At 46.5% G+C, this 53708-nt stretch overlaps 1 protein-coding gene across 4 annotated transcripts; it reads right to left on the bottom strand.

The window, feature by feature from the left end:
* Positions 1 to 2902: 2902 nt before the first annotated feature.
* On the bottom strand, positions 2903 to 43496 carry ALOX5 (arachidonate 5-lipoxygenase; the record flags this gene model as incomplete). Of its 4 annotated transcripts, none has more annotated exons than XM_084245115.1 (14): positions 2903 to 3082; positions 3858 to 4028; positions 4336 to 4436; positions 4789 to 4910; positions 5202 to 5380; positions 6723 to 6809; positions 7534 to 7737; positions 12819 to 12965; positions 15449 to 15621; positions 17298 to 17404; positions 25099 to 25221; positions 35536 to 35617; positions 36494 to 36692; positions 43347 to 43496. In XM_084245115.1, 14 exons carry the CDS (start codon positions 43494 to 43496, stop codon positions 2903 to 2905), a joined length of 2025 nt encoding a protein of 674 aa, XP_084101241.1. The 4 variants fall into 4 exon arrangements, with proteins under 4 accessions (XP_084101241.1, XP_084101242.1, XP_084101243.1 ...); XM_084245116.1 differs by having other exon boundaries at positions 5202 to 5293; XM_084245117.1 differs by having other exon boundaries at positions 5202 to 5284.
* Positions 43497 to 53708: the final 10212 nt, after the last annotated feature.

The following is a 53708-nucleotide window of genomic DNA, read 5'->3' as shown; positions in this document are numbered from 1 at the left end:
TGCCTTCTCACTTCTTTTCTGAAGGCCTAGCACTATCTCACCACCTCTGGCCAAGCTCCTAAAGGCCCTTTGCCTGTGGACAGTTCATCCCTTGCCCATTCCTTTTGGAGTGGCACACAGCTTCCCCTTGTCTTTCTCTTGCAAACTCTAATTGAATACCTGTGATCCCATCTTAGTCCCAACTCTAACTCTACTCCCACTAACAGAAGCCCGAAGCTCTAGGAAGGTGCTGTGCTGCCATCTAGTGGGAGCATTGGACCTGCCACTTCTTGCCTTGCTTAGCTTGTGTCCCCTTATCTGCTAGGTTCTTTGGGGAGTTATTTATTCCCCAGTTTCCTCTCAATTTGTATCTGCTTTAGTGGGAGGATGGTACTTGTTTGAACCATATAGAAATGTGGGATCAACTTGCAGGTCTCAGGACTAGCAGGGTTGTTACTTGTGGGCCAGGCATTGGGGGGTGGGGGGAGGGAAGCATCCTCAGAGGTGCTTCCAGCCAGCACTCCTCCCCGCCCCCCAAAAAACAAAACAAAACAAAACAAAACAAAACAAAACAAAACAAAACAAAACTTACAGTACAATTCAAGGGCTTCTGACTTTGGCTGCCAGCAGTAATTTGGTTTTTGTACCCAAGTTTAAGAATTTTGTAGGAACTTTGTAAAGAGTCTCTTCCTATTTCAGGCCTGTAATGTTGCTTCCTTTTGTGCTTCAGTCCACTATTTTCAGTCTTACTGGCATAGTTTCCAAGTCTGCAATGCACCCAACCTGGTGACAGACCCCCCAGACCCCAGGCCATAGAAGTCAGTTCAAGAGCTTTGGGTAATGTCTGCACGGGTTGGAACTGCTTCTGCTCCTGGTGGTAGGCTGAATGCAGGACTGGAGGAGAACTGAGAACAGAGGGCAAAGCAAGCTCCACTGTGCTGTGGATTTGGCCTTTCGAAATACTTTCCTTCTGGATCTGATCTGCAACATGCAGCTTCCATCTCTAGCCCCCAAATGACCAAGACACAGGGAAATAAAAGGATTTGTCTTTGTTTTGGATATAATTAAGTTGTGCAGCTCATCATCTATTTAGATGCAATGTTTATAGAAAGTTGATTGTTAATAAAAAACCAAATTTACACTGGCATGTGTGGTGTAGTTTCTAAAAGGCACTTCACATTTGAAGTTTTTCTTAGAAAGTTTCTAGTTCTCTAAATGTCTAGTTTTATATCCTTTTGCGTATGTTCACTGTTTCTCAGTATTACCACCTGAATAATTCTCTGTACAGAGGGGTTGTTTGTGCTATTCATGGGGGTGTCTAATTGCAGCAATAAAGCGTTTCTTTAAAGGAGTTTTGCCACAAGAGTCTTTTCCTGCGTGGCTGGGAACATTGGCAGTCTCTCCAGGGAGCCTGATCCCCTTTCCAGGTTGCTTGAACCTGCACGTCCAGAAGAAAATCATGGAACCTCTGGAATTGTCTGTTTTCCTCAGTTTGTGCCTGCAAAGGAGGATGGCTCCCAAAACACTGGTGGTCAGTGGAGAGGGTGTGAGTCCTGGAGGGTGAAGATTGGTGTCTACACAGGTGTGCTTGCTTCAAGCATCCGGTTCTATGTGGACTCATGGCCCTGAGAGAAGCCAGGGAAGCTCCACGTGTGTGTGGCGATATGACCGTCAGAGCAGTCAGTGCTCATGTAGCCTTATTGTTGAGCTACTGACCCACAGCCCAGCTGAGAGAGCGAACCAGAGAGGAACAGCAAGAATGCATGTGACAGCGTTGCCTGGCTATGTCTCCTGGCTTCTGCCACGGATTCCCTGAGTAATGGCAGTGCTGTTAACCCTCCAGGCTGGAGACTACAAGCTGCAAACAGGGCTGTGGATGCTGAGGGCCCAGCTTCTCAGCCATCAGAGAGGCCTGCGTCTGCCCTACCTCTCCCAAGCTGCCTCTTGGAACTGAAACGAGAACAGATTCTAGACCCCACCTGTGTGACTTCAGTGTTCCCCACAACATGTGTGAAGTAGGGATCTGGGAACCCAGCAGTCTAGGGAGCCAAGCCTGGGTTCCTCTTGGGTGTTCACTAGAGGAAAATGGCCCTAATATAAAGGAGCAGAAGGCCTTATATAAGATGGGTTCCCTGTCTTCCAAGGGCTGCAGGTGCAAAGGAGAGATGAGGAGGGAGTACAATCCTGGGGAAGAAACCTTATCTGGGCAAAGATCCCTTCCCAGAGAGAGGACGTTTGGGACATGTTCTGAAACAGTGGAAGCTTTCTGGGTAAGAAGAGGGAAAAATGCCTATTCCACAAATGCGGGACTTCTGTCTAAATGGAATCAGCAATTACAGCTTTTGAGGAGGGAGGATGGCATATAAGCTACTTGAAGTGACTGGAATGTTGGAAGGTACAAACTGGAAGACCTATTTGAAATGAACTCCTTTATGACAACCAATTCTTGACTCATTCAACAAGGATTTATTTGGATACCTACTGTGTGCAAGAAAGGAGAAGCAGCACATGTAGAACAGAAAATTCCATGTCTTTTAACAACAAACATCTATGTGCTACCCGGATTTACTGTTGCTGCCTGGTGTGGAAGCGCTGAGCTGGGCACAGAACAGGAAGCCCTACGCCCCTCCAGTATTTATTTGCACACTTTGATCACAAAGTATGGGATTCACTGAAGATTTAGGAATAAGCAAAAAAAATGCACTGAAACAGCTATAACAGGGCCAGCCTGGGGCAGCCCTTGGTTTGAAGCCAATTAACTTGATGCCTGAGGGCAGAATTCCCAGGAATCCTGGTGGGTCGTGGAGGAGCGAGCTGCCAGGAGGCCTGTTCCACTGCTGACCATGAGCTTGCCCACCCAGGCAGGTGGGAGTGTGGGTCCGAGCCAGCCTTGGGCAGCTGGCCGTCCAGGAGTGAGACTGGCTCAGATGGCCACGCTGTTGGGAATCCGGTCTGGGGACAAGTAGTAATATGGCAGTTTCTTGTTCTTGTTGCGCTCAGCGATCACACTGACGATGGTGTCAAGGTTCTTGCGGAATCTGGCCATGGCTTCCTTTACTGGCTTCTCAATGAAATGCTCCTCCGGGTACATGCCCAGGAATAACTGAGGGCCCAGACATGAACAGACAGGTTAATCTGCAAAGAGGCTATGTAAATTGACAGGCTTTGTCGGATCTCCAGACTATCTTTGGAAGGTGATAAAAGGAAGATGTGCTCATCTTCCCATCTCCACCCTCTGTTGCCTGCTGAGTGCTCTGGGAATGCTCCTGGACTTACAGATAAATGGGAAAAATAACTTCCCTGCTGCACATTGGCTGTGAGGACCTGTAGTGATGCCGTGAATGTGGAGGCTATTGGTGGCCCTGGCTGTGGCGGGCACTCCTACCTTCCCATTTGGGCTGCAAGCAGCAGGGCACAGGGACCAGTGCTGGCCACCTCTCCAACCCAGGATGGCCACAGTGCTGGGGGGTGATGTGCTCATTTGCACACTCGCACATGGCTGCATATTAAAATTAGCCGTATCTTAACAACCATGTTGGACTTTTAAGATTGGAAAGTTTCACAACCAGGACTGGAAAGGTATGGGAGAAATATCATATGCTATGATAGGATCTTGAATTTAGTTGTGGAGAACCTCACCAGGTCCCCAAGGGAAACCTGCCTACCGGAATACCTCAGGGGGCATCTCAGGAGCTTTCACAGATGACTGCTGTGCACTCATGCCCCCACCAACCCTGTCCAGGCTCAGCCTGAGGCCCTCATGGGTGCTTCCAGCTTTGGAAGTCAGGATTCATAGCCTGCAGGTGTCCATCCTGAGCCCTGAATCACAAGCTGGGGTAACCTGTCAGCCAGAACAGGTGGGAAATCCTCCCCCTCACCTCATTGTCCTGGAACTGGCTCAGTGCCCACACTGCACCCAGATGCCAACAGGAGCGACCACGGTCTGGCAGTGTATCCACGATCTGTTCAATGGTGACCACACCTTTGGCTGTTGGTGGTGGGGCCCTCATGGTTGGGGGGGCGTTAGGAATCCAGGAGCACCAGTCATACTGCAGGGACATCCACCAACACAAGTGGGTGCCCCCACAACCAGCTGCAAGCCACTGTGACCCATACCCACACCTCCCAGACCAGACCAGTCTTCTTCCCGCGACTCCACTTCCCTCTTTTGCAGTAACCGGGAAGACCGGTCAGAATCACTCTGGCTGGGCTCTGATTGGCACCCTCTGCTTAGTGGGTAGAATCCATGCTGGGAATGCCCAGCCCAGAAGGAAAGATTAGGAAGAGGGATGGCCCTGGCCCATCAATTGGGGTCAAGGTGGCCCTTGATTTCCTGCTTGCCCTGCTCTTGCCCACCTGGCCGAAGTTCACTGCTGCATGCTGGGCTGAGGCAGTGAAGATGACCACAGTCAAGTACTCCGACAGCTTCTCTCTGGTCTTGACCGACTTCGGGAAACCTGAGGTGGATCCAAGGACTGGCTGAGGCCTGGCATCCATGGAGGGATACCAGGCACCCACCCCCATTCCCACCCCAGTCGCTGGGCTTCCCCAACAAGTGCTGAAGGGCCCATGCAATGACAAGACCCACAGAGGGGGCAGAAGCTTGGCCCAATGTTCCAGATGTGGGCTCTCAGGGGCTGCAGGTAGCCCCCAATCGTCTGCATGAGGTATCTTCATGGGCAGGGTTCCCTTGGGGACCCCAGCATCACATTCCGTGGTCGATGCCCAGGGACAGCGTGCCCAAGGAAAGCAGAGATGCAGGGAGGAGCAGAAGAGAGACCCAGGAGCAGGGCTGTGGGCTGTCCCTACCTGACGCCTTCTTGCCCCGCATGCCGTACACGTAAACGTCCTTCACGAAATCCTGCAGCTCCTGGTCCTCCTCCACCACCTGGTCATCCTCATAGTAAATGCCTATCACCTCGGTGGTGAACCTGGCTTAGGATGAGGGGTGGGGCTAGGAGTGGGTGACCCAGCCAGGAACTACAGAACTGCACCCCAGGGCAGGATCCCACCGGTGACCCCCAACCTATTAAAGTTCAGATTTAGGCCATCCCCATCCCCAACAACCTCCCGCCTTTCCTCCAGCAATGCCCTGAGAAGGCAGGAATCTGGGTCCTGGCCCACTGAGTCAGCTGTCCAGGCACCTGATCAATGTCCACAACCCCCTCCTCCAGACCACTGCTCCTGCTGACAGTGGTGCCCGCAGCCCCGCATGCACTCACGTCTTGATGGCCTCCCACACCAGGAGCCCATCGTCCCGGTAGAAGTAGTAGGGGATATCTTCCTTGCTGTCCATGCCCCGAGCCCTGATGGACTCGGGGAAGCACAGGGAGGTGTAGGTCAGATCCTGCATGGCCCGCTGCACCATCTGCACATGCCCACCGCCCCCTGTGGCGTTGGCCTTGAGCGGGAGGGGAGAGAGAGCTGTGAGCTGAAGTCGGTTCCTACTCCCCCGCCATCCAGCCCCAGAGCTCACCGTAACCGTAAAGAGACTGAAAGCGCAGTGGTGCTCCCTGGCACAGAGGGGGCAAGCCCATAGGAGGGGTTTCCACTCAGAATGAGGTTACAGGGAAGAGCCACGGTCTGAAGAAAGGCAGAGGCTGTGGGAGGGCGGGGCAAGCTTCCTTCCCAGGAGGACAGTGGGGGCCGCTGGCAGAACGTGGAGCCTGGGCTCACAGGTTGCCCGTGACCTGATCTTTGGGCTAAAAAAAGGGGCTGATACCAGCCTCCAGGACCCACACAACTCCAGCTCTGCAAGGGCCTGTTGTGTGCTTAAGTGAGGGCTGAAGAAACGTACAAGGAGGAGTCCTGATCCCCAGCCCTGCTGCTGAGAGGTAGGCACACCTGCCGTCAGGCGTGCTGAGCAGTCAGGCTCAGAACCTTCGGAGGATGACTTGGGCACTGGACACGGGTCCACGTGGTCATCTGACTCAAACAGTGCCACTGTTGTGCCCTGGGCCTTTCTACTTGGGTGGGAGGTGGTAGCCACTGCAGGGGAAAGAGTCTGCAGCTCGTGTGAGCCAGCGTGCCAGTGCCTGGGGGGCATCACGTGAGTCCCATTTTAGGCTGAGACTCCCTCCCCCTATGTCCAGATATGTGGGGTAATGCATTTCCTTGCCAGCTGCAGCTGACTTGAGTGGGTTCTGTCCTTTGCAACCCAGCGGTTGAGCCTTAGTGATCATCTAGTGGGCTCTCCGTTGGGAGGTGCTGTGAGGGTCCAGGTGTGGTAAAGTGAGCCACAACACTGCGAGGTGCTTCCTGAGAGAATGTGAGGGGTGGGTGGGGACCCTAGGCCCCACTGCGGGGAAGAGTGGATTGGGGCACGGAAGAAGGAAGGAAGCACAGAGATGGGAAGACGGAGTGTGGGAGGTTGTGCTCAGAGTGATGGTGGCAAAGTGTGAGGAAAGACACAGGTCCCTGCTGTGTTAGAGGTAGGAAGTAGGTGCCAGGAGGCAGGGTCTACGCCCAGATGCCAGAGGAGTGGAGAGTGGAGGGGTGGAGGGGTGGAGGGGGGTGACAGACAACATGGAGGACTGGTGAACAGCAGGCTGTGCTCAGAAGGGGTGGCGGTGCTGGATAATGGCAGGCCCCCAGCCTCCCACCCCCATGATGCTGAGGGTCCTGGCCTCCGGAAAGGAAATGTGAAAGTCAGGTGGGGGGTGGAGGCTGAGGTTCTGGGAAGTGGGTGCCCACTTGGCTGGGCTCACCCCCCACCCCTGCATAGAGGGCTGGGAGGCTCTCACCTTGTCAAAGAGGCCATACTCGCAGATGAGCTGCTCCCGCGCCTTGGTGTTGATGGCGATGGTGAACCGTACGTGTGCCACCAGGAGCTGCGGGGAGGAACAGGAAAGACCTCAGAGGAGGCCCAGACCAGGTCTGTGCCTCGTCAAGTGCCCCAGGGACCCTCAGCACCGCCTAGCTCCAGTCTGCTGCGGAGGGATGAGCCCAGAGCTTGGGAAGTGCAGGGTGGCATGCTGGCTGTGGCTGCTGAGTAGTGGCTGGAGGTCTGGGGGATGCAGCTTTGATGCTCAGCAACATTGCTGATGGGAAAATGACAGTAATCAGTGCTTGTATTGAGCTTAACAGTGTGCTAGGCGCTGCTTTAAGTTCACTGAATTTATTAACTGGTTTTAATCCTGACACTCTAGTCCTACCAGGCAAGTATACTATTTGATTTTCTGTTTTACAGATGAGGAAACTGGGGCATATTGAGGCATTTTTAGCCTGCGTAACTCCAGCAGTAGGTGCCCATAAAATTCAGGGAGAAAGAAGGTCAGTAGCAGGGAGCGCTGCTACCTGAGATCAGACAAGCACTGGCCTCTTCAAAATCTGTTCCCGGACCAGCCAGGGCCCATGTCTCTCAGGAGCCAGCAAGCTCAGGGCTGCTTTCTTTCTTGGGGGGAGTTATGGTTCCCCCTGAGTATCTCCTTAGGGGTTCCTCTCTGCTGGCTACTTCTAGCTACAGCCTTATGGGATTGTCAGTGCCCCTCTTTCTTCCCACTATCACCCCACATCTGGATGTCCCCCACCAGGTGAGACAGTAGCTTGCAATACCTTGAAAATGGGGTGCACAGCAGGTAACTGGCGGTACATGGCAATGCCAAAAACTTCAGACACCAAATGTGTGCGCAGAAGGTGGGTGATGGTCTGGTGGACATGGAAGTCACTGGAACGCACCCAGATTTTGGCCAGAAGCCAATCATATTTTGCATCCGATGGGAGAAAAATGGGATTCTCGTCTCCTGGGACTTGATTGAGCTGATACATTGGAGAAAGAAAAATATATTGCAATATTTCGCTCCAGACTATAGTGATAGAAAAGCCTGGCCTGGTAGGAAATTCTGGAAGTTTTCAAATTTCTTATACAGTGATTAAATCACAAGAGGATCATGGAGGAGGAGAGAGGCCCCTTACTAACTGTGGGACCAGGGGCAACTTGCTGATCCTTTCTGAGCTCCAGTTCCACTCTCTGAAAGGAAGGGCTATGTTTACTCACCACCAGAGAAGCCCGGAGGGCCTAAGATGGGGACAAAGCATCAGCAAAGAGTGAGCAGGTGAGGTGCTGAGAGCACGCTGCTGTGGTGTTCCACCTGCCCCCTTCTCTTGCCTTCCTCATGTGCTCCCTCTGGGGTGCTGCCTACTGCTCTGACAGGTGCCTTTTGGTCTCCCACATTTCCCCCTCCGCTGCTCTTTCTTTAAATGCTGCTGTTTCCCTGGCTCTGACTTGGTGTTCCCAGTTTCCCTTCTTGCCCTCAACCACTTCCTTCAGTTTCCAGGGCTCTGGGGCCCTTACAAAGCAGTGTCCCAGGTCATCGTTCCTTGAGCCCAGACCTGTGACCAGGTACCTCTTAGAGTAGAGACAAGTCTGTTTTCTCTCCAGTTTCAACTACACACTGGCACCAGGTCATTTTTTTTTATATGCAAATCATGCCCTGTCAATTTCCTCCTTAATAGCATGTCAGGAAATAAATTCCCCAAACAGGTGAGCTGACTACTGCTGCCGTGTCCCTGCTTTTGGACCTCCCTGCCCACCAAGCTGCTAGGCCCCAGGCTCTCTGCCCATGACAATGGCCTCTGACATCCACTGTGCCCCCAGGTGCGGACAAGCTGATGTCATGGAAGCCTGCAAGGTAGGTGCTGCCAGTACCCTGTCTGGGGCCTCAGAAGTGTGGGCATTTAGTATGCATTTAGAATGCATTATCCCGACCAGAGGAGGAAAGAAGAAGAGCAGCAGTCTGGCTGCAGGAGCTGAGTGCAAGGGCTGGGTTGAAGAGGGTCTGGGAAGGGGCTGTGTGGTGTGCAGGCTCTTGAGAAGCTGATGTGGCTAGGAGGGTTGCCAGTGGTGAGAGGGGAGTTGTGGGGTGGGGCCTGCCTGAGTGGGCTCCTCAAGGTCATGCTAAGCATTTTGGGAGGTAGTTTCACTGCTTGTCTCTTCATTGAAAACAACTGTTCAATAGAAATACAATGCAAGCCACAGATGGACTTCGGAATTTCTAGGTAGCCACAGTAATGAGAATAAGAAGAAACAGGTGACGTTTATGTTAATAATGTGATTTTATTTTACCCAGTATGTCCAAAATATTATTTCAATCTGAAAATAACATTGAACTATTCCTATTTTACCTTCTTTTTGTTTTCATTCTAAGTCTTCAAAATCACCTGCGTAGTTTGCAGGCCCAGGTACTGACTGTGGTGGAATATTACCTGGGGTGCAGCTCAAGGCCGGCACGTAGGGGCGCTGTTCTCACTAGCTGATGGGAGGGCCCGCCTTTGTTTTTGGTCCACCTCAAGGGTCAGAAGTGATACCTCATTGTAATTTTAATTTGCATTCCCTTAACTCCTGATGAGATGGAGAGACTGTTTCCGTATGCTGATGACACATTTACATTTCCTTTTCTACCAACTCCCTATTCATGTTCCTACCAAATTTTTTTAATCAGGATGTTTGATTTTATCAATTTGAAGGAACTATTTATTTGTGTGTTAAATATATTCGTCACTTACCAGTCACTGTAGCACTCATTTCCCACAGCTTGTCATAATTTTGTTTATGATTTGATTTTAAAACATGACATTATCAAATATGCTTATCTTTCCTTTTATAACTTTTAAAAAATGAAGTACCATTATTTCACAACCTTGCTAATGTTCTGACAGCTAATGTTCTGACAGCTTCTCCCTTGGGGTGGTCACGGCCTCGCTCCCACACCCAGCACCCAGTCCTCACCACAGCTTTCTGTTCTTACTTAAAAAACTCCCCAGCACCTGATGGAGGACAAGAATAGGATAAAAAGAAACAAAAAACTGAAAAGGAGGTGCATTACAAGACCAGAAACCTGGCTCACACAAGGAGGTGGGGGTAGAAGAGATTAACATAGCTGTTGACACAGCTATGGAAACCAAGATCCTTCACAGCTTCCGAAACTAAGATCCTTAGGCGCAGACGACACAGGCGGAAACTAGTATCCTTAGGCGCTGACTAGTATCCTTAGGCGTGGACACCTAGATTACAAAGCATAACGTCCAAGCAGGTATCAAACTGCTGTCTAGAGCACAGGCCCAAGAGTAAAGATATGGAGATTGAGCCCATGTGGAATCTCCCGTCCCTTTCAGATTCTGCATAGTTATTCAAAATTAGCAACCAATGACAGCTCACAAGGAGCGAGCCCCTCCCAAAGAGAAGAGGAATAATATATCAGTGCAGTCTCTGCACTGGCTTGGGCTAGCACTCCCACTGCCCACCTGTGACTATGCAGGTTCCTCTTTTCACCAACTCTCTCCCTCTGCAGGGCGGCAGCTTCCTGCCTGCCAGTGACCTGTCAAGGCCACCAGCCTGCAACCATGCAGGCCTCTCTTAGCTAACCTGTGCCTTCTGGGGCAGCTCTTCCTGCCCACTTATGTCTATGCAAGTGTCTTTTACTCTTTTATCCCTTTCCCTAATAAACCTGCCCTTTAAATATAACTAATGTCTCTGTCTCGTGGAGAAACTCGCCTGGGAACTCCCCGCGTGTCGCTGAAACAGGAGGTCTGGTGAAACTTTTCCCAGAGTGGACCCAAGGACCCTGCACTCCAAACCCACAGATTCCAAAAACCACAACAGCACCCACATTCTACATTGTTCTAAATTCCCTTTTCCTTTTTTTCCTGATACCTTATTCTTTATCTGAAGTTTTGTAAATGGCGTGACATAAGGGTCCAGGTTAATTTTTTCCCTTATTTAAATTTAGGCGGTTGTGATAGCACCAGTGACAGTCCACCCCTTTTCACTGAGTTGAAATACCACCGTTGCTAGAATTAAGTTCTTATGAATGGGGGTCTATTTCTGGACCCCTCCCATCTGTCTGTCCTGATGCAGTGTCTGCTTTGGACAGTGACCTCACTTGTGCTCTATTATATCAAGCAAGGAAAGTCCTCCCTGGTTGGTATTTTTTTTTAATTTTGATTTTCCTTGAACATTTCTTTTAATATATGAATCTTTGAATTCTTTAATTTGTTTTTTTCACCTTCCTATTTACCTGCTCCCCCCTTGGCAAACCCGATGAAAACCCGATGAAAATCTCAATTGGAAGTACACTAAGTTTGTGTGATAGAAATTGATTGAATTGATGTTTTATGGCATAAAGTTTTTTATTCAATATAAAGCATTTGTGAAGATTTTATCTTACAGCTTTTAAAATGATTTCATATTTAAAAGTGAACAGTGATGTAAAATACATATAAATAAAAAAATAAAAAAATATTTCATAGATTTTCTTTATATGGATATTATATTTTATGAAGAAAAGCTGTTGATATTTTTATGGAGTATATTTATCAATATCTCTCAAAGAACCAGATTTTGGATTTATGACCCTTTAGGTTTTCATTTATGTGGTTCTTTATAGTTAGCAAAGTTTCTATTGCAAGGAGGAAGACATTTAGGAACATTCTGTGACTTGCTGAAGGTTCCATGGCCTGCTAGCAAGTGGCAGAGCTGGGACATAACCCAGACTGGAATCCAGGACAGTGTAAGGAGGTCCTGCCAGTGGCAAATGTCCCTCCAGTGTCTTCTTGCTTCTTTCACATCCCTATCCCTTTACTTTTGCTTTAATTTCTTAAGGATATGGTGTCTCTCTGATAACAAGCTGAGAGTTTCTGTGGGGGGGAGACAAATTCCAGAGAATTGGGAGATGGGCTGGAGGTGGGGGGTTGCCCACAGACTCTGGAGTCAGATGGTGTGACCCAGTTCTGCTGACTAAGTGCACCTGTGTCTCAGTTTCCTTATCTGTGTAAATCGATGGATGGTTGTAGTGATGATTTTGTGAATAAAAGCAGGCCTGGTCTGAAGCCTTGAAGGCCCAAGATTTCAGAATTCAGAATTTTAATAATTTTAGCAGTGTGTATACTTCATTGTATGACACCTCTCTCCCTTGCCCTGAGCCTGAGATGACACAATATTTTATAATCCAATTTATTAGTATTTTTGCACTGATATATATGCATATCACATTGAATGGGACAAAATAGCTTCTCCTATTAGTTCAGAGTAAGTTTTGGTGCCAATGAATTTATTGCAAAGTTTTCAAAGACCTAGCAGTGTTAGAATTTTTGAGGTGTCAGAGTGAGGGTAAGGTATTGTGAATTATGCAGGTTAGCGCTTAGGATACTTTTGGTGACTGGTTAGGACCTGCAAAACCAGTTGCAGTTAGGCCCACAGCACCCAATGCCCAGTTCCTGACTGGTTCAAAGGAACATCAGCTGAATGCTCGCTCCTTGTCCCACACCTGTCCTGTCCTGGGTGTCTGGCTGTCTGCACACACGGCTCCCAGAGCCACAGTAGCCAGATGCTTTGAGGAAGCAGAGGGCAGCCAGAAATGGGAGAACTGAAACACAGCCCCCACCTTCCACTCCCCCAAGCCTCTTCCCTTTCTCCTCCTCCACCATCCTCAGTGGAAACAAGAACCCGTGGGCACTTGAAGGCAGCACAACATCCGGGCCTGATGTGGTTCCTAACCCCAGGCCCCACCTTGTCCCACAGTGGCCCCAGCCTTCAGCTCATTTCATAGCATCACCTGCCTAGTCTTATTTTGACTTGGGGCCCCTCATCAGGATATTGAGGTTGAGGGGCACAGTGTGTTATCCCAGGGAAGCTCCTCTTGTAGAGCCTGTCATCCTGCCTGCAATTTTTTAAGTGCGTCTTTGGGAGTGGAGCCCTTTCTGCCCCTGGTAGACATTCCTCTCCATGGCTGGCAGGAAGCCCTAAGTTCCTGTTTTTCCTGTCCAACTGGCAGCAGATGTGACCCTCCTTCAGAAGGTTTGGACAGAGCCACCCAGGAAAGAAGCCGGGCTAGGCAGCCTACCTGGATGGCAATGGGGACAATCTTGTTGGCCAGATTCTTGTACAGCAAGCAGATGGGGGCGGCCAGGAACTGCAGCGTGCAGGGGTCTGTTTTGTTGGCATCGATGCCGTCCAGCAGCTGAAAGTCCACGATGAAAATGTTCCCTTGCTGCCGGGAGTGGGGGGTGGGGAGGGGGTGAGAGGAAATATGTCCAAGTCAGTTTCAGCCAGAGATGACCCAAGTCGAAGTCCCAGAGGGAGGAACAGGCGGCTTTGGAGGCCCCATCACCTCAGTGGGGTACAGAGTTTATAGATCTTCTGTCCTCCGATTCAAGGACTTATTCACATTACATTTTCACAGGTTGCGGTGGTGTTTATGGTAAGGGGAAGGAATGGCACTGGCCAATACCTCATCAGTTATAGTGAAATCTGCTTGGCCCTTAGGAAAGATGTTGAAAGAGCACCCAGAGTGGCAGTTTCATACAAAGAAAGCAGATGGAGTTTAGATGAAATAGATGACAGAAGTCAGATGCCGAAGAGTGAGGCTACAGGCCTCATTTATTTAAGGTGCAAAAATGGGCAAACTCCTGTCAGAGTGAAGTTGAGGGTGACCCCTGGGGATTGAGATGGAAAGAGCAGGTCTTCAGGGGTGGGAGGGGCAAGGGTGTCTGTAGAGGTGAATTCTACAGAGGAAGAGTCTATAGCATCACTAGGGGTGTTTAGGGTGGAGAGGTGCTCTTCAGGCGCAGGGGGCGTCTGCTGGGGCTGGGAGGGGGAGAGAGTGGTGCGCTCTGTGTTCTGTCTGAGACCCTGGCATGGTGGAGTGACTCGGTGAAAACTCATGGACCTGACACTTCTTGCTCTTGCCCTTTTCATGTAGTTCTTATACTTCAGTACAAAACCAAAGGTGCCTGGGGATAGGGGAAGCTAGAAAGCTACACTTTGCAGATTAGCCTTGAGTCCTCCAGAAAGAGAACAATCTGAAAGCAGGGAGAGTTCCTTTAGCCAATTTGGGGCCTGCTAAAGCAAGAATTCTGGGTAGAGGGTAAGTGGTGCTTCTTCTGAAGTCTTTATTTTGAACAAAAATAATGGTTGTATTCCAGGTGGCGGAGAGCATTCTGGCTGCAATGTGGCAGTGGGCAGGTCAGTTATCCTCCAGTGAGAGGCATGTCCACAGCTCTGCCTGCAGGGGGCGCCCTGAGGCCACTGAGTACATGCTTCATGAGTCCAGCTCAGGGAGACCAAGGAAGAAGGATGAAGAGCTCAGAGCCTGGCCACCCCCACCTCCCTTCTCCTTTTCAGGTACAGAGGACCTAGGCATCTCCTGATGTCTGGGATGTGCCCTGAGCAGTTTGCCTGGGATACATGGGGGAGGGAAGGGGATCTGGCCCTCCAGGGTAGAGGATGAGTGGGGAGAGGCTGGTGCCAGGACAACACATGACATGGCCCCTTCAGACACCTTGTCAAGAAAGTGGGAACGCACGGGCTGGCCATTTATGGGGCGGGCTGGACTTCTGCCAGGGGCTGGACAATTGGGCTTTCAGAGCAGAAGTGATCAGCAGTGATTACTGAGCAGAAGGAATGGTCACGAGTCAATTCTTGGGAGCACCAGGTTAGTTAACATGGTGAAGGATTGGCTAGACGGAGGCCCTGGAGTCCAGGACTGGGACCCATAAGGCCTGGGATTTGGGCCTGTGTCTAGGGAATTTCCATTATTCTAAACTATCGCCTTTCTTTGGGTCTCAATTTCATTCTTCTAGAAAATAAGGGGGCCAACTCTAGCTCTCAGTTCTGACATCCTAGGGTTTTGCAGTGGACACTGGCACTCTTGTCTGGTGTCCCTGTTCTCTCCTTTTAGCCGGCAGATTCCATTCTCCTGGCAATAGCGATTGATCCATGGGATTATCGCACCACTCAAAGTGGGCCCATGAATCTTGCTGTAGGTGAAATAGGGACAATCTGGGAGTGGGCAGGTATTCACTCAACTGGTGGAAGGTAAGTCTGAAGCCGTTGCTGATCATCTTTATCCCTATTTAAGGAGATCCTCCTAAGAAAAAATTCAATAGAGGGAGAAAATTAAATATGGATATGTGATGTCAGTGAATCATCTGAGTCTGGACCCACCTACGTCTAAGTTAGTTAGCTCTGCTTCATCGTGTTGCCTGAGCCAATGAATTTCTTAGATTAAGTCAGCATTAGTTTTTGTGACTTGAAACCAAAAATAATCCCATTACACAGTCTAAGAAAAAAACAGTGTTGAAGAGTTGTAACAATGAATCAGGGATAGGATCTCACTAGTCATGTTCCCCCCCCCCCCGCCAATAATCACACAAGTAAAGATTAAAGGTGAAAGTCAGAGGGAGCTCTTTAAATTATTGATATTAATACTGAAAATATTGATATTATGTTCCTAAATGTCACCCTCAACTCCTTCTTTGTTGGACAAGATGGTTTTCATAAGGACACAGAAAAGGGAAGAGGTCACTTTACCAAGGGTAGCTGATTTTGCCATCAGTCAGACAGACAAGTCTGGAGATAGCAGCCTGGGGACAATCTGGGAGTGGGCCAGCAGGAAGTGGTTTCGGCTGCACAGAGCGTGACCCAGCCATTGGAGCTAGGCCTTGGCTGCTACCCCAACCAACCAGGTCCTACCTCGACCTCTTGCTCCAATGTGAGCTGCCGCTCTAGGCTGCACTCCACCATCTCTGTGGTCACCGGGAGCTTCGCTGGCAGTTTTGTGCAGCGCTGGATCAACACGGGATTGCAGCCGTTCAGGAACTGGTAGCCGAACATGAGGTCTTCCTGCCAGTGTTTCATGACCCTGTCTACAGGGAGAGGATCACAGCTTCGTCTGAGCTCTGTGTGGGGGCGGCCCAGGCCATGGAACCCCTGACTCTGGCCAACCCCCATAGTCTCTGCTGTTCCCTTCTTCCAGGCACTCTCAGGGCAGCTGGCTGACCACAGACTCCACCTGTCATGCCCACTGCTTGTCCCTGCCCATCACTGGGTCAGGCCATGGCCATACCCCTTCCTTTCTGAGTTCAGCACTTCTAGGGGCACCCCTTTTTCAAGGACAAAACCAAAAATGGGATTGTTGCATCAAACCAAAACTCTTCTGCACAGCAAAGGACACTCAAGGCTATCTGCAAGAATCTGCAAGAAGCAGAGTGAAAAGTTAACCTATGGAATGGGAGAAAATATTTGCAAACCATATAGTGATATTTGTGAAGAGATAAAATTCCAAAACATATCAGGAACTCCTTCAACTCAATAGCAAAAAGCTCCCTAATAATCCAATAAAATGGGCAAAGAATAAATATTTGTCCAAAGAAAACATCCAAATGGCCAGGAATTGTATGAAAAAATGTTCAAAGTCATTAATCATCAGGGAGATGCAAATCAAAAACCACCCTGAGATATCATCTCATACCTGTCAGGATGGCTGTTATTAAAAAAACAAAACGAAACTAAAGACAGTGTTAGTGAGGATGTGGAGAACTTGGAACCCTGCACACTACTGGTGTGCATTTCTCCTGTTCATTTCAACACAAGTCATAAGAACCAAGATGTAGAAACAACCGAAATATCCATTTACAAAAGAACAGACAAAGAAAATGTGTTGTGTCCATGCAGTGGGAAACTATTTAGCCTGTAAAAGGAAAATTCACATTATGTGACATGAATGAACCTGGAGGCCATTATGCAAAGTAGTAAGTTCTGCAAGGTTTTTAAAGTGGTCAGGGTAAAATGGTGGTTGCTAGGGGCGGCGAGGGACGTAAATGGGAAGTTTCTGATCAATGACCATAATGTTTCAGTTAAACAAGTTGAGTAAAGGCTGAGGTCTGCACTACAACATTGTACTTGCAGGGAAAAAAGGTAACTCAGGTCCTTTGCCCAGGATATCCTGAGGGGAGTGAGGGGGTGGGGTGTGGGGGTCTGAGTGGGGGTATATGGGGAAGGAGTCCGAGGATAGGAGAGAAGGGGAGCAGTGGAGGGAGAGGGATTTGCTGACAAAGGCAGTTTTCCCTCATGTGCTTATTTCATTCCTGTGTCCTTATCTTTCTGTTGCTGTGCCGTCCTTCCTGTGCCGCTGGATGCTGTTGCTTTACCAAACACAGGCTTGTCCCAAGGGTCCTGATATTGCTTTTAGGTTCATGCTTAAAAAGCGAGTTCAATTCTGCCTTATTCTGCTTGGAAACATCATGATCAACTGAGGTGGACAAAACATTCTCAAATTTTGGAGACTGTTGGTATGAAATGAGGGTGATGGTTCTCAACCTTGAATGTCGAGGAGGAGAAGCCCTGGGGTGATGTGGTCACCAGTGAAGCAAACTGCATGGGGCAGGGGTGCCCACTGGGTGCTGGGAGATCTGGATACTCAGCCTGGACCTTCCTGGTGCTGGAGCCGAGCGGGCAGCCCTTTCCAATTCCCCAGGCAGGTCTGACAGGAAAATGATCTCCCCCCGGCTATGCCCACAAGAGCCCCCAAGGCCACACTCACCAGAAATAGTGTTGCTGATCTTGACGAAGATTTTCTCAAAGTCAGGGAAGTCATTCCAGGAAGACTGGAACATGTGCATGAAGCGGTTGATGAACAGGTTCTCCATCCTGCAGACCAGGGCCTGTGTTACTCCCAGGATGTGCTCTGGCCTTGCCTCCCTCTTCTTAGCCCCTTCTTCCTGCGGTCTCCTTGCAAATCTACCCAGCCCAGGGCAGCTCCAACGGGGCAGCTAATTGGCCTGGTAGAACTAGGATGGAAACTGGCACCCACTGCGTCTCTCCTGTGATAGTGGCTGCTCTGCTAGAGTTCCAGAACAGCCTAGCATGCCTCTAATCCCACTCTTGTGTGCTTTGTCCAGGTACTCATTCATTCATTCATTCATTCATTCATTTGTTCATCAAGCTTTTGCTGCCCCTGTGCCGTGCAAGCTTCCAGGGGCAGGGAGCCACATCTCCCCTGCAGCGGCTCTGTCTGGCCCCTGGATTTTGGGGGCAATGAGCAGTACAATAGAGGTTAACACTCAGCTACTTTCTGCCTAACCCCGGCTAGCAGCCCAGTGCTGAGAAGGACCGTTTTCAAATGTTCATCCCACAGGATAGCAGAATAACCCAGGGCAGGAGCTTGATAAATTCAAAATGCAGGCTGTAGACAATAAGGAGTGAGAGCTGAGTGGCCTGGGCAATCCAGAAGCTGCTTGGAGAAGGCGAAGAAGAGGGGAGAGGCTTCCCAGGCTTCCCCTAAGCATCGCATAGGACAGAAGGTTACAGAATTCTGGCCTGGACTCCTACAGCATGGTATACCAGCCCTCAGATTCTCTGGCACACTCGCATCTGAAATAACAGTTATCCCACCTCCTCCCTGAGCCAGTGCACACGCGCCCACTCCTCCCGCAGGCCTGCGGCCTGCTCTGCCCTGTGCACCTCCTGACTTGGAGCTTATGTTGTGTGGTTCCCTCGGCCTGGAATGCCCTGCACTGCGCTTGTGGGATAAGTGTATCTGGAGGGCTCTCCTGGTGTACTCCAGCCCTCCTGCGATTTCAGATCCCACTGCCTCTTCCCCTGACCTGTGCATTTATGTGGCTGCCCTCTACCTGGACTGCCAGGAGGGCAACAGGGGTGGGGGTGGGGTTCTGCATTGCTGAGTGCTGAGGCTGAGCCTCAGGGCTAGAAGGCACAGGCATGGGTTTTGCCCAAGAGGCATAGGGGACATTGTTCATGGTGTTCCTCAAGCGGGCTGTCCTTCCTGCCCACCCACCCCCAAAAGGTGAAGGGCAGAGCTGGCCCCTTCCACAGGAGGTGGTTTTAATGCACTAGTCCAGCACCTGGCCCTCACCCCTGGGCGGCAGGCTGGCTAGGGGCTGAGTGTTGGCATGGGAAGGTTTGGGAGTCACAAAGCCTCCTCCTGCCCTCCCTGACCCAGCAGAGTCAGAGGATTGAAGTTTGGGTGTTTTGTTCAGAGAGAACCTGGCTGATGGGGACAAAGGCTCTGGAGGGGTCACCTGTGAACAGGATGAGGGCAACAGTCCACGGGACCAAGGGCGGGACTCCACAGACAAGCAGGTGGGGGTCCCCTTGGCCCTGACAGGCTCAGGAAAGGCACCGGGACAGAACAGCCCTCCCATGCCACCTGCTTAAAGACTCCTTGCAGTCCTTTCTCACTCAGCAAGTGGGTCTCTCCTTTGTTCTCTCTGCCCTGGGACTGCTAGAGACCCATGGGCTTGGCGGAGGTGGCTGGGGCCATGAAGCCTGTGATCTCTGTGAATTGGGAGAATTAGCTGCTTGCAGGTTACTGAGAGGCTGACACCTGAAGGTTCTGGAGCATAGCCTGGGTAGTGGTGACTGAATACAGCAGGCTCTTAGCACCTCGAAGCTGGAGAATAATGCTGCATCAGCTTCCAATTGTGGCTGGCATCTTCTCTTTTCCTCCAGCCCCTGAAGGGGAAGGAAAAGTGCCTTGTGTGCTGACCAGGGAGGGTGCCGCAGCCTTCCCGCTGCCAGGCAGGCCCTGGGCCAGGAATTCTCAGCCAGAGCTGCTTTCAGTCTTATTTCCTCTTTCCTCACTCACGGTCCACAGCCCTCTTCCTCTGCCTCCCTTGTCAGCTGAGTATCTCGGGACAGAAACTCTTGTTAAAATAGAGAGGTAAACCTCATCGAGACTGTGTCAGTCTGTGTGGAAAAGGACTTAATTCTGGGGGAAGACAGGCCTTCCTGGGCCTCTCCAGTCCCCACAGACCTGAGCAAGGCTGAGCATTAGAAGGTACCCAGGAAAGAGGTCCTGGGTCCAGGATGCCCCGAGGTCCAGGCTGGCCTCCCTTATCGAGGGATCTCGTGGGGTTGAGGAGTGAGTCACCGGCCCTCACATGGGCCACAGTATTCCTAGCTGGGTCCCTTTGACCTTCAACCCTAAGGCTGGCATGGAAAACAGCAGAAGCCACAGGTCCAGGAAGAAGTGAGTTAGGAGGAAAACATTTGCATGTCATCTACAGGCAAAATATTTCCAGATATTTATAGATAACCAAGCATAATAGGGTCTTTAAGATCTGTTACTGCATGAGGAGGAATCTGTTCATGGTGACATAGCCAGGTAATGGCACAGCCAGGCAGAAGCTGGTGCTAAAGTGCCGGCACAAGCTCATTTCCTTTGTTTCTCTGGCTCCTTTCCCTCTAACATCGTCTCCATTTTCCATGGCACAGTCTTGCTGTTTGATATGGGGGCAAGGCTTACTGAAGAGGATGAGGATGGGCCAAGTTCCAGACATGACTTGGAGGAAACATGTCATCAGTTACCCAGAAGTGGCTTGGAAACAGAGCTGCCCACAACTGGGAGGTTCGTCAAGGCCACCTTGACGACCCAACAAGTTTCAGTTTCCCATGGGCAAGCCCATGTTTATCTGCAGGCAGGGTGGCCTGGCTATGGCTTTAGCCACTGGGACACAGGCCAGGTCCTGGCTCTGCCTCTGCGGGCTTATGTCTGTCTGTCAGGAATTGTTGACCCAGAGGAGACAGTCAGGCCCAGCTGGGTATGGTTTCCCCATCAGAACCCTAGGAGGTTGGACCTTTGAGACTTAGCGCCTCCATGCTGGGGTCTGGACACAAGAATCCCGGATGGGGCTGGGAGCTCTTGCGCAAGCCCAGGCCACGGTGAGAGAGAGCAGCTGAGATGGGAGCTTTTAGGGTCTGGCCTAAAGTCCCGGGCCTCTCACATCCTAGCCATGTGGTCTTGGGCATCTCTAACTTCTCTCTGACTCCGTCATCATGAGCAATAGGCATTGCCCCTGACTCCGAGGACTGGCATGAAATGTGGGAAGCATTGACACATAAACAGAGTTCAATAAATATTAGCAACTAGTAGCTTGACAATCACTTATTACTAATATTAAAGCCACGGTGCTCTGGGAGGCCAGTGGGAGAGTTCATAACCCGGCCCGCCGTGCTTCTACCCGCTCCTTTCCCTTGGAGGCTTCTGACAATTCATTCCCTTTCTTCACACCCAATTCACAGAAGAGTCTTCAACCATGACTCCTCTTTGCCTCGTCTCCTCTCTGCCCCCACAGTGCTCTCACCCAGGGCACTGATGACTTCCAAGTGACTCCACCCAAAGGATCTTTCTGATCAGCCCCAAACTTCCTGATCTCTCTGAAGCATCTGAAAGCCAACCCCTCTCTTCTTGACACTAAAATGCTGAGCCTCCTGGACTTGTCTTGCTTCAAACCCCTGTTTGCCACCAACTTCCTTCAAGGTGCAGCCATATATGTAGTTTTGTCCAACCTCCAAAATGCAGCAGGCAGTCTGTTTGGAGCTGTCAGACATCACCACCCCCGTTCTGGTCCTCTGCCCCTTGCCTTTCTCTCGCCTGTCTCTGGAAGGGTTTGCCTCAGTGCTCACTGAGGCTCTGTGCTTCGCCTCAAGCTGCATGTCCCACTGTCCCCAGACCCTTGCCATCACAGGCAGTTTGGGGCACTCACCCTCAGCATGCCAACAAACTGAACTCACCTTGCCCTCCACACCTCTTCTTCCCCAGCATCCCCTTTTGATGACCACCCCATCTCCCCTACAAGCCAGAGGCGTAATGGCAAGGATTTCCCTGGGTTCTCTCAGCCTTTCTGCACAGTGACCTGAATTCCAACTGAATATCCCACATCACATCCTGCCCTCTTCCCTGTCTTCATTCAGCCTCTTCCCCACCTCCGAGCTCTCACATCTAACCCTCAGAAGCTGCCAGAGGCGCCTGTGGTCTTACATTGCCAACTCTTACTGAATGTTGAAATCCAGGCCGGCAGAGGTGAACGCAGGTCACAGCAGCATTGCTGATGCTGCTTTCCCAGGACCACCCCTGTGGGGTGCCCCTGTGGCCCCAGGGAGAAGGATTCTCCTTTAAGGAGCTGCCTTCCCTCCATCTCATCCAAGGAAATGTGCAGTGGTCAGGGTCCAAGTACCCTGGTTCTTGTGTGAGGCTGGTCACCTCTCCCAGAACTCAGTCACTTTTCTGCAATTACTAACCACTGGGAAGGAAGCGCTTTTTCTCAATTTCCTTTGAAGAGGACATTCCTTTATTAGCCCTGCTAACGTGCAGTGCAATCAAATTCCAGGCTGCAGTGAGTGGTGAGTAAACACATAAGCTGCTCTTCCTTTGATGTCATTAGGAAATTTCACAACTCTTCGTCCTGCAAGTAGACCCAGCCAAGGGATCTTTGCATGTGGTAGTCTCTCTGTTTCTTAAAAACACTGTATTGTGTTTTATGTTGACTATTTTAGACATCCACCTCTTCCTTCAGGGCAGAAATGTATATATACATATAATACATATATTACATATATATTTGAATATTAATATATATTTTAGCAATGATATTTTATTTATAAATATTTTCCTTTTCTCTTTTTTATTGAGGCAACATTGGTTTATAAAATTGCAAATGAGTTAGAAGCATAGGAGCACACCCTTCAAATGTTGCCATATATGCCCACCACAAAGTCATCCATAGTTCACCATAGTCCACAGTAGCCCCCTCCTTACTCTGATTTCCCCCTTCAAACTCCCCTTCTAGTAGCCTCAATTCTACAGTACCACATTGTTTTGATTATTATAGCTTGTAGCATAGTTTGAAATCTGGCCGTGTGATACCATCACTGTTTCTCTTTGTTGGTCGGGATTGCTTTAGCTATTTGGAGTCTTTTGTGGTTTGATATGAATTTAAGTCATGCTTGTTCTATTTCTTTGAAAAGTGCCATTGAAATTTTAATAGGATTGTATATTGTTTTGGGTAAAATGATGTTAATAATTTTAATAATGTTAATTTTGCCAATCTGTGAGAAGGTACTATATTTCCATTTTTAAAAAGATTTTATTTATTTTTGTACATCCCAATAGAAGAACTGGGGTGCAGGCCAGAGCTATAAGTAATGAGGGGATTCACTAAAGACAGAATGAGGAGCAGAGCAGGCAGATTTTACTGAAATACTCTGCTAAGGGGAGCAGTGGGAAAAACGGGTCTGCTGCGCTATATATGGGTAAGTTCCCTGGCCAAGGATCAAACTCAGGCAGTCAGGGTGACAGCACTGAGCCAACCCCTAGGCCACAAGGGAGGTCCATTTTTTGTGTCTTCTTCTTGTTTGGCTATAGGAACACAACTGCTTTTTGGAAACTGGTTTGTAACCTGCCACCTCTGCTGTACTGATATATTGTTTCAATTGTTTTTTTTAAGTGTCTAGGATTTTCTATATATATTATCAAGTCAGTTGCAAATAATGATAGATTTACTTCTTTGTTCCCAGTTTGGATTAATTTTATCTCTTTCTCTTGCCTAATTGCTCTAGCTAGGACTTCCAAGTCTATGTTGAATAGTAGTGGTGAAAGTTGACATCCTTATACCAGATCTTATATGAAAAGCTTTCAATATTTTACAGTTGAATATGATCTTGGCTGTGGGTTTGTCATGTACAGTCTGGGTAGGGTGGGGCTTGGTGGCATGGAATATGTAAATGCATTGTTAGGAGTGAGAACCACTGATCTAGGGTGTCATGATGGGGATACATGAGCAATAGAAGGTAATTGTGTGTGTGTGTGTGTGTGAGAGAGAGAGAGAGGAGAGACAGAGACAGAGACAGAGAGATTGTGAGGTCCATCTGGGTTATACTCAATTCATTTCTACAGAGTTTACTGGGCACCTATTCTTTGATAGCTGCTGATTAGGCTCCTGAGATACAAAGATTTGCAATGCTCTTCAGGAACATTTAAGAAAGCATACCTGTAAAGCTGAAGCCTGGTTTTCACTCCATGATCCATCTACTTCCCATCTATCATTTCTCTCTCCCTCCCTCCCTCCATCCTTCCTTCTTTCCATCAACCATCCATTCATCCATATGCTCGCCAACCTACCATCTATCCATCTATCTGCTCTTCTATCCCTCCACTATCCATCCACCCACCCACCCACCCACCCACCCATGCATCCATTTACCACCCACCGCTCATTCAGTCCACCACTATCCATCTCTCTACCATCCACCATTACTAAATGGAGATGGCACTACTCCCCAAAGCAGCATCATCTCCTCTGACCTCAGTGCCTCACTATCCCCATTTCTCCCTAAACTGTTCCTTTCTCAAGAGCCTTCTGTCCTGCCTGTCCCATTTGGTCTGGACTCTGCTCTACAGAAGGTTTTGACTCAGCAGTGTCAAGCCCTGGGTGGAAATTGAGGCATTTAATCACCTTGAAGCTTCCAGAGAGCCACATGTTGGGTATTGTATTTTTGGTTTAAAATTTCCTTTGCAGTTGATCCCAATTTTAGCAGTGGAAAATAAATCCTCAACTTTGGACCCAGATAGACCTGGGATTCAAATGCTGGATTCTCCATTTGCCTGTATGTCCTAAGGCAAATTCCTTGACTTAGGCCTAGTGGAGCTTCAGTTTATTTACCTGGAAGTGATTAAGAGCAGTACCTATGTCCCAGGGTTGCTGTGAAAGGTTAAAATAGCTGATTCTATGTGGAAAGCACTCACACCAGTGAGCTTGAGACTTGACAAGTGTCAGGCCCTTTCTGTCTCCCCCCCAACTTAGAGGCCTCTGGGAGACAAATGCATGAGGTCTTTCTGATGTGAGGGGCTTCCCTGCAGATGCTGATTGTGAAGCTGTGTGTGTGGATGTACAAGTGTGTATAGAGTTCTTCCAAAATGTTCAAAGGAAGAAGGCCTTGGCTCAAGCCTTGGTGGATTTCCTGGAAAAAATCTGGCCAAAAGAGATGCCCTTCAGAAGGGGGAGCAGCTATACAAGTAGGCAAATGTTGCCACAGAAACTGACTGGGTTAGTGGTTCTCTACCCCTTGTGTCTCCCTCCTGGATTTGTTTACCAGGGACCAGTGTCCTGTGGGAGATGCTCCTCCTTTGGGTCACCCTGACACTGGGAGCCACTGAAACTCTTCAGGATGGTCTGAGGCTCATTCAGTTTGCAGAGCCATGGAATTAAGATTTTCCAGATTTGTGTGATAGTGAGAATTCCCAAAAGTATCAGGGAAGAGATTCAAAGGTCCTTCCTGTAGCCCTGGGATGGGGCTGGGAATGTGTATCTTTAGAAGCATGCAGGAAGGCGCAGGTCTTAGAGACTGAAAACCCTGCAGTATTTCAGCTGTGAAGAAGCACTGAGAACCCACTCTATGGCCAGATATAATCAAACGCATTTGGGAAGAGTGGCTCAGTCAAGCTACTCCCCCAGGCAGGTCCCCACAAGGAAAGGAGTGAGGTCCTTCTCCAGCCCCGAGCATTGGAGGGGCTGCCCAGCATCCTTGAGTTCTCATAAACTTACGCTTTGGAGTAGTTCAGAACAAAGTCCACTCCTTTCTCACTATCAAATTGGATGTCGCGGGGTAAATCCTTGTGGCATTTGGCATCAATACTCAAGGGGAAGCCGGGGTTCCACTCCATCCACCTGAGCATGAAGAAGAAGAAATTGTGTTAAATACCTGGCATCTGGGTCAGCTGCTTCAGGGAAAGGCTGTGTGGCCTGAGGTCGTGCTGCCATCTCAGACACACTAGCTGGCACGTGTCCTGTGAGGTTCTGGCCCCATGGTAGCCAGCTTTGCTGTGTCTTGAGCAACCAGAGTGGGAGGTTTGAGGAGGCCTCTACACCTGAGACTGGGTCATCCCAGAGGGGTAGAGAGTGGTAGGTGTGCACCAGTGCACAAAAAGGAATTGGAAAATGAGACCTTAGAAGACCTTATTTATTTGAGATGACACTCAATGGCAGTGTCTCCTCAGCATAGGTCTTCTGTTCTTCATGGAAGGTAGCAGTGATTTAGGTTGTTATGCCAGACCTACACATCCAAAGTCCACCACCTTGGTCAGAGTCCCCCAGAAATCATGAGGTGATCAGGGTTGGGGAATGGCAGCCTTCCCAGCAGTGTGCACAGGTCTGTCAATAGCAGGTTCAGAGTTTGCGGTGATCAAAATATATTCCCCCATATTGAATGGATGTTTCTCACAATATTAAAATAGATGATCTCTGATTAATCCCCGATTAATTTCCTTGCTATGTATCCAAAGAATACAAAACCACTGATTGAAGAGAGATACTTTTATGATTATTGCAGCACTATTCACAATAAACAAGATATAGAAACAACCTAAGTGCCCAGTGACAGGATAAAGAGGAGGAGGTATATATACACAATGGGATACTACTCAGCTATAAAAAAACAGAAATATTGCCATTGCCATTTGCAACAACATGGATGGAACTGGAGAGAATTATGCCAAGCAAAGTAGGTCAGAGGAGAAAGACAAATATTGATGGTTTCACTCAGGTGTGGAATATAGAGAAACAAAATAAATGAACCAACAAACAAACAAAAAATACTGGAAATCTGACTGCAGAACCAAGACTACAAGAAGGGGAAGGAAAAGGGTGGGAAGTAAAGGGAGGAAGGGTGCCTACTGGATTATGGTGGGTAGCAGTCTGGGCACAAATGCCCCATATTGTGCAGCTGGGATGCAAAGGAGAGAGCTGCTCCCTGCAGCTTCTGGGAAAAGAGAAATATCAAGCTATCTCTAGATGTCTCATTTGCTATACTGAAAATGCAGCGAGAATATAAAGTATTAACAGACTCCCCCACCCCCTTCTCAAACAGCATCTAAGCCTTTAATAGCAAATCCAGTAATTGGTGAGTGAAGGAGGATTTTGGGAAGAGTGTTCATTAGAAAATAACAAGAAATCTAATTTTAACAAACGAAAATATCCAAAGTATTTCCTGAAAAATCAAGACCTAGTGAGGATACTCATCTTTGCTATTAATTGTTTCAGAAATTCTAGTCATGCAATTAAAAAAAAAAACACTTGTCAGTGATATAAACGGTGGAAAATAAGACACAAAATCATCATCATTTAGAAAATATGATTGAATAGCCAGGTAACTATAAAATTACTATTAAAATTGTTAGTCAGTAAACATGTTTAGTAAGGTGTGGGTGAGGGTATCTATTAAAAACCAAGTAATTATCTTTATCCCAGCAATATTTATTTACAAAGAGAAAAGTATCCCACTCCAGTGGGTAAACACCCTAATTTCCTTAGGTGTACATTGGCAAGAACTGTATGGAGAAAACTAGAAATTGGATTGAAGGGCATTCTACTAGAGGAAGGGCATAGGACAAAGTGACAGGGACCATGGAGTAGTTTTAAAATGCTGGTACAAAGCGCTTACGCGGGTCATTCAAAGCAGTGGTCGTCATGAGATTGAAAAAGAATAGCGAGATAACAAGACAATGATTAACATTTATTAGAACATTATGATAGTGAAAAAATAGTTGTGGGAAAGAAAAGCAGACAAAATCTACAAACAGACCCAAGAAGATACATGAATATCAGGTGAAACTGGCTTATGCTTGTTTTTGTTCGTTGTTATTCCCTGGCTTACCTTTTGTGTTTCTTCTGAAAACTTTTTTTTTTTTTAAATTGAGGTAACGTTGTCTTACACGACTGTATATATATTTTAGAAGTACAGCCTACTGTCCCCCCCTCCCCTGCCCTCCCAACGCCCCCTCTTGTAACCTCATTACTACAGTCAGTAGTAATGCTTTTTATGTGACCAGCAGGATTCTGTGTTTCATAGTTTAACCTATTTAATTCTTTCAACGCCCCTATAAGATAGTACTAGTAGTCACCTCCATCCCGCAGATGGGAAACTTGAGGCACAGAGAGATTAAGCAGCTTTCACAGAGCACCTGCCAGCTTTGCATGTTGAAGGTGTCATCCCAAGGCAATTGGAAGGAATGTACTATGAAGAGATGACACTGGTGACATTTGAGCCCATTTTTCATCAAGTAAAAATTATATGCAGATAAATTAAAGGCTTCTATTGAAAAACAAAGTTATAAACATAACAGACTACAAGTATTTATGTACCATTGAGGTAGACAGGATCTTCTAAGCAAAGCAGGAAACCCAGTTATAAAGAAAAACATATATCACTAAGAACATAAAAGACTAAATCTTCTGCAACAAAAACAACAGAAGACTGTTGCGCTGTACATGTAATATATTACTTGAATATATAAAAAGGTCCTTAAGATTAATAATTAACAAAAAATAAAAAGAAAGCACATAAATAGGCAATTCAAAGATGCTTATTAATTCACCTGTTATTAATTAAAGATGCTTATTAATGCAGATTTAAACAAGAATGGGGGTCTTACTTGGGGATTTTTACATGCTTAAAAAATTGAAAACATCAATGTCATCAGGTATTGGCAAAGGTTTGGGTAAAGTATATATTCATTCACAATTGTTGGGACTGAAAATTGCTGTAAAATTATGGGTAAGAATTTTTGTCAGTATTTCTTACAAGGAAAGAAAGGGTGATTTGACCCAGTCATGTGAGTTCTGGAAATTAATCTGAGTGGAATAAAATTATCAAAGTATTTGTACCAGGTTGCTTTTGCAGCACTGACTATACTGCCCAAATGACCAAACAAATATACTATGGGACTCAAGCTGAATATCCATCTGTAGGGTTGGTAAATTATGGTACAGTCACATTAAGCAAGAAATCTGTGCTAATTTAAGGATGAGGAAAACAATAAGATACTATTTCACACACATCAGATTGACAAAGATGAAAGTGTCTCAAGGTGAATCAATCCCTCAGAAACAGCAGCTAGGAATGAAAATTGGCAGAAGCCCATTGGAAAAAAAAAAAGATCCTATCTAGAAAACATGATTTGTGATCTGCAAGATTGCAAGTCTACTTTCAGGAGTATTTCCTAGTGCGAGCTGAGATAGGGAGATGCATGAGGAAGTTCATGGTGGATGACTTGTCATAGCTAGAAATGAAATACCACTCATATGTTCATCACCAGGAGTGGGTGAGTAAGGGGGGGCTATTCATATAATGGTGAGCTCTATGGAAACTGAAGTTATGGATGGAGTCTGTGATAACTGGTTGCTCTTCAAAAGAGCATGCAAAGTGACAAAAAATCAAGGAAGTCACAGAAGGATTCAATTAAAAAATGTAGATTAAGAACTACACAGGTATATGCAGTCACAGTGAGCGCCCACGGGCGCTGAGTTAGGATTTGTGTTTCCATCGTCCTGTCTGGCTGATTGAGTGATAAGGACCCACTGGCTTTGATGGTTTCCTGACTTCCTAACTGCAGACTATAAGTTGTTGCTTTAATTCTTAACTCTGATCTGGAAGCCTGAGGGTTCATGTGAAAAAGGAACTCCAAGATTATGCAGATGGTGCAAAGCTTACTGTTTCCTGACCGGAAGCACAGGAGGGGTGTGCAAAGGACAGATAAGTGAAATGCGAAAGAAAACATGGTGATTAAATCTAAGGAAGCGGTAAACTATCTCACCCGAAAACTCCTCTGCCCCTCTCCCTAGAGCCTGCCACAAACCCCATCCTTGTGACACAAACACATCATGAATCTACTTCTCCCTGGTAAAGGGGTATTTCCTAAAGGGTGCTCCAGAGAGCACTCATTTAGCAGGACATTGAGAATCATATATTACATTCTCTTGGAAAACACTGGGTTAAAAATTAACTGTTGTCCATGACCATGGAATTTCTCAGAATTCTCAGTGTTTTTCTGCATTGTGAAACTCCAGGAGGGGGAGATGACATGAAATTTCTTAAATTTGTTTTTACCATGGGGTCCTTTTCTGGGGAGAAAGTTTTAGGACCAATGCTCCAGGGAACACTTTGGAAAATAAGTATATACAAAAATTAATAATAGATTAACAAAATACCTGTAAGATAACTTATCAGCCATTAACATCTTAGTCTGAATTAGTGTGGCATTGCTAACACTTGTCCACTCATCGAACAGGACACAAAAACTGCCTGCTTCTCTGGCAACTACTTAACATCACACAAACTGGGACTGCTTCCTTTTACAGACCAGGAACACCTGGAGTGGTCACTGAGGAATATTACCACAGTGCTGAAATGCAGAGGAAAGCCAAGGAAGGAGCATAGAAATAATGGCAGCTCTTTGTGATGGGGATGGGTGGTGCAGAGCTCTTGGGCAATGCTTTGTGCAGGGTAGTGAGTACAAGAGTCTCAAAACTCACCCTCAGGTATCTGAGTTGAGGGGCTTGCACACAAATAATCTAAAACAAAATTCAAATTCATAGCTCCTTAACATTACTCACATTATGATCAGATTACTCTCCCACACTTGATAGTAAAGACAGAAGTTTTATTTAAAATTTTATTATGAAATCTATAATACACAGATATATGTATATATAGAAATGCACACATTCACACATGCAAAAATGCACAAAGCGACTATAAAACCAATATGCAGATTAAAGAACATTGTCAGTACCTTCAAACTATGTAGTTTCATTCACCCCAGCAATCACCATTTTTGCTTTTATAAGTTTCCTTGCTATTTATTGTTCCAGGCTAAATAAATTTCCTTCAGCTTTATGAACTGGCCAGACTGTCTGGCTTCTATTCTTTGACACCATATTGATGAGGTTCCTCCACATTGCTCTGGGGAATAGTGGTTTGTTGATTTTCTTTGCAGGGTAGAATTTTCACTATCTGTTCTACTGTTGATGTATATTGAGAGGTTTCCATTTTTTGGATCTCGTAATGGATGTTACTGTGAACATATGTGTACATGTATCCAGTTTCATATGAACAGGGATTTGGATCCAAGAATAGAATGTTTGGGGTGTAGATTATATTGTAGCTTCTATTTTTACTAGATATTGCAAAATTGTTTCTCCAGAGGGTGTGTCAATTTACTCCTTCCAGCAGTGCCTTCCCATAGGTCTCTAACACTTGGGCATCTCAAACTGTTACAGTTTGGTGCAATGGTGTGTGTGTGTGTGTGTGTGTGTGTGTGTATTAGTGGTAGTTTGTTGTGATCTTTTGATTTCTCTGCTTATGAATGAAGCTGATCACTTTTTTTTTTACAGTCAGTCCTTGTATTGCTCATATACTTGTTGCTCAGTGACTGCTCATTTTTTTGGGTTCTTGGTATATTAAGGATAATATTTGCTAATCACTCTGTGTTTTGTCGTCTTACTTTCTTTGTGGTATTTGTTAGTGAGCAGAAATTCCTAGTTTCAATATAGGTGAAAACTTTTTCCTTATAGTTAGTGTTTTTTGAGTCTTGTTTGAAAAATCTTTTCCCCACCTTGAAGCCATAAATAATCTATTTTCTAAAACCTCTATAGTTTTGTCTTTAACATTTAAATCTAGTCAATCTAAAAATGAGTTTTCTGAATGACATGAAGTAAAGTCTAATTTCTTCTCTCTTTGTTTTTTTTTAAATTTTTTCTCTTTCTCCTCATCTCCCGTCTGGATGGATGCCCAACAGCCCTGGCATTGCTTATTGTCAGTGCCCTCTGTAACATACTGAATATCTAAATGTGTGAAGTTCTATTTCTTGCTTTTTCGTTGTTTCATGGAAATGTAAGTTTTTGATGGAAAGAGGAAAGAGCAAAAGACAGTTTTGAGGCTGGGACCACTTAGTGGTCTTGTGGGAATTTCTGAAACTATACTTGAGAGCAATGGGTTCCTGAGACTGGAGAGAAGGATAAGGTGTTAAGAGATGATCGACCCCTGGGCCTCCCCGGTGGCACAGCAGGTTGAGTGCAGCTCTGTGAAGCTGTCCACAGCCTCTGCAGCGTGGGTTTGATTTCCAGCCAGCCAGGGAGATTCCCACATGGCGCGGCAGACCTCTCCTGTCTGGCCTGCTGCTCCCCTCAGCAGTGTATTTCGTCAGTCTGCCTGTTTTGTTCCCTGCTCTGTCTCTGGTGAATCCTCTCACCCTCCCATGCATCTAGCCTGTACCCCAGTTCTTGTATAAATAAATAAATCTTAAAAAAAAAGAGATGACTGACCCCTATATAAATGAGAAATACAAAAAAACAGATTCTACCCAGCTGGGACCAATATTGATGAAATGCATACCCTTACACTGCTTGTGAAAACTGGCTAGAGTATTGAAGATAAAATTGTCAATATATGCCAATAACTGTACTATTTGATTCTGCAATTTCCTTTTGACATTTGACTTCTAACATGTAGAAAAGCATTGAATTTTGTGTATAGATCTTGTATCCTGCAACTTTGCAGGATACACACACACACACACATACACACACACTAGGGAATTCACATGCAGTTCCATTATTTGTGTATGTGTGTGAATTCCCTAGGATTTTCTGTATACAAGATTATGTCATCGCAAATGGCAATGGTTTCACTTTCTGTCTTCCAGTGTGGGCACCTTTCTTGCCCTCGTCTAATTTGCCTAGCTAGAACTTTCGGTACAATTATGAATAGAAATGGCAAAAGCTGAGGTCCTTGTTCTGAATCTTAAGAGAAAAACATGCAGCTTTTCCCTATTAAGCATGCTATTGACTCTGAGGTGTGAGGTCCTTTTCTTTGCACATGAGACTATTTCACAGAACTCATGATAGCTCATTTTTTTCGGGAAGCAGTAGGCAAGAAAAATTGCCCCCTTATGCAGGTATGTACTTTATATGGATAATTGAGCCAGTTCCTGGGAGCCTTTTTAGTATTTTCTAGCCAGCCGTGTGGGTCTCCTCTGACGGTGCGAGATCAAAAGATGCTCTGGCTCTCATAGTCTGGCAGCTGGTCTCCTTGCTCTGCCAGCCCAGCCTCCACGGTCCTCACGTTTAAGGATGTTGTTCTCTTTGCTTCAGCCTTCAGCTGGGCAGCCATTTCATCAGCCTCCAATCTGGCCTTCTACACTTGCGTCTCATTGCTGCTAATCACCCCCACGAATTGGTCCTTCACCGAGACCTTTAAGAGCTGGAACCTGTGTGCGCCTCACTGTGTTCTCTTGCTCCCAAGCTTGACGGCGAATGCTCGGCAATGTGTTGGTATGGTGGCTCACCAGGCTGTCTCAGACATCCACATCTCCTCAAAGACTTGTGGTTTATGGGGTCTGTCGCCTGGTCAGGACAATGATTTCCAGCTCCATTCCTCCCTGGTCTTTGACAGACTGGCTGGAGTGGCTCCTCCATGATTCCAGTGTGGATAAAGCTTCAGCCTCCTGTGTATTCTTGCAGCAAGTTGCACACCCATCGGCTCAGTGTATGCCTCGCTCTTCTCAGCCCCTTCTTTCCGGGCTCAGACAGGCTTCTTGGAGGTTTCTGTCTCTGCCGCCCTTTTGCTTCAGTTCCTTCAGCTGCTCCATGACAGCCTCTGCCTCCATCTTGTGCTGGTTCCCACTGAACTCCAGGTAACTGGCTTTTTGTTTTTGCCTCTTAGCACCTAAGCTGTGAACAAAAATGTCCATGCACGGACTCCAGGACTTAGAAGGCTCAGAGGCTGCCTCCCTTGAATATACTCACATTGTATTTCCTAGGAGTGTTCTTCCACCTCATCCTTGCCTTGCAGCAGCAACCACAAGTGCACTTTCTCAAAGTCTGCCTCCACTGGCCATTTTAATGGCTCTCCTTGTTGCTTGCTGAGTGAACCTCCTTGCAGCGCTGTCCCATCAGCAAGCCTCAGAGGGTGTACCTGGTCTCAGATGTGCTCAGTTTCTGCAGATGTTCCTGCTGCTCCTCAGGATGTTGCTGTCATTTGTTTCTCTGCCTTCAGCTCTCCAGTGGTTCCCTCCATGGCTGACTGGCTTGGTGGCGGCAGCCCCATCCATCTCCGCCTCCGCCAGCATGGACGTGGGGCACTCCTGCTGCTGCTGGCTGAGTTTCTTCCAAAGCTTCAGCCCTCCTTGAAGCACTGACGTGCCACGACATGTGTTCTGCTGGGTCTCAGCCAGCTGGCAGGTTCCTCTCTCCAGATCCTTTGTCTACTCCAGGAGTCTTTTGGTCATCTGGGCATCTTGGCCTCAGACTTGAGACAGCCAACCATGTTTGGTTGTTATGGTTTGTTGTCACAACCATTCATTTTGCAGTGACCTCAGTCACTGTCTTCTGTAGAGAGGTCATTTAACTGCATCATTGAGACCAATTTTTCTGAAGGTGGTAGGGTGATCTCCAGGCAATGAGGTGGATTCCCCCATTTGCATCCCACATGCCAGGTGGGTGATTTTCTAGGAGGCATCCAAGGTACCTTATTTTTCCCAGACACTCCACTGCATGTTCATGGAGTCCTCTTTCGTTCCAGCACGTGCTGCCAGGTGTCCTCAAGAGCTTTTTTTGCATGAAACTCATTACTTCAGTTATTCTCATAAAATGGAAACCAGGAGCGACATGTCTGCACCTAGAAATGCCTTCTTATGGAGTTGCTGAAGTTGGAGTTCAGAGTCCTGCCTTGGAGATGCCGTGGAGGATGTGGTCCAGCCCTGGCCTTGACGCCGCCCTGCTCAACTGTGAGTTTTTTTTTTAATGAGTTCGTTTCAATTCCTATTTTTTGAGTATTCTTTTAAATTATGAAAGGATGTTGGATTTTTGTCAAATGCTTTTTTATGCAAGCACATCAGCCTTTCGAGATGCTCAAAATCTATTAAGATGATCTTGTGGGTTTTTTTTTTGTTCTTTATTGATAGGGTGTATTACATTTATTGATTTTTAAAAAAGATTTATTTATTTATGCATACAAGAGCTGGGGTACAGGCTAGAGATGCGGGGGTGGGGGTGAGAGGATTCACCAGAGAGAGAGTGGGGAACAGAACAGGCAGATTGACTGAAGTACACTGCTGAGGGGAGCAGCGGGTGAGACAGGAGAGGTCTGCTGCGCCATGTGGGTTGCTCCCTGGCCAGCCAGGGATTGAACTCGTGCTGCAGAGGCTGCAGATTGCTTCATAGTGTGGTGCTTAACCCCTTGCACCACCAGGGAGGCCTTCATTCTTTTTTTTATATCAAACTAATCTTCCAAATTTGGGATAAATCCCACCTGCTCATATTGTATAATACCTTCAATGTGCTGCTGAATTTGGTTTTTAAGTGTTTTGTTGAAAATGTTTGTATCTATATGATAAGAAATATTGGTGTATAGTTTTCTTTGGTTTTGCTCTGATGCTGGTCTCACACAAAGAGTTGAGATGTATTTTTTGTTGCTTCTATTATTCTATTATTGCTCCTATTCTATTGGAAGAACTTATGCAGGATTGGTATTAATTCTTCAACCATTTGGTTGACTTCACCAGCCAAGTCATCTGGGACAGACCTTTTCTTTATGAGAAGTTTAAAAAATTACTAATTTAATTGATTTTCTTGTGATTGATCTAGTCAGATAATTTCTTCTTGAGACTTGACAGTTTTTGTTCTACTAGAAATTTGCATGTGGTCTAAGTTTTCTAATTTGTTGGCACAGCGTTGCTCATAGCATTCCCTTTTTAAATTTTAATTCCTATGAGGTTGGTTTTGATGGTCCCTCTTATTTCTAATTTAATAATTTCAGCCCTCTATTTTTCTTGGTCTGTTACCTAAGGATCTGTCAATTTTGCTGTAGATCATGTACCATTTTTATAATCGAGCTATTATTATAAGAAGACATAAAAAAAAGCGAGGGACTCTCCCTACAAAGGAGTTGGGGGAATATTAAGGCGAATTCAAGCTTTTGCCATCCCACTGCTCCTAAATGCCATTATGGTTGGTCCCAAGCATTCTTCCTGATCTCTTCACTGTGTTTCCCTGGAGTGTGTTAGGTAGAGCTCGGGGATTGAGGAGCAGCACAGGCAGCCCCTGCAGTGATTGTCCTTAAGCTGTGGGCAGGGTTTATGTGCTACCATCCTCCCAAGACAGAACAACCATGGCCTCCTGACCAATTGACCTGATGTCATAACTCACCGATACTGTTTCTGCCGAGTTTCCAGTTCTTTACGTCTGTGCTGCTTCAGAATGTGAATCTGGTCATCATGGGCCAACTTTGCTGGGGTGGGGGGAAGGACAAGTATGAGAATAGCCGAAGGAAGAAGGATAGCAATGTCCAAATTCAGGTTTCCCTTAGATACGCTGCCCGTGCCGAGGGCTCTACACCCATCATCTCATTTAAGCCTGAGAACACGTCTCCATTTTACATGGAGGAAATGGAGGTTGAATGGCTTTGCTCTCGAATTTGCCCAACGTCACACAGCTGATTTGTGGATTTTCAATACAAGCGCCAGATTCCATGCTTTCAGTCATTCCCTTTATAAAAGACAATTCCTGTTCAGCAAAAAGTGGCGCTTCACTGGGGAGTGCTCCTGGTCAACCCTGCCTTTTCCAGGTCTGCAGGGGGTGCCCTGGAGCCCCAGCCTTTCTGTGTCCTCACTGAGGGCAGTCTCACCTAAGTCTGAATCTGGAGAGTGATGTTATCTTGAGCCCTGGAGAACTGGCTGACTGGGGATATGGCCTAGAGGTATTTGCTACCAGGGTCTCTATTACCTGCTGATGGGGGGGGGGTTCATAACCTCCTCTCTGAAGGACTGTAGCACAGAGGGGAGACTCTCCAGATTCACAGACTTAGGTGAAACTGCCCTCAGTGAGGACACAGAAAGGCTGGGGCTCCAGGGCACCCCCTGCAGACCTGGAAAAGGCAGGGTTGACCAGGAGCACCCCCCCAATCACCTGTTAAACCTGAAGACAGGGCGTGTTGTGTGGACTACCTCTCCACCCTCCATACCTGGGGCTTATTTGTACCCCAGGAAGGTCATCCGCCTGACAGCAGAGCTATTCCCATGAGGGCAGTTCTTGGGGGAGGAAGGGCCTGCAGGCCTTCTTGGTTCCTGGGAAGCCCAGAAAGCATAAAGGGGTCTGAGCCACTGACCTCGTCCATCTCTCAGGACAATCTCGCCCTCGCCTGTGATCCAGCGGTAGCAGGGGAACTCGATGTAGTCCCCAAAGGGTGTCTTCAGGGTGATGTACTTCAGGTACCAGTCGTCATGGAGCCAGTACTTGCGCTTCTCGATTTTCACCAGCTGGATTTCACCCAACTCTTCATCCACTGTCACATCATAAGAATCAACCTAGAAGGAAAAAGCAAATCAGACCTCCTGGGTCTCCCGAGCCTTCGTATATTCACTTCATTCATTTAACCGAGATCTCTGCCAAATGCCTGCCCTTGCCAGGCTCTGCGCTGTGCTCTGGGGACAGGGACAGGTCCTGATGGAGACAGAAACCTGGCGATGAGGGACCGTGCAGCCCAGGGAGGGACTCTGCTGTCTGCACGCGGTCTAGCTGGAGTAGGTGAGACTGCAGGCGAAGCCCCCGCGGGGCTGTGCTCTGGGAGGGCCCTCTTCAGCCGGCCCCGCTGCAGCAAGGCAGTGACCCGCGTGTCCTGCTGGCTGGGGGTGGGGGGCGCAAATGGGCGCTCACGTGCAGGGGCAAAGGGCTGGCTGATTAGGGTTAAAGGTGCCCGCGACAGCGCTGGGAGGAGGGAGGCTGAGCTGTGTCACAGAGCACAGAGGGACACATGAAGTTCAGCAAGTTCCATGTCAGCTGCTCCTTGGCGGGACTGGGCTGTAGTCCAGGTCTTCCCAGCAGAGCCCAGGGTCTCTCCCTTGTTCTTGAAGGGGCAGAGACCTGAGAGAAGATGGGGAGGCTCAGATACAAGTGGAGTAGCACAGGTTCCAGGCGAGCTGGGGCACCTGCAGCGCCCTGAGCCACAGTGGTGCTGAGAAAACCAGACTAGCGGTTTCCACTATGTGTCACAGCGATGGGTTGGGCTGGTCTGGCTGCTGCAAGGTACCACCTCTCAGCACGGCCCCTGGGCCCTGGGATAGAGCATCCCATGCTGCCCCCTTCTCCTTGCAGGAGATGGAGGCCACTGTGGTGTGCTGGGCAAACCCTCTGTGAGCTCTGGTTCATCTGTGTCTGCAGCCTTCCACAGGATGGAGTGGGCACTGCTCTGGGCATCCTGAATGCTGGCAGGTTTGGGAAGCTGTGGACTCGATGACCATCCAGGGTACGTGCTAAGCCAGATTTTGCTAATGCTTGAACTTTTTTTGTGGCATCAAAAACCTAAGTTTTCAGTGTGACAGGGGGTACGTGGTGAGGAGGGGTCTTCATCCCATGTGTCCCTTGTTCTATCCTTGTCTCTCAAAGCTTCCAGAAGAACACCTGGGGGGACTCTATAGAGGAATGGAAAGCTGGGTGTTTCAGAGAATCTCTTGGCTCTGAGCAGTTTGCACGTTGCACACCCCAATGGGCAGCACGCATAAGCCTCTTTCCTGCGCCTGCGGTGTGTGCTGTCCATTAGAAACAGTTCGAGGACTGGGATGACACTTCCTGGTCTCTCACAAGTGTGAAAGCACATCTGTGCTCCACACTCCGCTGCCAGAGAGTGGGGACACCGTGAGTTCACACAGCACATCCACCTGCTGCTGTCATCTGTGCCACCTGCTCTTCCTCTTGGTATCCTGGGGGCAGTTCCCAGGGCAGCAGGCCCCACACTTCCCGTGAGCAGTTGAGCCAGCCAGGGCCTGCCCTGCAATCCCTCCCTGACCGTGCATGCCAAAGTGAGTAGCTAGAAGTGGATATAGGAGGAAGAAATGGAGCCCATGAGCTCAAACCTCTTGGCATAAAACCTGAAGGGCATTCTGGTGAGGGCGGAGAAGGGACTGGGAGCCAGAGGGACACTGGGAGGCATATTTGGTGCTGACAATGGGGACCAAGCACAGGGAAGTCAGCATGTGGTGAGGTTGGGGCTGGGACTACAGCGGTGGCTCCAGGGGAAGTGGCTTTGCTGTGGCTCTGAGGGGAACGGAGTGTGTGTGTGTGCATGTATGTGTGTGTGTGTACGTGTAGAGGGGCTGTTTGTGACAAGAAGCTGTGGCCAGGGGGAGGAGGATGGCCATTCTAAAGTAACAGGTGCCATGAACATCCAAGGGGGACACGCTCATGGAGGGAGGAGCCCAGGATCTTGGCTACAGAGGAAAGGGTGTGGGCCTTTGGGAACCTCTCCAGGACTGGGTGATTTTTAAAGGGAGGGGCAGATGTTGAGCCGGGGGTGTGGCCAGGGAGGAAGAGATGGAGCAGCTTCTGTCAAGGAGAGGGGGCAGCAGGGTCACCCTTCAGCACGCCTGTGGTACAGTCACAGGAGAATCGGATCCTCCAGGTCCCCTGTGCCCCACTCATCCCTGCAGGTGCTTCATGGAGGGCCCTGGGGTTTCACCCAGGATGAATTACAGGGACTCAGTAGGCCATGTACTGGGGTCTTTGGCAGGGGGAGCAGGACAGGACTGCCAGTCTGGCTTGTCTCTGGCAGGCCCTGGCTTCATGGCGACTTAGGTCCAAGGAGTTTAGTCCCACCCAACGTGGGGGTCCCACCCAACTGTCATAGGGACAAAGTCTGGTGACTGTGGCTCTAGTATCCAAGGGGACAACTGTGGGAAAATCAGAGGATAAAAGTTCCCAGGTATCAAATAGCAACGTCAGGTCTTAGGAAGGCACCAGGAGCTGGTGTGATGTTCTCTGGGCATGTGCTGGGTGGATGCTATCTTTGTTCACTTTCTTCCCTGTTCGACCCACATGGCCATCCTGCCCGGTGGACACTAGCCAGGGATGGCCCATAACACCATACCGGACCTTCAAAACAACAGTATTTGTACATGGCTGAGTGGACGATTATCCCAGTTTACAAATGGAAACTGAGGCTTAGAGAGGCCAGGCACCCTCTGTGCTACTGAATAGTGGGTGGTCCATGATCAGAGTCCGCACGTGTGTGATGGCCCAGCCTGGCTTCTTCCCACGTGCCCCTGCCCATATAGTAGGAAAAGCCCTGTGCTGGGAGCCAGATGGCCTGGTTTTGAGCCCCGGTTCAACCTGACTGGAGAATGAAGGCGCGGCGTGAGGTAGAGTGGAAGAACACGGAAAAGCTTCCAAGAGATGGCACTGGAGGCAGCAATTAGGAGTTGGTTAGATTGCAAATGAGGCGAGAGGGATAGACAGGGCATCTGGATGCAGGACGCTGAGAGCGCATGGCCCTGAGGTGTGGAGCCTGCACGTCAGAGGAAGAGGCCGGAGCACGGAGGCCCTGGAGACATGGAGCCAGGCAAACATGGCCGGCACCAGCCTCCTTTCACAGAGGTCTCATTTCAGGGAAGATTTCACCTCTTGCTCTCAAGTTGCTCTCAGATATCCTTATTGGCTATTTGGTTTTAAGGTTTTATATGAATATTTCTGCAAAGTGTTTGTTGGCCAGTTTTAATTTGACCTTTAAATCATTTTTTTATAAAGACTTATTTATTGATACAAGAACTGGGGCACAGGCCAGATGTGCAGGAGGGTGAAAGGATTCACCAGAGACAGAGCGGGGAACAGAATACACTGACGAAACACACTGCTGAGGGGAGCAGCGGGCGAGACAGGAGAGTCTGCCCCACCATGTGGATTCTTGCTGGCCAGCTGGGATTGAACCCGCGCAGCAGTGGACAGCTTCGCAGTGCAGCACTCAACTGCCTGCGCCACCAGGGAGGCCTAGCTATCATTTTTAAAGAAGGGTTTCCTTCTTCTCTGCCCCAGAGCCTTGCTATTGCTGGACAGGGGGAGGGATGTCTCTACTGGAGCAAGGACAGGCAAGCTGAGGTGCTGAGGCCCAGCCTGGGCTGCTGTCTTGGAGGGGGCTAGTGAGGGACTGGTGGGGAGAGAGGAGAGGAGGTGGCTGTGGGGCAGAGGGAGCGGGTGGGTGAGGGAGAGACTCTGGCAGAGATTGGGAGAAGGAGGCATTGGTTGGGCAGGTGGAGGGAGCAGAGAACAGGGGAAGTGGGAAACTGGGAGACAGAGCAGAAGGGAGAAATTGTAGGAGAAAAGCAGAGAGTAAGGAGGGGGAGCCATTGGGGTGGGGGTTATGTGGAGTGGGAAGTAGAGGAGGGAAGAGGAGAAAGAGGTGGAAGGTAGGGAAAAGCTAGAACAGTGAAGGAAGATTTCAGGGTGGAAATTGAGGGTCTAAAGAAGGAAATCCTCATTAATCTTATTTTTAAGAAAGGTATTCTAGAATGTATTCTTTGTGAATGTCTTATAAATACACTGAAAATGTTTTAGAAGATTTGTTGACACTTACTGAATATGTTCAACCACCATGCATTGTGGTTGCCCTTAGCTTTTGCCCTTAGCTTTTCTAAAAGTTCCTGGGAATGGAATGGGTCATAGAAGATTTCCCAGGAACCTTCAGATCTATTAGTCATTCCATCTGATTTGAATTCATTTAAATTGAGAGAGTTAAAGAAACAAATCAATTGTTAAAATTTGCTGAGACTTGTGTTAGTCTTGGGCCATTTGGTTCCCCAGCAGGGGCTTTCCCCCGGCAGAGAGCAGGGAGCCCACCAAGGTGTGACTGTTTACAGGAAAATCTCACCTGCGAAGGGCTCTCTCAGGCCTGTCCTGAATCACTATGCAGATCTCTGACGAGAACCAAGGATTTGTAACTCAATTTATTGAGAAAAAAAGTTAGTCCTGACCATTATCTGACTGAATTGTGCGCGGAGGTGTGGGGAGGTGTTGGTCACAATAACCTGGGCATGGCCATGTTAGAAATAGTCTGTTTAGAAATAGTCTGGTTGCATAGACTTAGTCTTTGTAGTTGTTCACCATCATTATTATAACAATTTTCTGAACAAGCATTTCCTCTAAGGTTTTTTCCGCCTTTACCTTAAAGAGATATTGACTAGAGAATGAGGAAGTACCTCTGGGTCTGTGCAAGATAAAGTATGGAGTAACTTTGCATCAACAGGAACTTTCCCAAAAGCTGACTTTTTCAAAGAGCCTCTCAGAGCTGATTCCCCTTCAGTGAACCCCTCCTGCCAGCTTTCTCACCCCAGTGTAAACATGACATGCAAATCTCTCCTGAAATTTGACTCTAGCACTCTGACTGAGGCATTTGATCATACTGTTATTTGAATGAATTCTCAGGGCAGAGAAGACAGAACAGAGGGAGGGAAATATTGGACAGTGCTTTCACTCTCTTCCAGTGCCCACTGTGGCCACACACTGTGTCTTCAGCTGGGAGCTATCATACCTGGGGTGCCCTGTGCCTGGGACATGGATGAGTGTGTGGAAAAGTGGGGGACACAGTGACCTACTTATACAGCAGATAGTCTGAACACTGGCCTCCTCCCCAAGATGTTGGGGTGGGAGTCCAAGAAATAATGGAAATAAATGAAGTTGCTTCAGGAGTGGCAAAGTGTGTCACCGTCCTAAATGGATGACTTAATAGCCCTGCAGCTTCAGCGCCAGGTTCCTGATTGGAGGAACCAGACAAGTGAAGGTTCTTATACTCAACACCTAACTCTTCTTAGAGGGAAGTCAAGTCAGGTTATTGTGAGAGTCTGAGGCTCCTGGGTAGGAACCGAGTTTGAAATCTGGAATGGAGTTGACTAATATTTCCTTATTTTAGGTTCTGCAGTCCTGAAACACGCTGCTTAAATTTTATCCAAGAGGTATTTGGTTGAACCATATGAACTTACCAGTTTGTCAAATGTAGTCAACATGAGCAATTGCATATGGTCTGACCTAGCAATCCATGAAGAAGAATGAGAGGACAACTAAGTCTAAGTCTTTTTTGGGTCCAGTTCAGGAGCTGGGAACAGATACTCCCTGGGCACCTGCAGGGGTTTGGGCATCACAATAGTCAGTTACTGAGCATTCCTACATGCTTGCCACTGGGCTGGGCCTGGCACTGAACTTGTGTGAGGATCGTGCCCCGCCATGCTCATGGACAAAGCCTGGGGCTGGGACTCCTGCCCAGGTCAGCATCAGGAGCTGCTTCTACGCGGGGCCACCTGTGTGTACTCATGCGACACCTGGCACCAGGCTAGAGGCCCAATAAACATCGGCCCCCTTTGTCCCTGAACTCCCACAGCTCTTGGGTCTCTAGTGAGGAGGGGAGGAGAGAGCCAGTCACTCTTCTTCCTCCGCTGAGCCCTCACACCTTGGGTGGAACTCTTCCCTGGTATATACTCTGGGGAACCAGATGGCCTCCAGGCTTGCAAAAGGCTTCTCTCTGCTTGGGTTCTCTTGCGCTTGCCCTCTAGTTCCTCCAGTGACCTGTCCTGAGTAGTGAGCTGCCCAGTGAGGAGATATCTGCTGGTGCCACTCTAGCTATGATCAGTCTTGGGCTCACCCAAGACTCTTTGACTAACCTGAAGCCAAAACCCTCTCCATTTTATATTTGGGGAAACTGAGGCCCAGAGAAAGGGCAGAATCAGATTGTGATCAGGCTCAGCTGAAAATCACTTCTCTGGAACCCCAGACCTGCACTTTCTCTTCACAGCTTGTGGTTGCCTGAGGTACCATTTGGCTTCACAGCCTGGCAAGGACTGTCTGGGTCCAGTACCACCCTCAACCCCAAGATCCTGTAAAAGGAGCCCTAGAAAGTGGGACACAAGTAATTCTGCCCACAGTCTTTGTCTAGTTCAGGGCCTCTTAGAGCCTCAGGGTCCCCATCTGTGAAATGGAGCATAAACTTTACACCTTCTAGTTTCCAGGGGAAATGAGTGGTACCATGCAGACCTCATCACAGAAGCCCCCCTCCAGACCTTGGGTCCCAGCCTCCCCCACAAACTTCTAGACATGCCCCCACCCAGTTCCAACCCAGAAGGGGGGGTACTTGGTGCTCCCCCAGCCGGTCCCTGCTGCCCCCATGGGTCTCTGTGCCCCCAGTCTGGTCCGCCGCACGCCCTCACCGCACCACGCTCGAAGTCATTGTAGAAGGGCTTGTCCAGCAGGTGCTTCTCACTGCAGCCAGCAGAGCCCACGAGGCTAAGGTAGATGTAGTCGTCGGTGCCAGCAAACCACTGACTGCCGGTGGCCACTGTGACGGTGTAGGAGGGCATGGTGGTTCAAGAGAGTGCCGCTGGCACTGAGAACCCCAGCAAGCTGGTTCAGCAAGGGCAGGGCTCACACTTGGCAGCCACCAATGCAGCTGCTTCCTCCCACAGCTGTGACCCTGCAGGTTGTGTTCTAGGCCCCGCCTCTGTGCCTTCCTGCCCCCGCCCTCCTGTCCCCGCCCTCCTGCAGGTTCCACAGTGCAGACTGCTGCTGAAGCCCTGGTCACCTGTTCCTGCGTCTCACCTCCTCAGCTTGGGGTCTGTTTTAGCAATTAGGGTGTGAGGCAATCTCAGCAGCTCTCCATCCATCCTTCCTCCCACTCACCCACCCATTCAGTACTTGGTTTATTGTTAACACTCTTCATCCTTCTTTCTTGCCTCAGCTTCCCTCAAAGATAGGCTCCTGTAAGTCACTGGGCTTGGATCTTGGAAACCCCTAGAAGATGAGACATAGTGTCTGTTCTCATCAAGTTCCCAGAGTGAGTGGAGACCACAGGAAAGGGACAATTACCCCGCTGTTGTTGCTTATAGCAGGGATACTCTGGAGTCTCCCGTGGAAAGACAAACCCATGTTTTCTGGATGAGGCCAAGCCTGAGCTAATACTGAGGGCAGAATCTGGAATATAGAGACTTAGGTCAGAACTGGCTTCTTCCACAGACTTGGCGAACGTCACTCTGGGTGGGATGTAGTTGGGTACCCTGGTGAGTCAGATGTCAGCCATGCTCTGATCCATGGGAGTGGGGTCCAGGACAGCCAGAAAGAGGGAAGCCAGGAGAAGAAAACCCAAATCTGGACACTTAGGGGACAGGAGTTTTGCTTCGTGGGGGTGGTGAGGGGATGGATAAACTCAGATTGAGAAATTGGGCATATGCTGGTAAGGGAGTGAGCCTTATTGGAGGTGGCTCATGGGAATGGATCAATGGTGGGAAGTCCTAGGGAAGAAGACACAGAATCCACAGCAGGAATATTCCAGGAGTTAGAGCTAGTAGCTGGGAACAGGCCGCCTGTGGAATAACTGGTGGTGTGCTTGGAAGGGAGGTCAGTGGAAGGCCTGGCTCATTCAAGGGGAAGCTTCACAGCTGCTGTGATCTGATCTCAGACATCTCTGTTCACCTGACCTTCTCCACATCTCATTTCTGCCTTCTTTCTCCCCTCCAGCTTCAGAACTGTGTCTGACTAGGGCACACACTCAGCAATGAGCTGAACTCAATTTTAAAATGAGCTTTTTCCATGTCAAGTCATTGGATATGTCAAGTCACTTGCTCTATAAACTCACTTTTGGGAACACGGGCAAAAGGCAGGCTCTACACTTCTAGGAGCCTGGTCTCGATCTGGAAGCAAATTCTGTGTCCCCCCCCCCCCCCGCCTGACAGGACAAACACTGTGCAGAGAGGCAGTAAATAAAAGCTCATTATATTAGATATTTTTACAGCTTGAACACATTGAATGTGCAGTTTCCTGTTTTTTTTTTTCCAATTTCCTTAATGCATATCTTATGTAATTTTATCAATATTTTAACAACTGGGCCTCCCCTGGTGGCGCAGCGGTTGAGCGCTGGGCTGCGAAACTGCCCGCAGCCTCTGCAGTGCTGGTTCGATCCCCGGCCACCGGCGAGGGTCCCACATGGCACGACAGACCTCTCCTGCTGCGCTCGCTGCTCCCCTCAGCAGTATACTTTGTCAGTCTGCCTGTTCTGTTCCCCCCTCTGGTGAATTCTCTCACCCTCCTGCGTTTTTGACTGTACCCAGTGCTTGTACAAATAAATAAATCAATCTTTTAAAAAAATAAAGAAATATTTCAACAACTGAATAATATGCAATTATATGGTTATACCACCATTTCCTTAATTGGTTCACTATTAGACATTTAGGTTGCTTTCAATCATAAATCAGGCTATAGTACATCATTTGTACTTAAAACATTTAAAAAGTTTTTTTTTTTTTATCGTTGAGGTAACATTGGTTTATAGCACAGTTTTTGATTCAGGGGATAGATTCACACTGCAGACCTGTATCACTGTGCTCCACCCACCATCAGAGCATGCACATCCCTTTGCCACTGTGGCCCCACCCTATCTCCCCCCTCTATTAGCCTCTGTTCTGCAGTCACAGTTACAGCCTTTGTTAACAAGTTTTTCTTAAGATAGGGACTTAGAAATGGGCCAAATTATATGAACATTTTGATTTGTTACATGTTGAGCTACTTTCTCAGGACTGTAGTTATTTATACTCATGCCATTTACTCTTAAGTAGAACATGGGATTCTTGTTTCATAAAACTGTCATCATGCAGTAGTTTCTAGAATATCCCTACATCTTGTGTTTACTCTCTCTGTCCTGCTTTTGGCTTTCAGCATCTCCTGTATGGATCGTAACAACAGGTTCCTACCTGATACCTCCACTTTTAGTCTAACTGCCCCTCCAACCCCAGATCTCTAGCCAGTTACTGCCCTGCAACATAGATGGGATTATCTCACTGACTTGAAGTTCATCATCACTTGCTGTCCTTTCCTTTCAAAAAATGTTTCATTGTGTTTTTCTTTACCCATTCATTTGTCCTTCTCCCTCCTTCTTCCCTTCCTTTTAAACAACTTTATTGTGGTACAATTTAGTATACCATACACTTCACTCGTTTAAAGTGTATAATTCATACCCAAATGACACAGGAACATTAATTCCAAAGGGCACCTGCATCCCTATGTTTATAGCAGCACTATTTACAATAGCAAAGCTATGGAAACAACCCAAATGCCCAAAAATAGATGACTGGATCAAGAAGATGTGGTACATATACACCATGGAATATTACTCAGCATTCAAAAAAGATAAAGTCATGCAGTTTGCAGCAACATGGGTGGAGCTAGAAGGGATCATGCTCAGCGAAATAAGTCAGAAAGAAAAAGAAAAATACTGGACGGTCTCACTCATAGCAGGAATTTAGAAAACCTGAATGAGGGACCAGGAAAAAGACTAATTAATACAAAGTAAAAATCAAAATCAACAAACAACTATAAACAAGAGACACACTGGGGGCAGGGGAGGGAGGGGCAGCGAGAGGAAGACCTAGAGTCAAAATAAGGGGGGGGGTGCAATTGTATGGGGAACATAACCAAAATGAATATGCATACATTGTGCAAAAATGAACAATGATGTAAGAATTATATAAAATAAAATGTTAATTAAAAAATAAAGTGTATAATTCAGTGGTATTTAGTAATATTCAGAGTTGTGAAAACATTTCTACAGTCATTTTAGGACATTCTCCTATCCCATTAGCAGGCCTTCCCATTTCCACCTTATTTTTCCATTCATAGGGTAACACTGATCTACTTTCTGTTTTTATAGATTTGTTTATTCTGGATATTTCATACAAATGGAATAATATCTATGTGACTTTGTATTATAGTCTTTCATTTGGCATAGTTTTTTTCAAGGTTTATCCACATTGCAGCATGTATCTGTACTTTATTCGTTTCTATTGCTGAGTAATATTCCATTTCTGTGGCTATACCACAATGTGTTTATCTTTTTGTCAGATGACCTAAATCTGAGTTGTTTTCATTTTTGGACTGTTATGAAAATTATGATATAAGCATTCATGTGTAAATTTTTGTTCATGTATAAATTTAAAGTTCTTTGGGTGAGATAACTAGGAGTGGAATTGCTGGATCAATGGGTAACTCTATGCTTAGCCTGTTGAAGAAATGCCAGATTGTTTTCCAAAGTGGTTGCACCATTTTAAATTTTCATCAGTGATCTATGAGATACCATGTTTTTCACATCTTTGCAAAAACATTATACTCTCTGTGAAGTGGTACCTCATTGTGGATTTGGTTTGCATGGGTTGCTTCACACTTCCCTAATGGCTCAAGATGATGTGCATCTTTTCACACGCCATTAGTTGTTGTATATCTTCTTAGGAGAAATGTATATTCAGGTCTCTTAGCTATTAAAAAATTAGCTAGTTTACTGTATTATTGAATTGTAGGTGTTCATACATCTTGCTTAGAAGTCCTTTAACCATAGTATGTACAAATGTTTTGTCACTTATGGATGCTATCTTTTCACTTTTATGATGTTTGAAGCACAATAGCTTTAGTTTAAAATAAGCCCAGTTTAGATTGTTTTTGCCTTTGTGGGTTGCTGATTTTAGTACCAAATCTAAAAGACAGTTGCCTATGCTAAGATCACAAAAAATTTACTCCCATGTTTTCTTCTAGGAATTTTATAGTTTTACCTCCTTGTTTAGGTCTATGATCCATTTTGTGAAGTTTTATGTATGGTGTGATATGCGCATCAAATTCATTCTTTTGTATGTGAATATTCAACTCCCCTTGTTCCATGTTGAAAAAACTTTGTTCCCCATTGAATTGTTTTGGCACCTTAGTGAAAAATTAGTTCACCATAAATGTAAGGGTTTATTTCTGGACATTCAATTTTAGTCCATTTTGAAATTGGGAAGTGTGAATCTTCCCTTATGTTTTATTTTTTCAATGATGTTTTGACTATTTTATGTCCTTTGCAATTTCATAGAAATTATAAGATCAACCTGTCCATTTCTGAAAAATCAAACAGGATTTTGAGAAGGATCATGTTGAAGTGGTTAATTTGGGGCGTATTGGTCTTAAAAATATTAAGTCTTCTGAACCAGGAACATGACAAGATTTAATTTATTTAAATGTTCTCTAATTTATTATTTTCCAGTGCAGCATTTTTTGTTAAATTTATTCCTGAATACTTCATGCTTTTAAAGAAGAAATGCGGTTTCCTCCCAGCATTGAAAATCTTTTGATTTCCCCATTTTTCAACCCCTGGTAACCATGGCTTTATTCTCGGATCTGAGTTAGACTTTTTCAGATTCTACAGATATGCGAGATCATGTAGTATTTATGAGATGATACAGTACTTTCTTTGACTTATTTCACTTAACAATTCCACTTAGCATAATGTCTTTCAGCTTCATGAGTGCTTGCACAAATTGTAGGATTTCTTCTTAAAAAATTGCCACAAAGAAAATATGATTTTACATATAGATGTATGTATATATACACACACATATATAATACCACATTTCCTTTTTTCATTCATCTGTTGACACTTAAGTTGGTTCCATATCTTGACTACTGTGGAAAATACTGCAATGATCAAGGGTGTGTCGATAACTCTTCAGGATCCGGATTTCATTTCCTTTTTGATATAAAACCAGAAGAAGAATTTTTGGATCATAAAAATTCCATTTTAATTTTTTGAGAACCCTTATACCATATCCCATAGTAACTGTACCAATTTGCATTCCATCCAACATTATATAAGTGAAGTCAATTTTTCCTGCAGTGTGGGGATTTTCTGATGTTATTCCTCAGACAGCCTTGGGCCTGTGCACTCTCAAGCCGGGATGGCAGCTCTCCACGTCTTTCTTTGATCTGTAAAGTTTTCCTTGGCATTACACTAATTAATTATTAGGTGAGTGCCCTGTTTTTGACAGCTCCCCGGGGCATAAATTACTCAACAGTCTGATCCAACTGTATTTTGACTCTTTATAGGAATAATCTTTGAGACCTGTTCTGTAGTTTGTTTTAACAGACGAAATCTCTTCCTAACTGCTGTCTACGAGGGGAAATAATTCTTTAAAAACAAACCTGAGTTTTCCAAATGATTGGATCAGGACACCCAGGTAATGGTCAATATTTTCTGTTACATAAAGTAAACAGATTGAGGATATTAATTAAATCCACAAAGTAGCTTTACCACACCTAGATAGGTGTTTGCTTGAACAACTGGGTATGGCAGCTGAGCCTCATCGATGCAGAAGACGGACCATCACATCATGCTTCAACTACTGTGCTCTTATCTGAATAGTCTCTATCTACTTATCCCCATGAAATCTTGGCGGATTTTCTTCTCTTGGTCTGGAGTATTCCTATCTTCCTTCTCTACCTCCTGATCTCCTACATGACTGTTGCTGCTTCCATGGAACCCTACTCGAAGCCCTCAGGCAGAGTTAGTTATACCTCTTCTGAACTCTGTAACTTTTGCTTATGTCCTTATTTTAGCAGATTTCCACTTTTCCCCATCAGTATTTGCTTCAATTTTCATCTCTCCTTTATATTCTGAAATACCTGAGAGTAGGGGCTGTATTTTATTCGTCTTTATTGTGATGTCAGGTTCAGAGAAGCTGGTTGGTTAAGTTACCGCTGGAGTGTCTGCTACTTGCTAGGAACATATGGTTTTAGTGGTTGGCAAGCAGATAGGCAACGTGTGTGTGAGCTCGAGCACTTAGAACTTCCTTTCTAGCTGGTCTCATGATTCCCTGACTCATGGAGTGGAACTTGTGGCATGTCAGCAGGAAGCCACTGCACTGCGGGACAAGTATTCTCTCCATCAGGGCGACACAGCCTTGGTGCCATGACTGACCAGGAGATGTGCGAGAATGAGTCTGTCCGAGTAGTCATTTTCCTCAGGAGGGTGTTTTATAGGACCACGCCTTCTTTTGTCTTACGCCAATCATTTACACCCCTTTTTAGTTTCTCCTTGTCTATTTGCGGAGCAAAACAGAATTAAACACCATTTTTTCTAGAGCACTAAAAACAAACATTTATTGCAGATTTAGAGAAATAAAGAAAAAGAAATCATGTCTAGAATGTTCTCTCTGCCCCTTTCCGAGGATGGAAGACCTCATAGTTCTGACCAACTTCCCCTCAGGGTCGATGTTACCACCTTCTTCCAGCCCTGTTGCTTGTTTGGTTGCTACTTGTCTGAATACAGGAAGAATAATAAGAGAAAGAATAAGTCTTTTTTTTTAAAATTTATTTTTGTGTAGAAGAACTGGGGTGTAGGCCAGCGGTGTGGCGATTCACCAGAGACTGAGTGGAGAGCAGAACAGGTGGATCTGCTGAAACACTGCGAAAGGGGGCAGCGGGTGAGACAGGAGAGGTCTGCTGTGTCATGTGGGTTAGCTCCCTGGCTGGGCATCAAACTCAGGCCATCACAGTGACAGTGCTGAGACTTAACCCCTAGGCCACCAGGGAGACCCCCAGAGAAAGAATGTCTTAAGATGCATATCTGAGTAAGGAGCCTGCTGATAGGATAATGATGAAATGTCTGTTTATACCTTTTTTAGTCTGTGATCATAGCTCAGATACTTTTGGAGAAGTAGCTACCTCCTTCTGTGTGCATTCAGAGCAAGACTAAGTATGCCAGTTGGACACTTTCCCCTCCCTCAAGACTATAAGAAACAGGGCAGTGTGGTCCACCACCTTATCTTGGTTTATGTTTTCCTGAGACCCAGGTATGTTTATCCTTTATAGCTCAGTTCAACTACTCTGTTTTTTCAGGAAGACAAAGTCAGTGAACATTGTTCCCTTTGGAAATTCTTGACTGAGTAGACAAAAATATTTTTTAATTTTTTATTATTTTAATTTTTTATATTAAAAAATTTTCTTTACATCATTGTTCATTTTAAAACAATATTTGCTTCCCCCCACCCCCTCAGGTGTAGTCCCCATAGAGTTCCCTTCCCCAATGCACCCGTGCACCATCACCTCGGTCCCCTGTGCTCCTCCCTCCCTCCCTCTCATCCCTCTCCCTCCTCCCCCACTGCAGGATGTCTCTGGTTTATAATTGTCTGTTTTTGCTTTGTTGTGTCTTGTACTGTTACTACTTTTTTACACTGATGCCTTATCTGGTTCCCCTATATTCCTGCTATAAGTGAAACCATCCGATATTTTTTTTTTTCCTTCTGGCTTGTTTCACTGAGCATAATTCCTTCTAGCTCCATCCATATTGCTGTGAATGGCATGAGTTGATCTTTTTTTTTGATTGCTGAATAATATTCCATTGTGTATATATGCCACATCTTCTTGATCCAGTCATCTAATTTTGGGTATTTAGGTTGTTTCCAGCTTTTACCTATTGTAAATAGTGCTGCAATAAACATAGGTGTACAGGTGCTCTTTTGAATTAATATTTTTGTCCTTTGGGTAGATCCCTAGTAGTAGAATTGCTGGGTCATATGGTAGCTCCATTTTTAGTAGACTGAGGAACCTCCAGACAGCTTTCTATAGTGGTTGGACCAGTTTGCACTCCCACCAGCAATGTAGGAGTGTTCCTTAGATCCATGAAAGACAAGATTCACACAGGCTGGTATTTTTTATTAGAGTTTTTTCTCAAATGGGAGAACAATTCTCATTATTCAGGACATAACCCAGCTCATTTTTTAATCCCAAGATTAGATCATCATAAGAGATTATCTTTTATTTCCTCAAATTTTATTGATTTGCCAGTCATTTACATAACAATGTAATTTATTTTATTTTATTTTTATTTTTTGTTTATAGAGGCATGTTTTTATTTATTTATTTATTTTATTTGTTTGTTTACTTATACAAGCACTGGGTACAGTCAGAAGTGCGGGAGGGTGAGAGAATTCACCAGAGCCAGAGCGGGGAGCAGAGCAGGCAGAAGGACCGAAGGACACTGCTGAGGGGAGCAGCAGGCGGCAGGAGAGGTCTGCACGCCATGTGGGACCCTCCTCCGGTGGCCGGGGAGCAGCCGGGGATCGAACCGGCTCCGCAGAGGCCGCGGGCAGCTTCGCAACCCAGCACTCAACCGCTGCGCCACCGGGGAGGCCCAACAATGTAATTTTTTGAGACAACTTCACATACCTCTGTATATGCACTTGCTTCGTGCATCCTCCACCAAGCTCTAGTTTCAAACCCTCCTCTCTCCTGTTTTCTTCCTCTTCCCCATCTCCTCTGGGAACCTGTACATTTTTCAGAATCTAAGAATCGTTTTTGTTGTATTTTGCCAGTTTGTTTTCTTTGGCTATTTATATTCTACAAATGACTGAAGCCATCTGGTAACTGTTTTCACTTTCAGACTTGGAGTCATTCATTTTGTCTCAAAAGCACTATTCCATCTTTTCAAATAGCTGAATAGTGTCCCATTGAGTATACATTCCACATCTTCTTCATCCAGTTGCCTGCACAGTTAATTTGCTTTCATGAGTTGGCTGTTGTGAGTAATGCTACTATAGACATAATAGTGGATAAATCCTTTTGTATTCATGTTTTCATATTCTTTGGGTAATTACCTAAAAGATTTGCTTGATTACATGGTATTTCCATTTTTATTTTAATTTGGAATCTTCCTGCCATTTTCCATAGAGAGTGTGTCAAATTACATTCCCACCAACAGTGGATGAATATTTTTCTTCACATCCTTGCCAAGATTTTTTGTTTCCGTCTTTGAGATAGGTCATTTTCATAGGGGTGAGGCAATATCTTATTGTGGGTTTGATTTTAATTTCCCTCTTAAGTAATGTTTAATATTTTTTCATGTGCCTGTTGACCAATAGAATAATGGTCAATGTTATATAAGCAATATATATAATATATATACTATTCTTTGGCAAAGTGCCTTTTCCTCATTTTTTTTTTTTTGATGGGGTTTGTTTTTATGTTATTGAGTTCTATATTTTGGAAATATGAGCTTTATATATTTTGGAAATATATTTAGAAATTAACCCATATGTGTGATGTGCAAATATCTGTCTTTTTGTTTTCATGGTGTTTTCTTTTGTGGTACAACGTTTTTTAGTTTAATATAGTCTTATTTGTTTACTTTTGTTTTTATTTCCATTGCCATTGGAGTTTCATCCCCAAATATATCTCTGAAATAGATATTGAGAAATGTATCTCCTGTTTCCTTTTGCATATTTTAAGGTTTTAGGTCTTATATCCAAATCTTTAATCCATTTTGAATTGATTTTTATGCATGGAATTAAGTCATGATATAGTTTCATGTTTTTTGCTTGTGACTATCAGGGCTTCTCAACACCATTTGTTAAATAGGGTTTCATTTCTTCATTGTAGGGCTATTGCTCCTTTGGCAAAGATTAACTGTCCATATTTATGTGGGTTAATTTCTGGCATCTCTACTTTAGTCCATTGGTCCGTATTTATTTTTGTTTCAATATTATACTGTGATTATTATTGCTGTATAGTATAGCTTGGAATCAACATTGTCTATCTGGGATCTTATGTGGTTCCATTTGAATTTTAGAATTGTATGTTCTTTCAGTTCATTGGGATTTAATTAGGTTTTGTGCTGTAATTTTAAATTGATTTAGGTAATATGACCGTTTTATTATTCTATTATTCTAATCTGTGGATTTTTTTTAAAGATTTATTTATACAAGCACTGGGTACAGTCAGAAGCG

The sequence above is a fragment of the Talpa europaea genome (assembly GCF_964194135.1).
Source record: "Talpa europaea genome assembly, chromosome: 10".
Taxonomy (NCBI): Eukaryota; Metazoa; Chordata; class Mammalia; order Eulipotyphla; family Talpidae; genus Talpa; species Talpa europaea.
This window is presented reverse-complemented; position numbering and strand designations above follow the sequence as displayed.